Raw genomic sequence first — 72,089 nt, 5'->3', positions numbered from 1 at the left:
ATCCGCAGAGCACGCCAGCGCTTCCAGCCACTTTGGCCACATAAGCGTTTCCCAGTGGCCTCTCTGGCCAGCATCATCCTAGCTCCTGAGGTTTTCTCTATTAATCATACCAGACCCAAAAGAAAAATGGATGTGCTAGGAGGAGAGATGCATGGCTTTCTAAAAGCTCCAAGAGGGAAAGAGGTTTTTATTGGGCCAAGCGAAAAGAAGAAAAGTTTACGCCTACACACTCCAGACACGTCACGAGTCTGAAACAGTAAGACAATCTTTGTCCAATGATTAGGAAACTAATAACTGCCAAATGTTTATCACGTGCCATGCAATGGCACATATTAAAATCTTCATATAACCTTCATAAAAGCTATGTGAAGTACATATTCTTAACTCTCACTTTATAAATGAAAAAAGTACTGAAAATCAGAGAATTTGTCACTCATTCAAGGTTCCATAGATAGAAATTGGTAGTCAGGAAGCAAAAGAGTACTGCCTGATTTAGATGTCCCTTCTATTTTTTTAACACTGCGTTTTATTCCCAAAGAAAAGACAATTTTCCCCTTAATTATACTCTTGGAAGCCCAGGATTACATCTAGGATTGATTTTACACTTAGTGTTTTCTGTGCACCATCCATCCATTATGAAAGCCAGAAAGCATTTCCATCTGTGATGCCATGGATGTGTGAAGCTCTGGTCTTTTAAGAGAACCTACCTTGAGGAGGGCGTGTTGTTGACTGATGCCCAGCTGCCACCCAACTGTATCCACCACTGGCTTTACATCAAGGCCATGTTTCCCCCCAAGATACATCCAGCCAATGACTGAGCATGATGGGGACATTAGTGCTGGCTTATTCCTGTCTAAAGTGAGACTTCCAACGGGCAATGCTTACTCAGGGACTACACATCAATATGACCCAAACTTCCTCAGAACTATGCTGCAGTCTGCAGGTCCCCCTATCTGATCCACCTTCTTTCTCTCCTTTCACAGAACTTCACCATGGTCTGCCTACTAGTGCTCCTCAGCCTTTATTCCATACAGGCACTTCTCCTAACAAAGCCCTTGGCATTTAATTCCATCATGGAGGCTGCTTCTCAGAGGACCTGAACCAACACTTCCTCTCTTTCAGTATCTCTCTCTCTCTCTCCTTATCCCTCTCCCTCCTCTTCTCCATCTCCCTCTCTCTCTATCTCTCTTCCACTAATTGAGCTCTACGTTTTTCAGTTCAAACTGTGTTCTTCTCTATATCTTCATTTCAGCCTCTCCAGTCTAGGCCCTGAACTATTCTAATAGGCTCCTGCCTGGTCTTCTGCCACTAATGTCCCTCAACATTAGTGTGTAGCCAGTTATTTTTCTCAAATGAAAAACTGGTCCTATTGCATTAATACATAAGCTCCTTTGATGGCTTCTCATCTTCTCAGGATAAGACTAAAGTCTTTGCACGACTTCTAAGTCTCTTCTTCACCTGGCCCTGCCTTCCTCACCACCAGTCTCTTGGCACCTAAGCTCCAATCAGACTGAATTACTGTTTCCTGTTGCTTCATGACTCTGGATGTGGAATATGGGTTTTCCCTCTGCCTAAAATCCCCACATCCATCCACATGCCATAGAACATAACTTGGCTTTTAATTAGTGAGAGTAAGTGATTTTGTCATAGCCTGTTTCCGTGATGTTATTTTTTTAAAGTTTGCATAGTAAGGCTAAGAAATTGTTTTCCTGATTCGTACTAACTGAACCAATGCTTCTTTAAGAAATTTATCCCATGGTCACAATCAAAGATGTGCAAGAGGGGGGCCAGCCTGGTGGCACAAGCGGTTAAGTGCGCAAGCTCCGCTGCAGTGGCCCTGAGGTTCGCCGGTTTGGATCCCGGGCACGCACCGACACACCGCTTGTCAAGCCATGCTGTGGCAGGGTCCCATATAAAATGGAGAAAGATGGGCATGGATGTTAGCCCAGGGCCAGTCTTCCTCAGCAAAAAGAGGAGGACTGGCAGATGTTAGCTCAGGGCCAAGCTTCCTCACAAAAAAAGAAAAAATAAATAAATAAAAATTTAAAAAAAATTGTGCAAGAGGATTTATACACAAGGCCCACTCACCATAGTGTTAATTACAATAAAAAAATTGTGAAATAACCTAAAAATTCAACAAAAGGAAATTGATAAAATAAATAACCGGCCACCCACAAAATGGAAATATATGTAGCTGCTAAATATGAAACCGAAAAAGAATAATGTTTTAGAAAACTGTTTACATTATATTAAGTGAAAATATAGATTTTAAACACTCCATGCCCTTGATGGTCCAATTTTAAAGAACCTAGGTATCCATATCTGTGGATGTATATGTAACAACTGAATGGATTTACATCTTCCAAGGAAAGAAGAAAGTACGAGTATCTCTGCTTTCTTTTTTAAATTTTTCTATATTTTTCAATTTCTCTCTCATAAATGTGTTCTAGTTTATAGTCAGAAAAAAATAGCCAAGCTAAACATTATTTTCAAAACTTCTTAAAGAAATTTTCTGCTAATGATCACAGCAACACGCCATTAATAGCATTCATCATAAACCTTTTAGCAAAATTCATTTTTATACAGAGGAGAATTTTCTCAACAGAAAAAGGAAAAAATATCCCCAAACATTCTCAGACTAAAGAATAAGCTATGAAAGCACCTGGAAGGATTGGAGGTGTGCAGTAGAGGAGAAGATATTTTTTAGGTTTTATAACACTAGTAAAATTCAAAAACTACCCACACGCTACAGAATAAATGTGTAATAATAATACCTGAAGAACAAAACAAATATTGCTTTATAAATTAAAAACAAGTCTTTGAGTTTAAGCTTATATATTATCTAAGTTTGACATTAGATAACACATTATAAATAATTATTCACAGGTAATCACATTTAATTAATAAATGAATATTTATTGAGAAAATCAGTATTCTTTCCTATGATCAAATTGATAGTCTTTCCCCTTCCAGGGAGAAATAACAACAAAAATATATCGCTAACTGGTAACAAAACTTATTGGAAAAGTAATTTTCATTTTCTTTTTGTTGTGGATTATTTTCCCTTACTCTGAGCAAACTAAAGCAACTGCTTAGATTTTGCTTTTCTTTCTTTTGCATGATTGACAAAAGCATGTTTTTTTCATTTTCAAAGTAATAAAACAGGATCAATAAAGTAAACTTCCTCACAGCACAGTAATGTCTCTAAGATGTGAACAGCTTTTTACATGTCTGGATCCAATTTAATCCCAACATCTAGCCAAGGTGCACTTCGCAGAATCTCAGAAATAAATGTATGGTTAAAAAGAAGTGGAAATTATCTAGACCTGTGGTTCCTAATCTTTGTGGGGCTTCATTGTTGAGTCATTGGGTTTCTTGGCACTCTTCTCTGACCTGTGTTTCCTCTCTCACTCCCTTCTACAAAATGGTATAGGAATGTCATTCCTTTAATCAATGGAAATTAAATACATTGGAATATCAGATGCCCCTTGTGTTAGAGCAGAATTAGCTAATATCCCCTGATCAGATGCCAATATCAACCAGGGGAGGCTCGCAGCATCGCACGCAGAGGGTGCTGGCTCCCTGGCTATGACGCTAGAAAGAGCTGACTTTGGAAGAACCCCTTAGACACAAAACTAAGCCAAGTCATATTTAAAAATCCTGCGAGAAGATTGGAAAATAATGTTATGACAAGGGGCTGCCTCTCAGAAACTTCCCAAGCCATGGAAATTTATCATCGCTTTGACGATGCTGATTAAATCAGCAAAAATTTCTCTTTTCTTCTTTCCACAATGGACCATCAACACTGGACATCTGAGAAAGCCCCATTTTATTGTTCCTTCCCCCTACAAATTCTGCTAGTGTGCTTGAGAACAGCAGCTTGAGTCTCTTAAAAACCACAGGTCGTTTTTGTATCTATACTGCTGAACAAAATGTATAAGGCTCCTGATTTCACACTTGCTTGCAGTTTCCAACTCCTCAAAATAGAAGCAGAAGATGGAAGGAGTGGACAGAGGAACTTGATATGCTCTGGAGTTCTGGGATTTCAGAGGAATATTGAAAAGGCTTTTACACTTTTCTTTGGAAAATAAAGAATTTTCTATTTCATTGAAAATAAATGAACAAACAAATAACTACAATTAAACCTATGGTATTTGAAAACTGCAAGGCTCCTAGGATAGTATTTAAAGGTAATAAAATATTACTGCCAAGGCTTTATCAGGGGGTATTTAATTTTATATTAACCCTTTTAATAAAGACAGAAAAACATGTGTAGATCTATTTACAAAGTATATATACAACGTTTTATATATATATTTACATACACACACACACACGCACACGTATAACTTTTTACTAAGCCTGATCATAGTTTGCAAAGGGTAAACTTCAGATGTCCAAGGTTCTCAATGTTATCCTCCTGTAATAATACGTCAGAATGGTTTCAGTTGTCTGTTGCTACATAGCAAAACACTCCAAAATTTAGTGGCTCAAAATTATAGCCATGTTATTTGCTGATGATCGTGTGGGTTAGGCAATTGGGCAAGGATCCGCGGGGAAGCATGCCTGTACTCCACAATATCTGGGGCTTCTGCCAGGATGGCTCTGACGGCTAGTAGCTGGCTGGGAGGGCTGGATCTCTCTCTTCTTGTGGTATTGGCTGGAATGGCTCAACTGGTGCTGGAGGATCCAAGATGGTCTCACTCACAGATTGATGCCTTGGTGCTGACAGTCACGTAGGGTAACTCAGTTATCCCCCATATGTCTTTTCTCTCTTTCTGTGGACAGTTATCATTCAATAATCTAGCCAGGTGACTGTCATCTAAGAGGACAAAAATGGAAGCTTTCAAGATCTCTTAAGGTCTAAATCTGGATCTGGTAAAATATTACTTCCATCATATTCTACTAGCCAAACAAATCAAAGACCAGCCAAGTTTGAGGGATGGAAGGAATTGTTGGTGGTCATTATTTTTTTCCCCTTGAAATGGAGAGCAGAGAAAAAAATTAGTGTGAGGTTCTGTTGAGATATACTTTCTGTTGTTTTTTTAGGATACTTAGCTTATCATTGACCAATTCGTCGGTGTATAAAATATATCATGGTATATGACCAGGATAAAACAGAGGAGACTCGGATCTAGTCACTAGGTGACACTTCTGAAAATTAACGTTGCTGCTTTGAGTCAGCAATTTCAGCCACCTTTCTTATCGTTTTGTGGGATTTGCATTTCTTCCCAAAGAGTGAAATATAACAAGGCGATATTAAAATAGCAGGAGACAAAAATCATTAGCAGGAGAAATGACCAAGAAAGTAGCCACTGAAAGCACCTAATACCTTGGTCTCATTTCATAAGGCAACAGCGTATTACCTGCCATCCTTGAGGAAGAAAAATTGAGGGAGGAAAATTGGCCAGAACTCCTATCAGGCTCTCCTTGAGGTAACAATACATTATCCCTTTCTTCTAATACTCCTCGGCTGCTGAGAAATACCCTGGTGACACTTGGCTAGGGCTGAGCATTGTAATTTTCACAGTGGGAACAACATTGCTTGCTTTCTTGGATATCTGCAGTGGTCTCTTGCCTGTGGAGATGCTGGCTACTTCACAGGTCTGCTGATAAGCCCTGTACTCTCTCATTGAAGAAAGTTCTCCCATTATAATTTTTACCACCTGCCTCTGATAGTCAAGCTGAGACTGGCTCAGTAGGGAGCCTGACACAATATTTAAACAACTCAGCCAAACTGCCCCCACCTACCTTGCTGACCGCCACTTGCCTTGTTCCCATCCTCAAAGCCAAGTCCAATCCCCTATCTCAGCCCTCAGTGAGAGAATTACCCAGGAGATAAGAATAACGGTGAAATTTGACTAATTTAACAGAAATACATTTTCTGTAAGGTCAGACACGTATATTTTCATTGGTAGCATTGATCCAAGCAAAATGGAGAACCGGCTAATGCACTTAAGAAATGAGGGAAGATTTCGATTCAGATTTCTACATGTGTTTAGCTTTTCTTGAGAACTAGCAATGCACAAAAGTCTGGATTGGTACAATTTCTGTTTGGCTAAAATAGCTCTGTGATGCATACTTGACAATATTATAAAATCATTTATTCAGCACTTGCTTTGTGCAGAGGACTGTGCTAGATATTATGTGGGTAGATGTATGCAGTCTAGTTAGAGAGTGTTTCACTGCTGTAATAAATTACACATTGAGTGGCTTAAAACAACTCAAATTTATTATCCTGCAATTCTGGAAATCAGAAAATCAACACAGGTCTCACGGGGCTAAAATCAAGGTGTTGGCAGCAGGGCTGTGTTCCTATCTGGATGTTCTGGAAGAGAATTTGTTCTGCCTTTTTCAACTTCTAGAGGCTGCCTACACTCTGTGGCTCTTAGCCCCCTTCCTCCATCTTTAAAGTCAGCAACATTGCATCTTCTTTCAACCTGTCTTCCTTAGTTACATCTCCCTCTCACTTCAGCTGCAAAAGGTTTTCCACTTTTAAAGACTCATGTGATTAGGTTGAACTCACCTGAATAATTCAAAACAATCACCCCATTTCAAGATCCTTAACCTTAATCACATCTACAAACGCCCTTTTGCCATATAAGGTAACATATTCTCAGGTTCCCATAATTTGGGTATGGACATCTTTAGAAGGCTGTTATTCTGCCTTCCACAGAGACATGTGATAGAGAGAGACCAGAGACTAATCTTCATATGAAATAGTGTTGAGTCCTCATATTTCTTTGAAGTTATTAATATTGAATGGGAATGAAAAAGCATCAATTTTTTTTAGCATTTCTAAATCTGACATCCATAGTTTGCCACTTAATATTTGATCTGAGAGGATGAAAAAATGTCATGAGTTTGTTTTATTCAAACCCACTTCAATATACCCAAGAAATCAGTTTGTTCAACTTTCTAATTTTCCCATGAACCCATCTAGTATGAGTTGAATTGTGTCCCCTCAAAGTTCATATGTTGAAGTCCTAACCCCTAGTACCCCAGAATGTGACCTTATTTGAAACAGAGTCATAACAGATGTAATTAGCTAAACTAAAATGAGGTCATCCTGGAGTAGGGTGAGCCTCTAATCCAATATGACTAATGTCATTATGAAAAGGAGATATGTGGACACAGACACACACAGGGAGAATGCCACGTGAGCATGAAGGCAGAGATCAGGGCGATGCATCTACAAGTCAAGAAATGCTAAAGATTGCCAGTAAACCACCAGATGCTAGGGGAAAGGCATGCAACAGATTCTCCCTCCCAGTCCTCAGAAGGAACCAACACTGCTGACATCTTGATCTCAAACTTCCAGCCTCCAGATCTGTGAGACAATAGATTTCTGTTGTTAAGGCCACCCAGTTTGTGGTATTTTGTTACGGCAGCCCTAGCAAATTAAGATACCAACCAACTCAGACAAACCACTCAGGAGGTGCATGCCCAGCCGGTCTTTGTTGGACTGTGCTAGGGTTGACAAATTGCCTCCCCCAGAAAAGAATATGAGCAAATGGGCCCAAGGTAAAGTTATCTTTTGTCTGTGTGTGTGTGTGTGTGCGTGTGTGTGTGTGTGTGTGTATATGTGTGTGTGTGTGTATATATGTGTATGTATATATATGCAAGTTAATATTTTCAATATTTCAAATATTAAAACCTGCACTTGACTAGAAGTTAAAAAATGTATGTAACAAAGATCAAGGGATTTACTAAAGTCGATAAACCCCAAATTTGAAAATCTCTTGTCTGTTGGCCCTACAACTTCAATAATGAAATGAAATTCAATCAATGACCTCATATTGACTATGAATTGGGTTCTTACACTATCTAAAATGTAATTAAGTTAGGGTTTTATATATGTATGTACATATACACACACGTACACATATATGTACACACATATATATGACGAATCTTTATCTTAACATTTTTATTGTCTACCCACACGTTTTAGGACATGTATCTGATTCATATCTGTATGCCCAAGGATTCATTTGTGAGAGTACCAATTAATACTTTTATCAAAGATAATGTGATGTGAAACTTTTTTATCCTTAGCAATGGCAGGTGTAAAGAATTCATCCCAATTTCTTGTCAAGAAAATCAATTCATTTTTTAAGAAATTTGGAGTTAATGTGTTTCATAGACCTTTAGTCAAAAAGAATAGTCATTTTAAATAAATATATATATATATAAAGAACTTAATATATATATATATATAAAGAACTTTATATATATAGAATTGTTTCATAAGGCCTTACATGGGAAAAATAAAATGGGGGAGGGATAATAAGCCAAGGACCCAGCTAAGGCATGCTCAGAATCCTGACCCACAGACACTAGGAGATGATAATTTTTTTTAAAAATGACTAAGTTTGTGGTAATTTGTTACACAGCAATAGATAATTAACACAAGCAGTAAGCCTTTTGAGTAGGATGACCGTACATGTTTCTTTCTCACCTTTGATCTGCAGTATACAGTCTGTTACTTGGCACACAGTTAATATTAGTAGAAAGGGAGCAAGTAAGGGCATATTATGTGCTAGGATCAAGGAAAGTTATAATCTAGCTGAGGAGATGTGACTGAAATATATGAAGCAATTTGGAAATAATTCTATGCTAATTTGTGGCCTTGGGTGTTTGAAGTTGGAGCCTGAGCTACACCTGGAAGTTGTGAGAGAAATGCAGGTGGGTGAAAGGGAGGTGGAAAACCTTCTGAAGCTGAGGTGGGGAGCAATGAACCTGCCATGCCCAGAACTAATAATGAGTCTGGCCCGAGAGAAGGACATGGTTGGGTTGGGAGTTGGTGAGAAAAAGCCACCTTGAAGAACTCAAAGGTGGTGGCTGTGAGGGCTGGAATATGTCTGTTATTCAGGGAAAAGAGACTCAGGTGGTCAAGACTGCAGGGCCCAGGGTGGTCTACATGCACACAGTGAGTGGGATAGTGAAGGAGGTTGCTGTGGAAACCAGCTGCCCATCTCTGGGGGATATAGCACTGATGGACACCTTCCTATTGCCATCTGTTCTCCACACAGCAGCCAGTCATCCTTTTAGAATGTGAGTCAGAGATTGTCACACTCCTCAGAGCATGTCACTCTCCTCTTTCAGAACCCTGTGCTGGCTCCATATTTAATTAACTGAAAAGTCAAGAGCATAAATCACCTGTGAGATCCTGTCACGTCTGCCCCATCCCTACCCTCTCCAACCTTATCACCTGCCACTCTCCCTCTTACTTTGCTCCTGGCATGCAAATCTCCTTTCTGCTCCTCAGACATGCCAGACACACCCCATTTTAGGGCCTCCAGTGTCTAGAATGCTCTTGCCGCAGAAAACCACTGGCCTAACTTTCCCATCTCTATAAAATATTAGCTCTTATGTCATCTTCTCATGGAAGTTTATCAAGACCACCCTATTTAACACTGCAAACTGCCCAATGTCTTGCATTCCCTATTGCTCTTACCCTTTCTATTTGTTAAAGTTATTGATTACATTTATTGTCTGGACATTCCACTAGAAAGTAAGCTCCATGGAGGCAAGATTTGTTTTGTTTTTTGCTTTATTCTCAGATACATCCAAACTGCCAAGAAAAGAGCCTGACATGGAATGAGTGCTCAATAAACATTTGTGGAATTGAATTAAATTGAATCCCTAAAGGGTGAGTTTAAGAAAGGCCATGGTATACTCTGCGTCTAAGGGGATGGAGCCGTGAAGAAGGCGCTAGGCCATTTGAGTGCAGAGCTCATTTGTCCTGGCTGACTTCTGCAAGACCTTGTTCCTGGTGAGAGGTGTCAGGAGGCTGTAACACTGGGCTGTGAGAAAGAGAGAGAGAGTTTGAAAATTACTAGGCTCTCTCCAGAGCAGGCAGACTCCACAGTGCAAATGATGGTTCTCCTGTGCCAGTGCTGTCTTACCTCCTCCACAGAGGGCTGGCTAGACAAGAAAGGAGATCTCAGGTGGTGGATGGATGGTCTTTCCAGCACACTGCTTTCAGCAGCAGTGCAGGCTCCTGAAGTCCCTCAGAGTCCACCCAAAAGAGGCCCCCAACAAGGCACAGCATCAGGCTAACTTCATTCTTTTCCCTTTTATTTCATAACTCTCTTTAAGTCCCCTTTTCTTGAGCTTAAAGTGGCAAAGGAAAGGGTGAGCATCACTGAGGCTCTATGAGGGCACCATAAGTTCTGGGGAAAGGAGGAGAACACCTTTACTATTCCACCTTTTTTTCCCAACATAATCTCCAGTACAACTTATATATTTATATCCAATTCTTGCCTTTTTTATATTTCACTTTTTTATCTCACACACAGCCCCCTCCTTTCACAAGGCTACAACTAAGATTGTGGTCAGCCTGAGTTCTCATCTGAAGACTCGAGTGGGTAAGGATCCACTTCCAAGCTTATTGAAGTGGTTGTTAGCAGGATTCAGTTCTCTGTAGGTTTTTGGACTGGGGGCCTCAGTTCCTTACTGTCAGCTGGAGGCCATCTCTGTCTCTTGTCATGTAGTCCTATCTATAAGGTAATTCACAACATGGCAGCTTGTTTTATCAAAGCCAGCAATAGAGAAAGTTTGCTAACAAGACAGAAATTAACAACTGTGTATAATGTAATTATGGAAGTGACATTCCATCACCTTTGCCACATTTTATTGGTTAGAATCAAGCCATAGGTCCAGCCCACACTCTGGGTGAAGGGACTAGACAAGAGCGTGAATACCAAGAGGCAGGAGTCATTAGTCCATCTCAGAGTCTGTTTGCCATACAGTCTAGACTGAGATAGAGACTGACATTACTCAACAAGACACTCAAATAGGGTGAAACTGCAAGTGTGACAAGGCTCATGAAGAAGAAGTCCATGGTGCTATGGTATTTTCTTAGAGAGGGATGTGAATTGGATAAATTAGAAGAAAAGCTTTTTCTGAGAAAGAAACAATTGAACAAGGAACTGAAGTTGGAGTAGGAGTTAAGTAGTTATTTTTCAAATTGTGTCTTCTTTTTGCTCCCTTCCTCTGCCTCTGAGTCACTCACTTAAATCATAAAGTTATTCAGGGAACCAAAGGTATGAGGAACATTGTATTGTACATCAGATGAGCTCACTCTGGAAATGCGAAGAGCATACATCATCTCCTTAACAGTAATCAACTGTTCCTTCAGAAGGAAAGGGAGCTAAACAGCTACCATTTCCAACATTCTCATTTGTGAAAACATCACCTTGGTGATAACAAAGCAGAAAAGAAGCTTTAAATAGAACATATTGATTGAAAAATTCTTGAAAGCAAAAAAATTCATGACTTTTTTTACAGTTGCAGTAAAGAATTAACTAAATACTGAGATGAGGGACCTGCTCAAATTGAGCAGTCCTGGCCACTGAACTCAAGTATTTTGCCTTTTTCTTCCTGTTTTCCCCTTACACACTGGCCTGAAAAAAGTAACTAAACAATACCTCATTTAATTCATCTAACACTGAATTGAGAAATTCAGGTTACATGAATTTATATACATATAAAAATGTAAAATATTCTTTAGTAAATGGAACCTATAAAACATAATTTCACTGTTTTATGAAACTATGAGGACATGTTAGGAAAACCATTTATTATTCTTTTTTACTATTTATTATTCTCTTAAACTGTTTATCATGTCTTTTATAAGACAGTGAGGGAGCAGTTGCCCAGTTTGCTCTTGTTTGTTATGTGTCCTTTCATGAGGTCAGCTATCCTCTCTCCATGTTGCTTCTACAAATCTTCCTTCCACTTTCCTCCAACCTCTCTCAATTTATTGCAATCTAAGAAGATCAGAAGTTCCCTAAGAAGAAACCAGACAGCTCAGTTTATGGAGTTGGTAGCTAATATGCAAATACTAAGTCAATACTATGGTTCTCAAGAGGATTTCATTCCTCTCTGGGAGAAAAGTTTATGGGCTATGTTATAGCTCTGGTCACTTCTCAAAACAGCCTTCATTTATTTTTGTCTTTAAAACTATATTTCAGATAGCTGAAACTGACAAAGATTAACCATGAAAAGAACAAATCATTACATCATTGTATTTAAAGTTGAGGTGATAGACATTCCCGCTCTCTGAAGCAAACCGCATGGATTTTATGATGGTCATTTTTTTTCTCTCTCTCAAAGACTTTCATATTTCCAAATATGCATATAATCCAGAAGGTAAGAAGTCTGTCAACCGGATCTTGTGCAATATAGTAACTTGAGATTTTGATTCCCATTATAGATGATATCAAAGGTTCACAAGATAATTTCATTCTAATTATTCCTAATTTTGATGGAACTAGAAACAGTGAATGTAAGAACTTGCTATTATTTTAAAAGTAAAAATTTTTCTTGCCTTGAATGCTCATAATTGAGAGTAATGTTTGAGATTGTATGTATAGATGTTTTAAAACATTCATTTTGTTCACTTTTTGCTTTTGGGCAGGATGGTGTAATTTGCAGTAGTACAATGCTATATAGAAAAACTAGAAAAGCCAGATAAAATACAAAAATTTTTGCAGTAGAGACATCAGAGAGCTGATAAATCAATGATGAATAGAGGGGCTAAGATTCTGGAGAAGGAGAACCACAGACAAGTAAGCTGCTTTTTCTCTGGTTCTATTTGCTGACTCTGGACCCAGACAAGAGTCTGAGAAATCAGATTTGTTATGGGCAAGGGATCAGAGAACCCAGAATAGCTTTTGACAGTTACATGAGGCTGAGTGACAAAATTAGAAGTTTGATAAACCTGACAGAGATGATTTCCCTTTCAAGACATTTGTTGAATTCCAAAGTTTTATCTGATGGGATGCTAAAAAGCTAAGCCAAAATCCAGGAAAAGCAGGACACATTTTTTGGGGTCTTATGGGGCTTAGAAGATTAAGACTAGAGTTCAGGATCTACCAGGGGTAAAGAGAGCTCACTGAGCACACCAGACTCTCCATGAAAACCCCAGAGGAACAGGAACAAACCAGAGGTAGACTAGACTCACCAAAATGGCAATTCAGTCTTGAGTCAACTCAGATCCAAAATGAGTTAAAGTGGTCAGCCCCATACTATCTCCCTAGCAGGAGAAGGTGTAAACCCTTCAGGGAGGGAATATACCACGATCTGGAGCCTCTACAACATATCATACAAAATATTTGGATTTTAATAGGAAATTACTAGCTATGCAAAAAGGTAGTATCTTATAACAAAAATCTAGAGAAAAACCCAGAAAACAGAAATGACTCCCCAGACCCAGATGACCATGATATTAGAATTTCAGACAAATATCTTAAAATAAATCTGAATAATTTGTTTGTGAAAATAGACGAAGGGATGGAGAACATAGATTAAAATGATGAAGAATTTCACCAGAGAAGTGGAATCTATTAATCATAGAAATTCCAGAACTAAAGAAAAATGAAATAGTTGAAATTAGAACTTCAGTATATGAGTTTAACACAGATTAGACATAGCAGAATATAGAGCCAATAAACTGGAAAATATGTCAATAGAAAATATCTAACTGAAACATGAAGATAAAAAGTAATGAAAATACAAAAAAGAGTGTTAAGATACATGTGAACATAGCAAAACAGCCTAATATTTATGTAACTAGAAGGAGAGAGGAGAAATATGGGACATATTTGAAGATGTAATGGCCAAGAATTATCCAAAACTGATTTAAAACATCAACCAACAACTCAAGAAGTTCTGAAAACCCCAGGCAGGATAAATAAAAACAAATCATATCTAATCAAATTATAACAAAACTACTGAAAATCCAAGAAAAAAAGAATATTTTAAAGTCAGCCAAGAAAAGAAAATTACCTTCAAAGAAGCAAGAATTAACTTTGATAACTTTTCACCAGAAAATATTGAGGTAAGGAAACAATGGAATTATGTTCACAAAGAGCTTAAAGAAAATAAGTACCAATCTGGAGTTCTATACCCAATGAAACTATCCTATAAAAATGGAGACACCAAAAGCATAGACAATAAAAGAAAAAAAGATAAACTGGATTTCATCAAAATTAAAAAGTTTTCTGCATCAAAGGACACTCTCAAGAGAGTGAAAAGGCAATCCACAAAATGTGATAAAATGTTTGCAAATTATGTATCTGATAAGGGATTAATATACAGACTATATAAAGAACTCAACAACCAAAAAAACAAACAACCCTATTAAAAAGTGGGCAACACACTTGAATAGACATTTTTATGGAGGAGATATACAAATAGCCAATAAGGACATGAAAAGATGCTCAACATTATTATCATCAGGGAAATGCAAATCAAAACCACAATGAGATACCGCTTCATATCCACTAGGATGGCAGTTATTGAAAAATTAACAAATAAGTGCTGATGAGGATGTGGAGACATTGAAACACTTGTGCATTGCTGATGGGAATGTAAAATGGTTCAGCCACTGTGAAAAACAATATGGCAGCTCCTCAAACACATTAAACATAGAATTACTCTATGATCTAATAATTTCATTTCTGGGTATATACACCCAAAAGAATTGAAAGCAGGAACTCAAACAGGTATCTGTATACCAATGTGCATAGCGGCATTATTCCCAATAGTCAAACAGTGGAAACAACCCAAATATAAATTGATGGGTGACTAGATAAACAAAATGTGGTATATCCTTACAATGGAATCATATTCAGCCTTATAAGAAATGAAATTCTGATATATGTCACAAAATGAATGAACCTTGAAGACATTATAATAAGTAAAATAAGCCAGACACAAAAGGACAAATATTGTGTGATTCCACTTATATGTCAAATTCATAGGTTTGGAAAGTAGAATAACGGTTACCAGGGGCTGGGGGAGGGAGAATGGAGATTTATTGTTTAATGAGTACAGAGTTTTAGTTTGAGGTGATTAAAGACAAACTATACAGACAGTAACTCTTAGCAAAGTAGAAATATAACTTCAAGTTATATTTATATTTAAGGAATTAACTTCCTTAATCTGATAAAATTTATTTACAAATCAGCTATTGTAAACATCATCCTTAATGCTAAATATTGGGAGTTTCCTCTCTAAGTTCAGAAACAAACAGATCAAAGGCATTTGCTATCACTACATGTACACAGCACTGTGTTGAAGGTCTAGTATGATAAAGCAAGAAAAGAAAATACATATATAAATATATGAACAAAAAAAGTAAGAAATAAAGCTATCACTATTAGTTTTAATAAGGAATTTAGTGAGATTATTGAATATGGGGTCAGTATAAAAAAAAGCATTTTTATAACTCAGAAAAAAAAACAAAATCTAAATTCTTAAAGAGATATTCAGAATAGCATCAACTGGCATCAAACGCCAAGGAATAAATCTAACAAAATGTGTAGATCCTCTACCCTGAAAACTACAAAACATTGATGAGAGAAATTTCAAAAGATTTAAACAAATAGAGCGATACACCACATTCTTATATAGGAAAGCTCAATATTCTAAAGATATCAATAACCACCAAATTGATCTATGAACTCAATGCAATGTCAATCAAAACCCCAACAGTTTATTTTGGAAAATTGACATGATATTAAGATTTATATGAAATACAGAAGACCAAGATTAGCCAAGGAAATGATTGTAGATTAATTCAAGTCCCAATTCTTTACTCTCCATAGTACTATTATATATCTACACTCTTCTGCTAACCTCACATGGACAGAATGTACTTTCTGGACTTTTGAGTTTGGTGCTTGACTATGTGACTTGCATAAGACAATGAGATATTAGGGGCTGTCATGCAAACAGAAGCATGAACTGAGTTTGTGTGGATGAGTTTGATCTCTAGCACTTTGCTATTACCATGAAAACAAACTTTAGGCAGCTTCTACCCTTTCAGCCTGGGTTCCTATGGAGCAGGGCCATCCTAGCCCACCTACCTGCCTGCAGCCTGAAGGAAAGCCATCATATCCAAACCACAGACCCAAGAGCATGAGAATAAATGCTTATTGTTGAATACCACAGAATGTTAGGGTGGTTTGTTATTCAGTACTGTTGTGGAAATAGCTGACTAAAACACACCAAAAAAAAAAATTAAAGAACAAAACTAAAGGCCTCACACCACCAAATATCAAGACCTAATAACATTCGTAGTAATTAAGACAGATAGGTTGGCACAAGGAGAGACAAATAGACTAATGAAACAAAGTAATTTAGAGAAAGAACCATATGTAAATAATCAACTAATTTGTGACAAAGATGGCACTGAAGTGCAGTGGGGAAAGAATAGTCTCTTCTGTATATCAGATGTCCATACAGAAAATAACGGATCTTGGCCTCTGTTTCAAACCATAGACAAAGAAATTTCAAGTGGATTTAATATCTAAATGTGAAAGGAAAAGCAAATATCTTGAAAGAAAACACAAAAATATATCAACATAAATTTTGGTAAGAAAAGATTTCTTAAACAATACACACAAATTTCTAACTATGGAGGAAACAATTGATAAGTTGAACTGCATTAAAAGCAAGAACTTCTGATTATCAAAAGATACCACTAAGAAAAGATAAAGACAAGACACAGAGTAGGAGAACATACTTGCAATACATATAGCTAACAAAAACTTTTATCCAGAGTATATAAAGCACTAAAAATTAATAAGAAAACAGATGTCCAATATAAAATGAGTAAAAGGTTTGAACAATCACTTTAAAAGTAAGATATCCAAATCACCAGTAAATATATGAAAAAATACTTAACTTCTTTAATCATCCAGGGAAAGGAAATTTTAAGGCCAGAATGCAACCCATTCAAAAGAATAGCTAAAATTAAAAAGGCAAGAGCCAGGAGCCAGCCCAGTGGCATACTGGTTAAGTCCACACGGTCCGCTTCAGTGGCCCAGGGTTCACAGATTCAGATCCCGGGTGCAGAGTGACACACTGCTTATGAAGCCATGCTGTGGGAGACATCCCACTATAAAGTAAAGGAAGCTCAGGGCCAATCTTCCTCAGCAAGAAAAAAAAAAGGCAAAGAACCAGAGCCACGCTAGAGCTAGACATCAGCATCTTTTCCCAACTCTGCATTTAGTGACATCATGTTGGTAGCTGTAAATCAGTCATGGTGGGAGTATTTACACCACAACAATTGGCAAACACTACAAATCAGGGCTTTTTTTTTCTCCCCGAAGAGCTGATTTATCAGCACACCACTGTGTAGTGTTTCCAAGGATATAGAAAGATTCAAACTTTCCTATGGTGCTGATGTATGTGTAAATTAATAATTATTTTGGAAAACCAGCAGTATCTCCCCAACGTGAACATGTGCAGTGCCACTCCTAGGTCTATATCCAACAGAAATGCACATGTAGGTTCACAAAAGGAAGTGAACAAGAGTATTCGTAGCAGCACTGTTTATAACAGTGCCAAACTGGGAACAATCTCAGTGCATCCCAAAAAAATGGATTTTTTTTAAATGGTAGTATATTCACACAATGGAATACTAAACAGAAATAAAAAAGAACACACCTGTATGCGTTAACATAGATGAATCTACCAAATATAGTTTTGAGTGAAAAAAGCCAAACACAGAAGTGTATATATTCTATGATTCCACTCATATAAAGTTCAAAAACAGGAACAACTAGTCTGTGGTCTTAGAAGTCAGGAAAGTGGTTAGCCTACACACTGAAAAACTGACTAGAAGGGGCACGATGTGGGATCCTGGAGTGCTAGTAATATGTTATTCTTGATTCTGGGTGCTGGTCACTTAGATAGATTCACTTAGTAAAAATTCAACAAGCACTTAACTGCACATTATAATTCAATTAGAAATTTGACCTTAAAAAGTAAGAAGCCAGACACCAAGGAATAGATACCGTGTGATTCCCTTTATTTAAAGTCCACAGATGAACAAAATGAATCTATGGTGAAAGAAGTCAAAATGGTGCTGATTGGAAGGCGAGTATTGCTTGGAAGGTGGAAGAAGGGAGTGTCTGGTGCTGGAAATGATCTACGTCTTGACCTTAGTGGTTCCATGGGTGTGTACATTTGTGAAAAATCATTGTGTCGTAAAGTGAAGATTGTGTACTTCGCTGTTCTAAGTTGTAATTCAATAAAAGATGTTGAGTTTCTCTGGGGAATTAGCCTGGTCAGTCTCATTTATCTTATTGAAAAGGCATTGCTTCCTGCTTTGCACATTCTTCCTGCTCAAGAACTAAAAATTTCTGGTTCATTTCTCTGCTCACTGATTGGGACTCAAAATGACGAGAATTCAATGAAAAAATATAAACGGATTGTGTTTACAGGTAAAAATAGTGAGTGAGAGTTTATTGACTACACAGTCAATAAATATAGGGACTAAATAAATATGATAACTATACTAAAATCTACGAAGTAATACTAACGTGATAAAAAGCCCTCAAAGAGTTTACAATCTAGTCTGAAAAACAATGCACTGAAATGTATAAAACATTTAGAAAACAGCGTAAGAGCAAATTAATACAGTGCCGTGAAACTAGCTTTTTCTGAATTACAGCCAACTCTAAAATATGATTTTCAGTCATGAAGAACATACCTCTCTCTTACTCCTCCCACTTTCATTTCTACTATGAATTCTACCTTCTTTGAGGAATATATAAAGGTACCTGTAATAAACATGTTAAAATCCAAGTGCATTTCTGCTTTTTAGAGTGATTTTTCAATCACATGACTTAAATGTCTTTTTGAGTATAAAAAATCTTTAAAAGGCTGAGTTAAAGCTATCATAAAACCTGTAAAGCAAAGCTCTAAATCATTAAGCTGGGAAGAAGCTGGGTTTTATTGCTCGTAAAAAGCTAAGGGAAAAAGAAAAGGAGCCAAGAAACTCCTCTTAAAATGAAAAAGCATTTAGGAGAAGTGGAGAAACGGGATAATGGGAGCCAGAGGGGAGCAAGAGAGTTGCATGGATAAAATCAGTTATGTCTACCATGGCCACATGTCCTGGTTGCCTGACACAGCCCTGGTTACCTACTGCTGTCCCAAAGTCCTGTCATGTTTAGCATTTTTCCTTGATGTTTTTGTTTGTATTGCAATAAACTAGGATGAGTTTCAAGTTTTGAGTTTGAACTAGAGTTCAAAGTAGAGCTCTATTTTAAATTTGTAGCTTCTGCTAAGGTCTCGTCCAGCAGTGTGTGACAGACGTGTGCGATGAGAAGGATGTTCACTTGAACATGTGGTTAAATCTGAAAGACAACCAGAGATAAGCCATCTCTCCTCTCCTGTCCCCACCCAGACACAATATGACTAACACCTCCCACTCAAGGATGCTCACTGGTGCAATGAGGTTTGCCCAGATGACATCAACTGGTGATGGATGGTGGTGGGACAGGTATTGGATGCTGCTTTCTCTGCCAGTCCTTGGTTGTACCAATCGGCTATGCTGAGGCCTGTTTTGTAAACTGTGAAATTCAAGAAACTACCAGGCTGCCAGTTAGTGAGGTTAGGGGTTCAGTGGGCAATGTGGGAAATTACAGCTTAAGAGAACGCAAAATAAACGTAGGAAGTAGAGCCGGGGCAGGTCTGCCATAGAGCGTATACCATTGTCTGTCCTTCTGGGTTAGTTTTTTTAGTTTGCTTTATGGTATAAATCAACAAATATTTTATTGTTTGATTTTCTTTTAGTATTTTGCATTAAACCCTTTTAGCAGTTAATGAACTCAAAAAAAGTGCATGTTTAATGAATTAAACCACTTTCCATTTCTTAGGTAAGGTTATGGTGAATGTGTAACTTGTATAAAATCTTTTCCAATATTGATCACCCATCTTGAGGGCCACAGGGATAGCATGGGCCACATAACCACTACAAGACTCAAACCTGTTATATGTCAGCATCTACTCAGAAAGCTATTTGTATTCATTTAATAAAATTCTGCCCCAAAATGATGACGTAATAAATGCATTTGTAGATACTGGAATATATCTCTCTGTGAAGCATGACTTTTCACTTAAATCAAATGGCAGTGCTTTCTAAGCTAATTTCACTTATTTTCAATATCAGATTTTCTTTGCATCTAAAAGACAGTAAAGTGATAGTTGCTAATGTCCTGGCTCCATTGACAGAAGAACGTTGCAAACAATGAAATGGAGTCAGTTTTATATAACGTCATTGGATGCTTCAAATGGAAAATCAATAAAGTCAACTCCAATAATGTCCAATTTTTTTCCATCTAATTCATGGAATCAAAGTTAAAGTTTTGGAAGTTGAGTCAAAGATAAAACATCCAGCACTATTGTGAATGCTATCATAAATTTGGTTTAAAAATTCAACATTAAGGGCAAAGTTTTATAAGTGATATACTTTTTAGAGTGTGTGTGATTTATTTTTTTATAGTGATAATATACATACAATTTTGGTGGAGCATGATGTCATGGTAAATATGGTATTCTTATTAAATTAGGAAATCTATAGAGCAGAAATGTGTTTGGAATTGGTTTCTGTGATACACAGAAATGTTCTGTGTATTCTGTGATACACAGAAATGTTAACTTGAGTCAAACAAGCTACAGTATTCTACCAATAGGAACAGAAGCTATAGATGTCAAAATATACAAATATTTTTCCATATAAACAGTTAAAGCAACTGACTTCCAAATATTTTGTGATGAAATATGCTGAATTTAAAAATATTTCTCTTTTTTAATCAATCATAATTTGGATTTTAAAAGTTTGAACATTGGAAGAATTTCTTTGTAAATCAACCTATCTTACAATGATACTGAGCATTTTCTAAATGAGTTATGTAAATTTTGGTTGTATTTTGTTCAAAATAAGTTGTAAATCTTTAATCAAACCATCCAAAGAATCGTCCACCAAAAAAGCTCAGCTTCCAGAGAATTTCAATTTTTGAAAACAAAGTTTATAAACAGGAAGTCATTGACATTTATCCTGACAAAATTTGAACGGATTAAACAACAATAACTCAAAGAGTGGTCAAAATTAAAGATTAAAGATTAAGTAACTATGCTTTGAAATATCTCAACCAATAGGAAACTCTTTTGATGGAGCTACTTGTAATTTAACATATTTATTTCCTGAACCACAATGGAATAAAATTCAGAAGGCCTCTGTTTTGTAACACCTAAATTTGACAAAACCTCAGAAAAAATCGTAAAGAGAGAATCTATTTAATGACTTCTGTCTTGTAAAAATATTTGCTGAAGAAAAGCCATCTAACTAGAGTCAGAATGACAGTATCATATGTGCAAATGTTTGGGTGGAAATATTTACACATTTTAATACAAAAAATTACAACTGAGAATAACCTCCATTTAACAGGATTTTCTCTGTACTTACCAGATACTTCAGCAACTGTGGACAGTTTTTTTCTCATTTGAAAATTGAGTTAATTATGGTATCAGCAAATAACATTTATTAACCATAAGGTGAAACTTCAAAGTTTCAATCTTATGAAAAAAATAGAAACAAAACATATTGAAAAAAATACATTCTTCAGAAAATACAAGTAACACAAATGGTAGAAACAGATAAAGCTAATAAATTATTAAAGTATGTAAAAATTTACCAAGAAAAATTATTCTGCTTATGTTGTTTTTTAATGTGCAGATAATCGATGTGTAGAGTTTTCAAAAAATTTTTCTCTAATGTGCACAAATATCTATTTTACTTTTTAAAAGAATTTTATTTTTGAAAATAAGTTTTGAATAGACTATTTTATTAGTCAATAGCAAAATTAATTTTGGGGTCCATAAATAAGTAAGCCAAAAATTATATAATTTCAATTATTTTTAGCACATCTTTTCACTCTTAAAAGTGAAGGCTGCTATGGAGAATCACCAGCCACCATTAATGGATAAAGTCCTGTTCCAGCTCATTACCTAGAGTTGCCCAGGTGTGAAGCAGTTTGACAGCAAATCAATACCGGCAGTTAAGGGCTTCTGGGTTTTTTTTTTTTTTTTTTTTTTGACAGGGGCTTGTATTTAAAACCCTCTGATACATAACAGACCAAAAAATGGAAACGTAATTTTTGTTATACAGAGTTGAAGACTGTTACTTGCCACAAAGCTATAATGGGCCTAATTTGATTGAGCTATAAAAGCTAGCTTTGCAAGCAGAGTTTAGGAGTTTGACAGGGGAAGAGAAGGTGGTTGACCACAGAATCCTTTATAACAATAATAACTAACATATATGGAGCATTTCCTCTGTGCTCTATGCTTTATAAGCATTATTTCATTTTTCCCTTGCCACAACACTGTGAGATAGGAACTATTATTAATCCCATTTGATTTATGAGGAAAACAGGCTCAAAGAGTTAAGCAGCAGGAGATGACACAGCTGTAACTGGCAAAGCTTAGATTCCAAGGCCTGCAGCCCTTCTGAGGACCTTGGACTGTAATTACTACTGACATGAGGCCACACATACAAGTTGTTCAAAACAGACATGGCCTCTGAGTAGAATCGTTTTTACTTTGCTCTAGATAGTTACTTTTCATTATACTTGATTGCTCTTATTTAAAAAGAAATTTACAGGGGCCGGCCCATGGCTTAGCGGTTAAGTGCGTGCCCCCGGCTACTGGTGGCCTGGGTTCGGATCCTGGGCGCGCACCTACTCACCGCTTGTCCGGCCATGCTGAGGCAGCGTCTCACATACAGCAACTGGAAGGATGTGCAGCTATGACATACAACTATCTCCTGGGGCTTTGGGGAGAAAAAGGGGGAAAAAAAAGGAAGAGGATTAGCAATAGATGTTAGCTCAGGGCCTATCTTTCTCAGCAAAAAAAGGAGGTTAGCACGGATGTTAGCTCAGGGCTGATCTTCCTCAAAAAAAAAAAAAGAAATTTACAAAACAAAACATCTTGCGGTTATAAGTGTGAACTGTTTAGACAACTAGATTTCCACCATATTGCTTCCCACCAGCACTCTTCCCCCCTCTCGCTGCATCACTCTGCCCCCATCTGGTGGCAGCATACGTGCACAGCAGGGAAGAAAAAGATTTTTAAAAACTACATTTGATGATAAACTTGTGAAATATCTGTCCTTTTCATTATTAATTAGGACACTAAGGACTCCCCACAGTTTAAAATATCATATTTTGACATAGATTTTAAGAAACTAAGTCCATTAAAATAAATAAATGCAGCCTGTTTCACTTTAGTAAAAGCAAGTTTATCAACTTAAATTGTGCTACATCTAAAGAAAACATTATTAAGAAAATATGGGCCAAGTTGAATCACTGAGAAGATGATTCATAGTATTATAACCAATTCTAATCATTAAACATAGATTCTTTATAAAAAATTAAGATTCAGATCCAAAATTGAGCTGTTCTGATACTTAATGTTGTACTTACATCGTAAAAAAAAAAATAAAAGAGAAAACAAAGAAACAAACTGTGGTAAAAACAAAAATGTCCAATTTGAAAAATATTCTATTTTATATGAATACAGATGGGGAAGAAGATGTCTCAGCTCTCTTATAATAAGGTGCTTTAGGTCTATACACATGAGAATTAGGGTCAGCTGCTTACAAAGCAGGACAAAAGTAGGATAGGGTTGAAAGTTCCTTCCAATGATGGAAGGAACCACGAAAACTCTGGAGTACACTAACAGATCAAACATGAGGATTTCCAAATGAAACATAGAAACTGAATCAGGCTGCAATATGAGTATAATAGAAAACTACAAATAATATTGTTAATAAAAATATGTGCCTCTCACCTCCGCCAACACCTGGCACCTTGTACTTTATGCAGATATTTAGAGCCTCCTCTAATGCTCCACATTCTCTCTTACTTCTGGTCTCCCCTAATGTGTTTTCTTATCTTTCATCTCCAGAGTTTTGTGCATGCCATCCATGTGCCTGAAACACTGCTGCTTCCAACTCTTGACCTGCTAGGTATAGCTCATCCTTTAGTGTAAGCTTAGCCATCCTGTTTCACAAGCCCTCCTTAATCACCTAAGACAGAGCGAGATACTTCAGCGATGGGCTTCCCTAGCATCTGTGCATACCCTATCAGAGCATAAAAAGATCACACGGTAATGTTTGTTTACTTGAGAGTATCTCCCACTAGGTTAAGGATTTCTTGAAAGCAGAGCCTGCAATGTGTTCGTGAGTAATCAGAGCACCCAGCATGGCATCTCATCTAAAATAGTATATAATCATGCTCGATATTGACTGAGCACCTACTATGTGTCAAGTTCTATGTATTTTACAAACATTAAGAGATTTAATCCTCACAACAGCTCTGTGAAGTTATCATCCCCAAAGACATAGAGGGCTTTGACAAGTGGCCCAAGGATCCACAGGTGGCAAAGGGGCAGGGCTGGGATTCAGAGCCCGCAGTCTTCGTCACTGCAGGGTACTGCCCGCTCCCTGTGCATCCATTCAGATATTCATCATCATCTATGAAGGACGATTATTGTGATCTCTCTTCATGAAAGAGAGAAACACGCAGGACAACAGTTAACTTTAGGGATATCAGAGAATTATTTAGAATGAAGTATAATGCAACCTCAAGGATGAGCCAGGGATAATCCAAAGCAAGACCTTTGTTCCCTTAGTGGCCCAATGAGACTTTATTTGCCTGGGGGTGGCAGTTAGAAAAAGTGACTATGGAATCGTAGCTCCAAATCCAAAGAGGATTTGGGGATCAAATTTGGCATCAATTCATCTAGGAGATCTTGGAATCCCCTTTGCAACACTCCATCAGAATATATCCAGGGCCAGAGCACTCACCATCACCTAGAGAAGTCTAGAATTTTTTCATAGTTTGTTAGAAGTCTTGCTAGATTCATCTTGCCTCTGTTGAGTTGAAATCTATCTTCATGTTGGTCTTATTTATTTCCTGAGGTGAATAGAACAAGCCATAACTGTCTTCCACACAACTTCTCTTCCAATGTCTGAAGGTAGCTGTGATGGCCATTTCTATACCTTCTCTCCAAGCTGAATATCCTCAATGCCTTCAACTGCTCCTCATGTGATATGGTTGTCAGGATCCTCATTATCCTTAATTCTCCTCTGGACATAGCTATTAGGAGTTAGAATTAAGATGAAATGTAGAGCCAAGCTCAACCGACTAACGAAAAGCCAGTTCCCACTAATTCACCTAATATTTCTTGATCTCTAGGTAGAGACTCCTTCACTGCATTAAGAAGGACCAAGCATTGCTAGAATGAAGTAGTAATGACAAGAAAATGTCCATACCATTCTCGTGTGCATTCACCATGAAATTACTCAGGACTTCTTGTATTTGAGGATGACCTTGAGATCAGTCATAGCAAGCCCATCTTACACAGCCACCAACAGGGATTTAGGAAGAATTAAAAATGTATTCAATGACATGAAAAATTCTCATGATGTAACATTAAAAAGGGATGCAAAATTATAGATAATGGATGATAATTATATATGTGTGTGTTTCATGTATAGACAAATATTTTAAACAAATCTTATAGAAGGATGTGAAGACCCATTATTTCATAATTTTCTGCATTTTCTAAGTTCTCTAGAGTGACGATGTGTTGCTCCTAATATCAGCTTAGGGAAAAAAACTTTAAAAATACTTAAATTAAATGTTATTGCCTAAATTCTAAGATAATCTGAATAAAGTTGACTATAAAGCAGAGATAATTAAGTGTGTGTGAGACAGAGAGAGAGAAACAGAGACAGAGATGACAATTTAAATGGGCAAAGTCCTTTACTAGGATTTTTTATAAAAATATTTTTATATAAAAATATACATTTTTTTTTTTGCTGAGGAAGATTGTCCCTGAGCTACCATCTGTGCCCATCTTCCTCCCTTTAGTATGTGGCACGCTGCCACAGCATGGCTTGATGAACAGTGTATCCATCAGTGCCCGGGATTTGAACCTGCGAACTCTGCACCACTGAAGCGGAACACGCGGACTTAACCACTACACCACCCGGCTGGCCCCCTAAAAATATTTTTGTATAAGATAATTTGATGTATCTGCCAAATGAGGAAAATCTAGAGGCAAGGAGCATATCTAAGGGTCCTCAGCAACATTTAAGCTCATAACAGAGGATACAGGAATGAAAACGAAGAGGTGAATGAGTAGCAGTTTGAGGAAGAAGACTGCATAGAATACTCTGTTTGGGTGTGGAAAACAAATTCAAGAAAAAAATTTTAATGAGCCCATGCTTTAAAACCTGCAGGGCTGAGTGATTAAGAACACTAGAGGGAAGAAAAGACGGGGAGGGAAACTGATGGAGGAGAGTAGGAGAAAGCTTATTTTTAGATACATTTAACGACAAAACGCTCAAATGAAAATGTCCACCAGACACACGGGGCTGTGGGAACAGACGTCAAGAGAGGTCAGGATTAGAGATGAGGTTTGGGAAGGCAACAGTTGATGCTGCCAAGGAGGTGCAGAGAGCTCGGGGCACGGGGCTTCAGGTTCTGTCCGAGCTCAGGGAGCGGAAGAAAAAGGTGCTGTGGAGAGAAGGGGAGAGGCCAGCCTCTGAGTAGAGGGAAAACCATAAAACAACCCAGAGGAGAAATTGCACATGTGAAATGTGCCAAAAAATCAGAGTAGAGGGTCCTGAGTTGAGCCATCAATGTGTCACTGCACTTGGCGCTTGGCAAAAATAGCTTCAGTAGGGGGTGTAGCCGTCAGTCCTAGGGCAGAAAGGAATGAGGGAATGTGGGGAGGAGACAGAGGGACTGACATCTCCTCTGGCTCCCAACCTTATAAAAGGTTTTAATGTCATTGAAGTAAAATAAATAGAGCAAAGATCAGACTTGCTACATTTTAACTGGGTCAACTTAATTGCTAACAAAAATTTTAAAAGCAAATTAAAAGCTGCACAAGAGAATAGTGGTAAAGTTGAGTCACAAATCGAGAATCCTAGAGTGATGGAAAGGCCTTTTTACCTTTGCTTTTGGGTTGTCTGATTATTTTTAGATACGTATATGGGTTGATTCAAATAGTTGTCAGTGAACCCACTTTATCAAAATGATTTTTTAATTATTTTAAGTAAAATTCAATTACTGATAAAATCCCAAACAGGTTATAAAGAAGCATTTAGGCATGTCAGATTTTTTGTAGTGCATTAAAAGTAAGTCTTAACAAATGAGTCTCGTGGTACAGTCTGAACTGCCCTTTCATTCAATAAATAATTACTGAGAGCTTGCTGTGTGCCAAGCATTGGGGATATAACACTGAACTACTGAAGAAAACAAGCTCTTGTTCTAGTGAGCTTTAGACTTGAGGCTGGGGGTGAGGGCAGCTGTGAATAAACAATAAACAAGTAACATGCCAGGTCGTAATCACTGCTCTGAAGAAGATCAAGCTGAGTGAGGAGGACAGAGAGTGATGGGGCTATATTTTTAGGGAAGTCAGAGAAAGCCTCAAGTGAGATTTGAGCAGAGATACGAAGAGAGTGAAGAGGTGGGCAAACCATACAAAACACTCCAGGCAGAAGGCACAGCTGCTGGAAAAGCCCTGAGATGACAAGAAAAGAGACCAGTGTAATTGGAGCAGAGTGTGTGTGGGAGTCAGGGCAGAGGTGGGGAGAAGAGAGGTGTAGAGAATGAGCTGAGTGGCACTGGGAGGTGGGAGATCGTGGAGAAGTTGGCAGGATCTTTGTCTTTAACCCCGAGTGAGATAGACATCCATCCCATAAAAGATTTTGAGAGGAAGAGTGGCTGGACTTAGCTCTAAAAGGATCTTCCTGGCTGCTGTATGAACAATCCACTGTATGTAAGGGAGGGGCAAGGATGGGACCAGGAAGACCAGCTAGGAGGCTATGGCTGAGATCTGGGCAAAGGAGGACGGTGTCTTGGGCCAGGGTTATAGTAGCTGTGGTGATCAGAAGTAGTTGGATTTCGGCTACCGTAGGAAGGTAAAACCAACTGGATTAGCTAATAAACTGGATTGTAGATGTGAGACAGAGAGCAGTCATGGATGCCTTCAACATTTGAAAATGGAGTTGTTATTCACCTGAATTTGGAAGATTGAGAAATAGGTTTTGGAAAGCGTGGTGTATTAGTGTCCTGTGACCACTGTAACAAAAGATCAGAAACCAGGTGGCTTAAAAACATCGGAAATTTATTCTTTCATAGTTTTGGAAGGCAGAAGGCTGAAATCAAGGTGTTGGTAGGGCCACGCTCTCTCCAGAGGCTTTAGGGGAGAATCCTTCCTTGCTTCTGGCAGCTTCTGATGGCTCCTGTTGGTCCTTGGCTTGTGGCAGCATCACTCCAATACCTACTTTCATCTTCCCATGGCCTTTTCTCTGTGCCTCTTCTCTTCTGTCTCTTATAAGGACACCTGTCATTGGATCTAGTGCCCATCCCAATCCAGGATGATGTCATCTTGAAGTCTTTACTTTAATTACATTTTTAAAGTCTTATATTCCAAATGAGGTGACTTTCTGAGGTTCTGGATAGTTATAACTTTGGGGAGGGGGCACCAATAAACTTCTACAGATGGGAAATAGAGTTCTACTTAGACATGCAACATCTAGGATACCTCTTATATATCCTAGTAGAGAAGCAAAGTGGGTTGTTGAATTTATGTTTCCAGTTCAAAAGAAAAGTCTAGAATGGGAAAAAAATTAGGAGTCACCACTGTATAAGGGTTATGTTATGATAAATTGTTACCAAAATATCTAGAACATGTATTTACCAGCCTGAAATACAAAAGGGTTATGTTATGATAAATTGTTACCAAAATATCTAGAACATGTATTTACCAGCCTGAAATACAAGTCAGAAGTCCATTTTTCTAACATCTCAATATAAAAATATTTTCTTAGAAAGGCCCTGAAAAATAGAAGCAAAACAAATTTATAATAAATAAGAAATATGATATTTGAAAGCCTCTATACTTGAGGATAACACTTTATGAAACTAGACTCTTTGCGTCTTTGTTTGGAGCCATTAAAGAAGGAAAAGGACATTGTGAAATCAGCAATGTACATACTCTTGTGCCAAGAATCGCATATTACATAGCGTAATAAATTCTCTGATACTCCGTTGCCATCAAGTCGTGTTCTAGATTCATATTGTTCACATTTCATCTCCTGTCACTGATCTCTTAAGAGAAACAAATTAAAGCTGAGAGACAATCTCAAATCTCAGCCCTTCAGGCACAAAAATTGTCTCTACTAAGAATATCTAGGAAGTTGAAAAACAAAACCTTCTCTCTTTAATAGGAAAACTGTCAGAGAATAAAAGAGGAAAAGCATGTTTGTATAAGAATCAAAATAAACACAATTATTATCAGCTTGAATTTCAACTGCTGAGTTTTGCAAAATGTAATGTCATGCAGAAAAACTTTTTGAAATGTATTCTATGCTATTATGTAAGGTTCAGAATAACTCCACTTGACCTAACATAGAAATAACCAGTAAATTCTTTCAACCAGTCTTGTCAACTGTTCTGATTAATCAAATAACCTAGTTTTCATCATGTTACCATGGAAATCACCCATGAGTTTACATTTCAAAGTATCTGAACAGTATAATGTTAGACAACACTAAAGCTTATGCTGAGTGTAATTTGACTCTCTTTAGTAATATTGTTAAGTCCTTTAGTATCTTATAGTGGCTCAAGAGTACCACTGTGAACATCATTCATCGTTGTGTTAATGAAATATGAGAACAGATAATGATTATAGTTCAGAGGATGCCAATTCAATAGAGCTTTCTGCATGTTGTGTGAGACACACATCATGATCTCAAAATGAATCGTCTCACTGAAAGAGGTTTGTTCTGTTTCTGGAGAAAGGGATTCTGGAAAGAGTAGCTGACTCCTTCCCATGCTTCTTTAGCCTAATTACAGCTCCAACCCATCTTCTTTTCCTGCTGGGACCAAAAAGTAGATGGGCTAGTTGAAAACCTGATGGAATAGAAGAGGCCGAGGATCTGAATGCCATGAAACTAGAAGAACTTGGCCCCAGAAGATCCCTGGACTTTGCAGTGGAGGTGAACATTCACAGAATAAAGGTGCCAGGTCATCCTTTCCAATGAACAACTGCCTTGAATTTTCTCTATTCCCAGTACTAAGAGAAGGAGGAGTCTAGGAAACAGAGAAAACAGGCTTCCTTTTGATGCCTCTACAGGAAGCCAGACAGTCACTCTAGAGGTGCCTCTCTTCTGATATCTGATACATTGAATCTTTTTAGTTCGAATTGAACCTGGACTATCAACTAAGAGTCATACACCTGAAGGATCTTGGCAGCCATGAAGAAAAAGAACAAATAAAACAGTTGAACTTGAAACACTTCAAATAGAGCTGTTGGAGGAGACAGACAATGACTTAAATAACAACATAATAAGAATAATTGAGACAAATTGAGATAAGAACAAAGTGATTTTTCTGCAATATAAAAAACAAACAAAAAAACATGATTTTGAAATTTGGAATTTTTTTAAATCAATAAATAAATTGAAGAAGATGGTTGCTGTAAGACTTGAATCTTTTGTTTCAAAGATCAAATGGTGCAAAACTATGGAGACAAGAAGAAGATTAGTGATTGCCAGGGGTAAGGGAACGAAATAACAGAGCACAAACGATGTTTAGGGCAATGCAAACACTCTGCTTATTATAATGATGGATATATGTCATTATACATTTGCCCAAATCCATAGAATTTACAACACCAAGAGTGAACTATGGGGTAAACTACGGACTTTGGGTGATTATGATGTGTCAAGGTAGGTTCATCCTTGTTAAAAAGTGTAATATTCTGGTAAGTGATGTTGATAATGGGCAAGGCTGTGCATGTGGGGGGGAGGCAGAGGGTACAGGGAAAATCCACGTCCCTTCCTCTCAATTTTGTTGTAAACCTAAAACTGCTCTAAAAAAATTGTCTTAAAGAAATCAAATGAAAGACAGATACAGATATAAATCATTAAGGAATATTTAAGTGACCTTGAGGAGAGATCCAAGAGACCTATTATATGAGCAACTCTGATCTCAACAGGAGAAAAAGGAACAGATGTAAGAAACACAGTAATTAACAACAGAAGTATATTCTCTCATCTGAAGAAAGATATATTTTCTTCATTTTCTCAAACATAAAATAATGTTGGTTTTCAGCAGAGTTTGCAGGTTCTAAAACATGAGCTCTCACAAGGAAACCAGAACTGTAGGTGCTAGTTCTGGACATATATTAATTATTTATGTGGGACACAGTAGAGACGTTGATACTATGGATTTCATTCTTAGATTTGGTGAAAATCCGAGGGTATCTGGTGTAGAGATGGGAGAGAAGTCTGGGCCTCGTTTTGACAGTGACCTCAAAGTTTCTCAGTGGTCCAGAAAGGGCAAAGCCAGCGAAAGGCAACTTCTTGCGAGGATTCTGCAGATTTGAAAGAAAATATGCCATATTCATGTTCAAAGTTTATGTTGTTCTTTACGTTCATTCTTCCAATGTTCAGGTACTCCACAGCTGCGGATGACTATATTAAGTTAAATTTATAAAAGCAATATATTTTAGCCTTTTTGTATTGCCTACAGCATATATATCTTATCTGATACAGAATTTTTTAAAAATGAAATTGTATCTTGCTGTTGAAATACATACAAAAAATAGATTTTTTCTCTAATACAGTTTAAACCGTATTATGCTTGACCTAGCTACATTAAAAAAAAATCATATTGTATTGATGCTGCATAAAGGATTAAACAGTGGATCATTTTTCTTGAGTGAACACTGGTCAGGTTTTGAGGGAGTGTTTTTTTCTCTCTGTTCTGTATTATCGTGGAGAGACTTTTTCAAGATAAACAGTTTCATAAAACTTTCCATCTAAGGAAAAAAAAAGACTTCCAAAATGCCTTTGAAAAATAACGTTGTGGAGATTAAGCCATGTGTTTCAGGAAAAGAAATCTTTACTAATCCTTTGAACAAGGAGAAAATATAAATTAAAAAAAAAATTAAAAACTGCCCTATGAATCAGAATTTAGAATTAGGACTAGATGAAGGTTCTCAGGCCTGGGGAGTTTCTCAGCACAATTAGTGTTTCCTCACCTGGTTTTGAAAGGCAACTGTTCCAGATTAACCCTATTCTTTTTCTTGTCACCTAAGGGAAATATACTGCACTAGGGAAAGAGAACATTCCAGAGCTCCATTCTTAGTCGACTAGGTATGCTAGTGACCACTGGAGTTTCTTCTGCACCCCCGGGGAGGCACCCATGACACAATTGTGCACCAAAGTCACAGAATTCATGATGGGGCTCCTGGGCTCCTGAGGTCTGGTCACTATGGTCTGGTTGCTATAAGCAAGAAAGGCCACACCAACTGGCCAGTGAACTTTTGGAGGAATTACTTAACTTATCACCAAAATCTCACTTTTTAAAAAACTTTTTAAAAGAAATTACAACATTTAAACCTACTTATTGCAGAAGATTAAAAACTACTTAAAAGCACAAAGGAGAAAATATATACAACTTCTAATCCTATTCTCCAAAGACAATCGCTTTGAACGTTTTGGTAATATATACGTTTAGTATTTTTATACAGATAACTATAGGTTTTATTAACAAAATTGAGGTCACACTGTACATATTATCCTGTAACCTTGTTCTTCTCATTTGCCAATAAATCTTAAACATTCTTCCATGTCGTTTACTTTTCAACAACACACCATTTTAAGTTGCTGTGGAGCGTAATTTTTGGCGAAGTGTTTTAAGCAGCTATCTATAAAATATATATTTTGAAGCAACTCCCCGTTTTGCTATTATAAATAACGCTAAAGTGAATATCCTTGTAGGTATATTTCACGTCATATTCACAACAACTCTGCTATTTGACCAAACCACTCCCCTCTTCAGCCCCTTAATGTGGTCCTCACATCACATATTTCTTAGTTCCTTTGACGTTCACACCATCAGATTTTACCATACCGTTATTAGTCAGGATTCTTAGTTGCCAGCAGAGGAAGAAAAATCTGGCTAACTTAGGCCACAAAGTGAATTTATAAATAGCTTACAGAATTCCCAAGAAGACAAGGGAAGTTCTCAGAGGCACAGTTCTGGCCGACGAACCTACTGCTGCCCCGACCACTAAACACAGAACCCACAGCTTCCTCCCCCAGCCTCACCGAGACTGGGAACTGGACACTGGTGCCACTGGAGACTAGAAGTAGGTGCTGTCATAACCGTTTCTAGAATGGATGCAGCATCCCCGTGCTTCTTCATTTTACCAACTTGCAATGCAAAGTCTCTAGCAGGTGTGTCTGATGATCAGGGCATAGGCTATGGGCACATATTCCAGTTTGTAGGAAAGCTGGACAGCAGGTATCTTGGAGGTAGACTCTACCTTATAAGTTGGGAGAGCACCCAAGCTAACAAGGGCCTCATATACTGGTCAGCCTTGTCACCGTCTTCTACTGAGCCCCCAGCCACTATTCCTCACCAATTGACTGACTTAAGATTTCGCGCAGTCTTCTTTTCCACTTCTTTTCCTGTCACTACTTTTGGTGTTATCAGTATCCACATGGATCTAACACCTTGACTGCTAGGTTTCTTGGTCGTCTAACTTCCAAAGATCTATTCCTCCACCACACCTCAGCCACCACTTCTGTAGCCATTCCCTTGATCCTGTCATTATTGCTGTCGTCTCTGAAATCCTGACCCCTTCTTGCTGTGTCTTTACATGGTGGAAGGGGTAAGGGAACTCTCTGGGGTCTCTTTTACAAGGGCACTGATCTCATTCATGAGGGCTTTGCCTCATGACCTAATCACCTCCCAAAGTCCCCATCTCAAATACCATCACGTTGGGGATTAGGTTTCAACATATGAATTTTGGGGGGACACACAAACATTCAGTCTATAGCACCAACTAGCTTAAAAAAAAATAAAACCTCTCTCCAAGGATCTGACCTAGTCATTCTTCTCTCTTCTATCTACATATTCTACAACATTTGTCACATATCTTTAAACAACATTTATATAACAATGACTTCCAACTTTGTATCTCCAGGCCAGAATTCTTCCTATAATTCTTGAGTCATATATTCAATTTCTCTTCAATATCTACGCATGTATGTCTAGTAGACATTTCAAATGTAATAGGGCCAAAACAAAACTCTTAATCCTCTCTCTCCTGCCTCTGCAACCTGCTCTTCCTCTAAAATTGCCATCACACAGCTGCTCAAGTTAAATATTTAGTGTTATCCTAAATTCCTTTAGTTTCCTCCATTACAGTAGTCCACTCTCCATTGGCCTAGTACTATTGTAATAGCTTCCTAGCTGATGTCTCTGCTTCCTCTCTTGCTCCCCCTATGATGCATTCTGTATGCAATATCAAAAATAATCTTTTAAAAGTGAAAGTCAAATAATGTCATTCTCATGCTTAAAAATTATCAATGGTTTTTCAATGTATTTTTAATAAGCTTCAAGTTACTGATCCTGGCTTAAAAAATCCTACATGATCTAGGCCCTACCTACCTCCCAACCCTTGTCTCACAACACTCTTCTTGTTCGCCACACATTGACCATCCTTCTTCTTACACTTGGGCCTTTTTTTTAGCTGTTCCCTCTTCCTAAAATGCTACTTCCATATCTGCACAAGGCTGGTGCTCTCTGATCATTCAGATCTCTGCTTTAAGCGGAGCTGTTTTGGATGTCATCTCACTCAGAAGGATTCCCCGATATATTTCATCTAAAGCAGTCTCTTAGCAGTCCCTTCCAACCACACTATTTACATTACTGTATAGCATGGACTATTGTTTGATATTTTCCTTTTTGTTTGTTTGTTTATTGTGTGTCTCCTGCCCCCACTAGACTATAACATCCATGAGAGGAGGCTCTTGTTTGTTTCACTTACCACTGGGTCCCCAGGGCCCAGAACAGTATTTGGCACGGATGAAGGACTCAGCAAAGGTCTACTGAATAAATGACCATTTTCTCAAGAAAATTTCTCAATAAGTAGAATTAAAAGGTCAAAGACAATAATAGTGCCTCTTAGGAAATCTTCATTTCAGAGAATCTGGTCGCTTTCAGCAAACCAGAATTTTGTCTTAACTTCCAACAGGAGTGTTGGGCAATGTGAGGAAGGAAGATGATGATGAATGTCCCTGATACACAAAGCACTACCACAACATGCCATTACCTAATGCAAAAGTTCTCTCCCTTCTAATGCCTAAACATGACTCTTGGCTAGAAGATTGATGGGACCCCAACCACTTGCTTTAAAACATCCAGGGAAGATGCCTTCCAGCTTGCTCTGCAGCATCCTTTTCCATGGCCCTTTAGTTCCTGAATTAAATGCAATATGTTTCTCCCTTATAGGCACAGAAAATGAAGGTAAGCATAAAAAGTTAGAAATATTCTTACATAAAAAAAAATCACCAAAAAGAAAGAAAAGGGGAAGAATTCTACAGCAATCATTCTTCCATTCATTCTACTAACATTTTTGAAGACCTACTCTGTGTCAGATGCTGGTCTAGAACTTGGCAGTAAAGAAAACAAAGTCAACTGCTCTCATATCATTTACTTGACTTTAAACACTGGATTTTGACAAATCATGCCTTTTCAACCTAAATTACATAGTTCCTTCCTCCAGAGAAGGACTTCCTCTTCCCGTAATCTGTAACACCCTTGTCCTACTGAGGCAACAAAACCTAAAGCTATCATTGACTGTCTACATTACCCATTAGACATGCGCTGCGGATTAAGAAATGAGATCTAAACCTTCAATGACTTTAAAATGCTTTTGTTCTATTTCCTGAAGACAGAGAGATTTCTCATGCTCTACTGTATTCTGTACCACACGGCCTAGTGTCATGTGGAGTTAGCGTTCACCATATTGCACTGAATTGTTAGATGCACATTTTTAAAGCACACTAGGATCTTTGATATAAATATATCTCTTAGAATTGATGGTGTCATAAATACAAATTGTGTTTTTTTCTTTCTTAGTGGTACATAAAATAAATAGTGCATCTTACAACCAATGATGTCTTAGATTCAATGAAATGCTGTAATAATGCTGAGTGATTCGCATTTTAAAAGTCCCGGCAACTGGATGCTAACAGAGTGAATAGGTGATACCCTTGAGCTAAGGGGCAGGAAAGTGAGCATGAGAAATCTCTCTTGATATAGTTAGTTCTGCTCTCTGCACCTGAATGTCGACATAACGTGTTCCAACAGGCTTCCTCCCTTTCCTGCTTTCTTCCGGGAAACAACACAACTGTATGAGTCCAAACCATGGATCCATATTAGCGCCATGACCTTGGCATAACTTTATGGTGCCTTTATTTTCCTCTTATATGAAATGTGGCAACTACTTCATAGAACTGCACTTAAAATTAAATGAATTAAATCCTGTAAAGTACTTATCAGTGCTTGGCAGAGGAAATTGTCAATAATTATTTTTTTGTTCCCTTTTTCTTTCCTGGAGCTTATCAAGTTCTTCCCTCATCTTTTCTATATCCCCTCTTAGAAATACAAGATATACTGTGAGAAACCATCTCTTCTGCACCATATAATGGAAAGGCTGGGCTCCAAAGTCAGAGAAACTGAATCCAAATAGGGGCTCTAGTGTCGGGTTTCTCATGCCTGGCAATATTGACATTTTGGGCCCGATAAATCTTTGTTGTAGGGAAACTGTTGACATGGCAGGATTTTTAGCAGCATTCCTGGCCTCCACCCATAAAATACCAGTAGCCCTGTGACAACCAAACATGTCTCCATAATTGCCAAATGCCTCCTGGGAGCAAAATTGCCCCCCTCCCTCCATTGCCAGCCACTGTTCTAGCATTTGTCAGCTGGTCGCTTGGGTATTTTTTCTGCCTTTAAAACAGAAATGATAATGTTACATCAAACAATTCTGAGGACAGGCAGGGAAATCTATTTCAGTTCTCTAAGGCTGCTGTAAACCTAATGGGGATTCTGTTTCTCATTTTCTAACTACAAGTGTAGTTTTAATGTGTATTTTGAGGGATAGTTAGTGCTTCCATGAGGGAGAAATGAAGCATAGCTAAAAAAAATTATCACGCTGCAGGCATCTGGGAGCAAGTTGTCCTTAACAAGGAGTGTGGGGTCTTCTAGCAGATACTGAGTAACCCAGTTGGTGAGGCAAACACCTTCCAAAGGTCAGGCTCAGAGCGACACCAGCACGAGATTGTGTTGAGGGCAGATCTGAAAATCTATAAGCCCTAAATTTGCTACCTCGAAGGTTACAAATCGGCAGTGTTGAAGGACAATCATAGAATGGTAATTTTGTCATATTTGCCTATAGAGAGATAGGTAGATACATACATATATATTATGTATATTTATGTGTGCATATATATATTATGTACAAAGAAGTGTGAATACGGCTGATTTGGGCAAAATGGTGGCCATCAGCCTTCTTCTATCTCTCCTTCGAGGACTCCTCTCCCCACTGGGATGCCTCCTCCCTGTCTCTGGAGCCCACTGTCTCTGCTCACCTTGACTCCAACGCCCTCTTTCTCTGCACACTTCACCACAGAACTTCCTGTGGTACTTCTATTAGATCAACCTCCTATCTCAAAAGGATCTGATAAGGCTCGATGAGTTGCCCTGTACCCTTCCCCAAGCAGTAAACTCCTCTTAAAAGCACACCGTTATTCAACCAACAGAAGAGAGCTTTTCATATATGATTTGTTCCAGAGTGGAAAGGAAATTACTTTGAAAATCAAAAGACCAGGATTTACCAATACTTCTCTATAATTCTTGTGTGTGAAATGTTGAAGAAGCAAAGATACTCTGTAAAGGCTCTTCTAGATCATGAACTAAGAGAGAAACTTGCACTTCCTCCTGAAAGGATTAAGCGATTACCAGAGCTATGATTAACTCTTATCTCTGAATTCACACACACATAATATGGGGATTCATTTTAAAGCGACACTTTTTTTTTTAATCCAGCTATGTTGTCTGGTTAAAGCTGTGAAACTGCAATAAACCTGTGAAACTTCAATAAACTTATGTCTTCTACGCCAAATGGCTGGAAGGATGAATATTTCCAGTCTTTCTCTGGATGTTTTTGACATTAGAACAACTCCTGACTTTGTACGTAATAATACACATTGGACACATTTACTAAGCACTCGACTCTGTCTCAGACATGGAGCTAAGAACTTTAAATGCATTGTCTCATCTAACTCTCATTTGACTGTAAATGCCACTGCCTGACATCCTTTACAAAGAAATTATTCTATTTATATTTGTTTCTAAATTTTAGAATTTGCTTTTGCCCTGACATTACTTTTATCAAATCATCCATTTATTACTCTATATAAAAACAAAGAGTAGGCAATTTGATGAACACTGATTAGTTTAAAGAATGCTTCATCTGTATCCTCCCTAACCTTTCCTCTGCTGATGTATTGTAATCTATGGCCTTTATAAATATTGCAATTACTATATGCTGCTTTCTCATTCATATTTGTTTGGGGAAAATAAGAGGAATTTAACAGGATATATTTTTGCTGGAAATAGAAAATAAAAGATTGAGGTTTAAATCTGGCTTTGTCACTTTTCTTTAAGTGTTTTTGCTCCAAGAGGTTTAAAGAGGTTGACAACCCATTAATTTCATAAGATAATAAAGGAGTAACACACCCCAGACCAGTCTTACAAGAAATGAAGGTAGGAGAAGACAGATGATGGCCTGTCATGTGGTATGATAGGATGAGGGGCAGAAAGAAGGTTCCTCACCCCACATGACAATGTCTACTATTCTTTCTTACGCACCCATCAAAGGCTTAAATCCCTCCATTAAAATCCAATTTTCCTAACAAGAGCAATAACATATTTTATCCATTCTAAGATATTTTTTGTATTTTCCCATTTCTAAAATCTGAATATATTTTATAATCAATGTCAATGTGTACATTTAATAGAGGTAATCCACCACCCTCTGCCCCAATAAAAAGCTATAAAATCAGTGGCACTTTTTATAATTAATGGCATTTTAGTATCAGGGAAATATGGAATTTAAAGTGCATTGGATATTAGTTTAACAGAGAGAGCAAGATTGATCCATACCTTCAGGATAGGTTACAGGAGCAGAGGCTGGGGTTTACAGGAAAAAAAAAAAAGGAAAATAGCGGAATGATATCACACTTTACCTGTGCTTCAGTGAATAGAATCTTAATCTAAAAATTTCTTGAAATTCTACATCTCTCATTGGCATATAGGTAAGTTTGGCCTTCTGGTACATTTTAGTGATTTGATGTAAAACATCTAAATGCTGTCTTCAGACACTGTGAAATGTAGAGAAGAGGAAAAGAGAGAAAGCAAAAAACAAAATAGGGCAGAGACTCAACTGACATTACCCAAGGAATCTTTAAAACTTGTAGTAAAACCAGCTGCTTCTTAATATGTGTCTCCCTTTCTCGAACATTATCTCCCAATTTCCAAAAATTTCATTGTTCCTGAGTGGACTGATAGGGAAGTTTTCTTAACCTTTTGTAGTCTGAGACCCCTATAGAGTCCCCCCTCACCTCCAAAGCTAAGACACGAGCTCAGGCTGCATTTCTAACCTGGGGTCCATGGAGGAGCTTCCAGAAGGTTTGTGAACCAGGGAACACTCATAAATAACCTTTAAAACTTTCTTTCTATTACTTTGGAAATTATCTTCATAGGTAAGAGAGCTTAATGTCATTTTTTGCAACTGTGTTATTATTTTCTAAGAAGAATTAAAATGTGATAATGATCCTGAATGAGGAAATGTATAGCTGCCATCGTTTCCGTAGAGTAGGAATTTTTAAAAATCTCATCATTCTGATTTTGACACGTGTCTGTTTGCCTTGATGCTAGACAATGTCAAAGAAAAAAGATACTACAAAGCTTATGTATATTAAGGTTTATTTTCATTCTGAAATGTCATGAGTGTTTCTTCTTTGTGGAAGGGGTCTTACCTTTCCACAAAGCATAAAGCCAGTAAAGTCAAAGGAATATCATATGTCTTCCAATCTGGAAATACATCTGGCCATGTGGCTCTTTCTTGGGAGAAGACTCAGTTTTAAAAGGCTAGAACTTCAGCAAAACCTGGATATGTCCCAATGTAGAGCTTTATATATTCAGGATGGAAGAAAGGGCTGGTGTAAAGCCCAACTGTTCTTCTAACCAAGAGGCTACTCTGGGAGAGGGGGTTGGAGATGACAAACATATTGATGGAGAAAGAGCCTGTATAGGCTGAAGTCAAAGGGCTGTAGAGAGCTTCAGATATCCAGAAAACCAAAAGACTCTTGAAAGTCCTTCAGTTCAGACATCAGTAAATGTGAAATAAGGATTCACAATCTTTGTCCAGCTGACATAAATTCAAGAAATGAGGACTTTGCAGAGACAACCTCACAGACTTCTGGACAAAGGAAATCCATGCATTTACTCAAATGTTTACTGAGTACTTACCACGTGCCTGGTACCACTCTAGGCACTAGGGATACAGCACTGAACAATTTAGATAGGATTCTTCCTGATGGCACTTGCATTCTAGTCGGGGATGTGACGTGATGACAAATATTTAAAATTTTGTTCTTCTTCCCTTCCTATTCTCTGTTGACAAAGCAAGCTTGGGGGCATTATTTCCTGTCCTTGATTGTCATAGAAATGGAATCATTTAGCAAATACTCTAGCTTCTTCCATTCATCATTATGTCTGGGACAGTTGTCCAGCGGATGTTACAATAGTTTGTTCTCTTTTATTGTTGTGTAGTTTCCTATTATGTGAATACACAACCATTTATGTAACTATTGTATTATTGTGGACATCTGGGTTGTTTCAATTTTTCACTTTAATGAATAAGGCTGCTATGAACATTCTTTTGGTTCTCACTAGAATTTAATAGTAATGTTTTGGCTTCATTGTATTCTTTATAGTTAATTTTTATTTAAGGCAATTAGTGCTGGTTTTCTATTTGAAATAGTGATAAAACTTTTCCTTTTAAATTTAATTAATTTGAAAAAAGACTAAATCTATAGAAAAATATTAAATAAATATTTATACTTTAAGGGATGTATTTGTTCAACTTCATGAAGGAAGCAGCCAAAAGACTGAAGTTTGTGGAACTGTTCTAAGACAATAATAATTGGTAGCTAGAAACAGAAAGGTTTAGGGAATAAATACTGCGGGAATTTAGCAAACAGGATTACAAGGGGTTGGTGTGAACACGAGGCGTTCAGATTTCACCAGAGTGCGAATACCTCAAGGAAAAGAATGATGCCTTGTTCACAGTGATGCACCCAACACCTGGAAAAAGTAGCTGGACCCAAAACTTTTTCCATAAGCACTGGCATCTAAGGAACAGATTTCTCTAGGGAGAAATCATGGAGTCTACTCCAGGTAGGGGGAGCATTGTGAAAAAGGGAACAAGGCAGAAAAGAACAAGCAATGTTCACAGAATAGGAAAGAGAACAAACCAACACGAGAAGATCCTTATAGGGTAATAGAAAAGGATAAAAGTGAGAAGGGAGGGGTGGGTCCAGACTCGGGACTGGGGAGGCAGGAAGTTGAGTGGAGACCCCACCTCCGTGGACTTCAGTCAGACAGTTAATTTTGTAGACTACACACATGAATGTTTTCCTCACTATGGGAACTTGAAAAACATGAAGTAGCTTATCAGTGGAAAGCAACTCAAAGGAAGCCTCTGAAATTTCCATAGCGAGTGGGGGCCTCCTCAGCTTATCACGTTCCTCTTTATCAGAAGGGATTTCTGCAGAGTCCCAGACTGCAGTTTGCACTCTGTTCTTCAGGAACGGGAATGTTTTCAAAATGAAGTACAAACTCGTCGCCTGACTCACATGTTCCAGACAAGAAATTTAGTCTCTGTGTTCTCTTTTTTATAGCCCATGCACATTTCATATTTCATCTAAATGGGAAAGTTCTCCGAGAAGAGGCCCCCTCCCATGACACAGCTGACATTGGTTTAGAAGGGACTAATTAAGTTTAAAGTTAGTCAGAAGTATCTGAGGCTTTGGACCGTGAAATATCTTTTCATCAAAAACATATTGTGCAAAAGCAGAGAAGCTGTGAAATTCTGCATCTCTTATTAGGAGTGTGCTTCATGGTGTAAACAGAAATCTTCATCTCCCAGCAGTGAGTGTTCTTAAGGGCCTTACAAGTCATAACCAGCTCTGTCATCTCTGTGAAGTGTAAACTTGAAAATATAACACATAACTATGGTAATAAGCCCTGTAACCTAATAAGACGACAGCTCATAAACGCATCAATGTTTAGGAGCAGCACAGTCTAACACTCTGATTCAGGGTATGCTCAGAGCAAGGCATTGCCTCACAGGTAGGCTGTGTATTAGAACTGTGGCCCAAAGCAGCTGCAGGTAATGGCTGTAAGGCAGAGCCTGCAGGGTTTAGATTTCGGAATGCTAAATTTCTCCCACTCTGAATTATACGACCCCAGGCGAGACATTTCACTTACCCACAACTTTCGTTGTACAGATAAGGAAACTGAGGAGCAGGAGACATTCCAAGGATCCTAGTTTTAATACAGTAGTCCCCCCTTATCCGTGAGGGGTGCGTTTCAAGACCCCCAGTGGATGCCGGAAACCATGGATAGTACCAAACCCTGCAGATACTATATCTTTTCCTATACACACATACTTATGATAAAGTTTAATTTATAAATTAAGCACAGTAAGAAATTAACAATAACAACAATAAAATAGAACAATTATAACAATATACTGTAATAAAAGTCACCATAGATCTTAGCAACCTCAGCATATGATTTTTTTTCATTCCTTATTAAGTCAAGAACTTCCACATTTCACTTAAAGGAAAGACTGGATGACTTCTCTTTGGCATATCGGAATTGCCAGAAGTGCTACTCTTGCACTTTGGAGCCATTATTACGAAAAATAGGGTTATTTGAGCATAAACACTGCGATACCCTGACAGTCGATCTGATAACCCAAGCAGCTACTAAGTGATGAATAGGTGGGTAGGTTATATAGAGCATGGATCTGCTGGACAAAGGCATGAGTTCATGTCCCAAGAGGGATGGAGCAGGTAGTCTTGAGAGTTCATCAGGCTACTCAGAACAGTGAGCAATCCAAAATTTCTGAATTGTTTATGTCTGGGATTTTTCGATTTAATATTTTCAGACCATGGATAAGAGGGGACTACTGTATTTCAGTTTCTAGACCTTCTGGTGTAGTGAGGAAGTAGTCATCTCTGAGGGTATCTCCTTTTACTCAGCAAACATAAATCTTGCAGAGGTATATTTATGAGTAACAATAATTATCACTGTCATTTCATATTTCACACAGAATGATGGTGTTCCCTACACACGAGTAGTGAGACATGCATTTGGAGCTGATTTTTCAAACAGTGCATAAAAGCTGTGCACAGGTCCAGCCTTACTCTTTGCCACCATTCATCTGTAAATAGTACAAATGTAAATAAGTGAAAAAATTATCCTAGGATAAAAATAAGTTTGGGGAAACTTGCATATTATTTTCTGCTTCTTGAAGATTTTTCTCTGGGTATCCGTATAGTAAAAGCTCCAAAAAATACTAAAGTAAAAAACGGTTTAATTCCATGTCCCCTCAATTTCTTTGACCAGGACCCTTTCTTCTCTTTTGCTGTAGTCCTTGCTCCATCCCTGAAAAGATTAATTATTAGGGAAAATTCCGGATTGAATCACACAGGCAAAAATATTCTGGATTCTTCCTCAGAACTGTGAAGTAACTAAATGCAGAAATTGCAAAAGAAGAAATGCAAACAACTGATAAAGATATGAAAATGTATTCGACCTTCCTGGTACTCTGAGTAGCACATATTACAAGAATATTGAGACACCATTATTTATTCTATTGGCAAAGATTTAAGAAAATGCTAAGGATCGTGATTAAGGAGAGTGTAAACTGATATTACCTCAAAGATGGGCCAATTTGGGCATACAAATAAATGCCTCCAAAAATACATGTTTCATTTAACTTAGAAATTCCACTTTTTGGAATGCATCCTAAGGAACTAATTAAGCAAATACACAAAGATGTACATACAAGTTGTTTATCATACTGTAATTTATAACAGTGAAAAACGGAAATAGTGAAAAATAGGAAACCATTTAAATGTTCATTTAAAGACAATTAATGATATGGACCATATATTCCATTAAAAGTTACTATAGAGATACATGCTTACTGGAGGGAAAGTGTTTAGGATGCATTATTTTTTTTTTTAATTTTATTTGTTTATTTTTTTCCCCCCAAAGCCCCAGTAGATAGTTGTATGTCATAGCTGCACATCCTTCTAGTTGCTGTATGTGGGACGCGGCCTCAGCATGGCCAGAGAAGCGGTGGGTCAGTGCGCGCCTGGGATCCGAACCTGGGCCACCAGCAGCAGAGCGCGCACACTTAACCGCTAAGCCACGGGCCTGGCCCAGGATGCATTATTTAATAACAGGAAGCAGATTCAAAACATTATGAGTGCTTTGATAATATTTTTGTAAATGTGTGTGATGATGTACACTCCACCATTAACAGTAGTTATTTCTGGGTGCTAGAATTACAGCTGACTCTTGCTTAAATTATGTGACTCTTTTAATTTTCCTAAAGTAAAAGGTATTACTTATGTAGTAAAATAGAAATGAAATTTTTATAAGAGAGGCAAATCCTATCTGGAAGTAGGAGCAATACTGAAAGATTCCTTAAGAGTTTTTCAGCTCAAAGTCGTTGAAAATTTTCTGTGACCCTCTGAATTGTACCACATAGAATAAAAGCAGTAAAATTATTTTTTTTTAATTTTTTGTTACAAGTTTCTTGAGATTTCTTTTGAAAATATCACTACAAAATAAATTTAAGAAGCTTTTTAGAAACTAGCTAGAGCTTGAAGAATCCTTGGACCGACTCTCTTATTTTACACAAGAGGAAGGCTCCAAGATAGAGAAATTATCACAAAGCTAGTTAATCGCAGGACCGGAGTGAAAACTGCCCAACTATCCTCAACTACATCCCTGCAGACCAAAGCAATTCATATATGTAATAAAACAAACTCAATGTTAAAAGAAGTATTCTTATGAGAACCATTCAGAACAAGAATTGAATAGGCTTGCAATGAAAATGTCTTAAGATATCAATAACAGCGTCAATTTCTGCTCACCTCTAAGTCATTTCAGCTATATATTGTCTTGTTTTGTTTTTTAAGACAACTTTCTTTTCAAGAGTAAAAGATAGCATTGCTCATTGTATAGAATTTTAAAAATACAGTTAAACATCAAAAAAGAACATTAAAATTACTCAAAATTCCATTTGAGGTTTTTCTATGTATTATAGTATATATATTTATTTTAGAAAAATAGGATTATATTCCACCAACTGTTTATAACTTGACTAATTTACTATTGGGAAGTTCATCTTTTTGGTTTTGATTTATAAGAACTCTTTACATCTAATGAGAGTGACACTTGGTTATGTTGTGAATGTTTTTCCCAGTTTATTGTTTAGCTTTCTACTTTATTGTGGTTTTTTTTCCACTTTATTTTTATGTAGTAAAATCTCTCATTCTTTTCCTTTAGAGTTTCTGCCTGTTTTCTCAAGGCCATTATCAATCTACTTTACATTGAACTCCATGCTTCTTTGTATTTTCTGATATTATCATTAATGTCAACCAAAATCACTCAAACAATTTGAGGTTCAGATATCACAATGGCCCTGATCTTATAATGGGAATGATCAATAGTTTTTCAAATATAAAGTGAAAACTTTCCAGTCTAGTGATTATGAGGGGACTGGGGACTGAGGGATGAAGTGAGCTGGAGTTAAGAAATATAGTCAAAGTCTAGATAATCAGTGAAAAATAACTAACGCACAAATATATGCTGTATTATGTGTGATACTAAGCATCGAGAGTGATACTAAGACATTTAGTTAAAAAATATAATACTTTCAACTATTCAAATGTTTTTTTCAATATAAACAATAACTCTATTTACATGTTCAATTTTTTTCAACTTTATTTTGCCTCTTGGCACTTTATAAACACAGGGGGTTACATCCATTAACTTAGGAATATTTGTCAGCGATCAACATGTAAACTGGGCCTGGGTTTATACATCTGTCTTCAACTCATAGTTGGACTGAGTCATATGTGTGCCCCAGGAAGTCTAATTGAAATGATTAAAATATGTGTTTAGCATTTAGGGAAGGAGGTTGGGTGGTGTCTCAAGTAAGGACAGAGAAGGAGAGTCACAGGAGGCATCTCTGCTGTTTCCACCCTCCTCTACTGTCCAGAACAATTACGATTTGGCCCCACACTTGCATCACCCAGTGCAGTTCACTATATCCAACCTCCTTGACTAGCAATTTATTCTGTTTGCTCTTTGTAGAGTCTACCTCCCACACTAAGTGTGTAAACTACTCCATCTGAGAGAAGTTCTGCTAAACACAATTTTCTCCAGGGATTTTCGGAACCCTTATAAACCAGAGCTATTTGATCAACCCATTTGAATGAAATAGAATTCTATTTCAAGCTAGAACAATATTTCAATTTGTTAATTTCATGGAGACTGATACATTCATTAGGAGCCGTTAGCACTTCATAGCTTGTTTTCTTACCCGATAGAAGGATAATACGCTTTAGAGATCTTTTTGTTTCTAGCACTTTAAACACCTTTTGAGTTGTATCACGTCCTAAAATAGTCAGTTAGCTAGACCATTAAAAAAAAGGAAGGAAAAAACATTTTCACGGACACTAATTTGCTGAAGGTTTATGTACATTATCCTTTTCGGGTTAGTTGCTCCCCTCTCTTCCCGTCTTTGTGTATTTGTGTCTCCTATGGAAGGGAAATCGGGGAGCAACATTCAGGGCTCTTTCTTCCTTGACTCTTGCTGGTTTCCAGAGCTACTTTCTGATTCAGCTTCCTCCAGAGACAGGAATCAATTCCTCTTGCTCAAAGTTACACAACTCTGTCTTAACTCACTTTCTCTCTCAGCAATGTTCAAATATGATTATTTTAGCTGTGTCTTATGTGGTTACAAAAAAATGTGCTCTCAATGTTTGTAGAGAAAGTTTTCAATAACAAAGGAAGTATTTTCTTTTACTCCACATGTGATTTTAATCCTCTCAGAGTGTGGCTTTTAAGAGGAAAATGAGTTTAGTGAATCAGAATCAATGAATGTGCCATCCTGGGTAGGTCAAGTTTGACTCATTAATCTCACAATGGCCCTGTCACCAGGATATTTTCATCGTTATTCACACCTTCTACATCATTCAGAGTCTCCAAAATACTCTTTGCATTGCTGTAACAGCTGAATCATTGAAAAGCAATTAATATTTTACAAATAGAGATTTCACATTTCTTTCACTGGATTATGCCTACTCCTATGACATATCTCTGTCCCATATTAACTCCAAAAGCTCAGAAAGATAACTTATAAGACACAGACATTCCATCAAAACCAAAACACAGAAGAAAAATAAAGTAGAAATATTCTAGGACAGAACATCCTGGTTACTGAAACTTTCTTGCTGTTTTTTTAAATGAAACCTTTCATAACTCTTCTATCGGTAAGACCAACTTAACCATCTCATCTGGCTGATCTTGTATTTTTCAGGGCTGAATGTAACCTTGCCCTTCCATTTCTGAAGCCTGTGGGGTTTTCTAGAAATCTGGCCCAAAAAAATCAGTCAAGAAAAGAAAAAACATCCAGCCAAAGGAGATAATGCCCAAGATCAGCTCTCTGGCTAGCTTTACCCAAAAGGAAAGTAAGTAATACTTGGATTAAAATAATCAATCTCAGGGCCGGCCTGGTGGTGCAGCGGTTAAGTGTGTGTGCTCTGCTGTGGCGACCTGAGGGTTCGCAGGTTTGGATCCCAGGCACGCACCAAGGCACTGCTTATCAAGCCATGCTGTGGTGGGGTCCCATATAAAGTAGAGGAAGATGGGCACGGATGTTAGCCCAGGGCCAATCTTCAGCGGCAAAAAGAGGAGGATTGGCATCAGATGTTAGCTCAGGGCTGGTCTTCCTCACACACACAAAAAATAATAACAATAAAATAAAATAAAATAATCTTTACTCAGAAAGAAAAAATGAATTTTAAATCTTCCAAAATTAGATTTAATGTTTAACCAAAAGACTATGAGTTTACAAGTCAGCAGACCTGTGTCCTCTCAATTGTTTAGCTGTATGACCTTCAACAAGAAATTCAATCTTTCTGGGTCTCAGTTTCCTTCTTTGTAAAAGAGGAAAATTAATGAATACTCCATAGGGTTAGTATGAGGTATCTGTTACCTGTCAGATAGATAACAGTATCTATGTAACACCGTGTAACAAACCATCCCAACATCATTTCTCACAAATCTTTGGGATGGTTGGGTGGTCTCACATGGGCTTGTTCTTGTGGCTGTATTCATCTGGTGAGACAGCTGGAGCTGGAGAGTCTGGGATGGCTTCATCCAGATGTCTAAGGCCCTGACGGGGATGGTTGGAAGGCTGGACCTCTTTCTTCACATGGCCTCTCATGAATTAGTAGATTAGCCCATCTTTCTTTAACATGGCATCTAAGTCCCAAGAAAGTGGAGGCAGAAGCTTCAAGGCATCTTGAGGCTTAGGCTCTGGAGCTCTCACAACATCATGTCAGCCACATTCTATTGGTCAAAGCAAGTTACACAGCCAGCCAGGATTCAAGACAGAGAAATAGTATCTACCTCTCAATGGGAAGAATGACAGCATCCTACTGCAAAGAGTGTGAACACAAGGAATTGTTATTCATTGGAGCCATTATTATAATGACCTACCTCGTGCCTTGTGGTCTAGAAGCCCTATTTTCAAATTGTGTAAAGTTTAACAGAGTCTTTTTTAATCCTGTTGATTGGAAGCTGTGGTAAATTATTACAGTAATGGCACCCTACAAATCACAGCTGCCTGTATCCATGCCTTTGTGTATTCCCCTTCCTTGTTGACTCTGAGCGTGGCCATATGACTTGTTTTGGCCACAGGCATATCAGCAAATAGAACACAAGCAGAAATTTGATAAAGGTTTGCTTATCAAGTCTTGTTCTCTTGGGCTACCACCATGAGACTGCCATGCCATAAAGAAATGAGGGATGAAAGACCATGTAGCAAGAGGAGTTCAGCTGAGCTCGGGTTGCAAAAGTTCCACCAGCTGAAAGCAGCTACAGGAGTGAATCCAGGTACGACCAGAAGGACCACCAGTCAACCCACAGCACCATAAAAATAATAAAATTTACTTGTTTTAAGCCATTGAGTTTGGAGATATCTTGTAACACAACAACAGATAACTGAAACACAAACCAAAAATATTCTAGCTAGGGGCCAGCCTGGTGTCATAGCAGTTAAGTTTGCGTGCTTCACTTTGGTGGCCCGGGGTTTGGATCCCGGGTGCGGACCGATGCACTGCTTGTCAAGCCATGCTGTGGCGGCATCTCATATAAAGCAGAGGAAGATGGGCATGGATGTTAGCCCAGGGCCAATCTTCCTCAGCAAAAAGAGGATTGGCAATGGATGTTAGCTCAGGGCTAATCTTCCTCACACACAAAAAAAAATTCTAGCTAAAGGGTAGCCTATAATCACTGATAAACGCTAGCATTACTACAAAATCACTACTCATTTCATGATTTTAAACATATCATAGAATCATATAACTTCAGCACTTGACCCATTTAGAGATAATATAATCTAGTGGTCTTCAAAATATCTTTTAACTATAGAACTCTTTTTGAAAACTTCTTACTCAGGCATTTAAAATAAAGAACTATCTGGGGCTGGCCTGGTGGCGCAAGTAGTTAAGTGTGCACACTCTGCTGCGGCAGCCCGGGGATCGCAGGTTCGGATCCTGGGCACGCACCGACGCACCACTTGTCAAGCCATGCTGTGGTGGCGTCCCACATAAAGTGGAGGAAGACAGGCATGGACGTTAGCCCAGGGCTAGTCTTCCTCAGCAAAAGAGGAGGATTGTCAGATGTTAGCCCAGGGCTGATCTTCCTCAAAAAATAATAATAATAATAATAATAATAATAATAAATAATAATAAAATAAAGAGGTATCTTGTTAGGTTAAATTCAATTTACTGGTTCAGGTTTATAGTATGTGCTTATAAAACCATTTAATGAAAACACAATTTCCTTTTCTTTAACACAAAAATATAAATCCAGCTTTATAGATGACAGTAAAAGAATTCTTGCAGTTTAAGCTTACAATTAACTGACATTTGTTCTTTTGGTAGTATGGTATAAAGAAAATCCTTATTCAAGACAGGTAAGTAGTTGTTAATATTAAAGGTCATTTCATTATTTTCCTTGCAAGCTCAAGATATTGAGCAGTCAGGAGAAGCATTATAACTTGTTCCTACTCAGAAAAACATGAACCCATCAGGACAAGTGAATCCTTGACTGATGGCCTCCCTGAGTTTATATTTAAAATATATTACATTTGGCTATGTAAAGATTGCCATCTTTAAAGAGTTTAAAACCTATGTAAAAATAAAATTCAAATCAAATATTTGTGGAGCCCTTGAAGAACCTCGATGGTTCATTTGGAATTCATTTTGGTAACTACTGTAACACTTGCAAACTGGTTTTGCTTTGTTGCTGATTTTGTTCAAAACCAAGGGAAGCTGATTAGACATTTTAAAAGAATGATTTCTTCCATGTTTCAGGTGTCAGTGCATCCTCTAAACTATTTGTTGGGCTATTTAAATAATGTTTCTGCTATTTTCCTTTTTTATTTGTTAAGAATTAAAAAAATAAAAACAGGAAAGGAACTGCCTAGCAAAAGAAATGTCAATGTTAAAACTGAATTACAGAGCCGGCCCCGTGGCTTAGCGGTTAAGTGCGGGCGCTCCGCTGCTGGTGGCCCGGGTTCAGATCCCGGCGCGAACCAGCGCACCGCTTCTCCGATCATGCTGAGGCCGCGTCCCACATACAGCAACTAGAAGGATGTGCAGCTATGACATACAACTATCTACTCGGGCTTTGGGGGGAAAAATAAATAAATAAAAGGTTTAAAAAAAAAAAAACCGAATTGCATTTTTCAGCTCCTTTGTGTGAACTGGTGACATACTTGAGGTTTCAGCGGGGTGTCTGGCCTTCATCAGTCCAGCCAGTGAGAACGTGCTCTGTTGAAGCCTTCGGCTTACCGTCACCACTGTTTTTGCCAGGGCTGACGGTTTAGCAACAGGAAGCTATGTGCTCTTCATCCAATTTTAATGAACCCTTTACTTCCAAAAGGGAAGCCTAACAACAGAGAAGTCTTCAAGGAAGCCAGGTAATTCAACCATTTGACTAGCTTTTGGAAGGAATGAAAGTGTTCCGCTAAGGGCGTGGAATAATCAATGTGATCATTGCTCTGCTGCTGCAATACAGGGCCCAGAGCACAACGGGAAGAACTAGATCAATTTCCACTCCAAGACACATTCAACAGTGAGACACATGACAAAAAGTGTGGAAGAAATGTGCATCCAGAATCTAAGAAATCTGGAATTTTTAAATTACTCCTGCCTGGGTAGTTGGGAGGGTAGAAGGAAAGGCAGAATGGAAGATGTCAGGAGTTGTTCATTGATTCATTCATTCATTTAGTCATTCAACAAATATTTACTGAGCTTCCATCTGTGTGCAGCCATGGGGCTCAGCACTGAGGACACAGCTGTGTATAAGACAGACATGGTCCCCAACCTCTTGGGGAGCTACATACACAAAAGGACAAGAAGTGGCAAGAGCAAGAAGGAAACATCTAGAAGAGAACTGTCAAAACTCTGAGACCAGCCCTGGATGACATCTGGACCTGACTAATTGAGACACATTTCTAATTCTTATTTCATTCCTTTCTCATATTTACAGTGTATTGGAAGTTGAATGGAAGTAGTGAGGTGAGGTCATGATGTCCTCGAGCTACAGCTCTCTGGCCTTCTGGACAGACCACCCCCCACAGGGTGGCATCACCTTGGTGAATCATCATCATGATTCAGGTATGGCTTGCAGGCTAATAACCTTGAATTGTTAGCACTCTGAGAAGGAAATCTGTCCCAAAGGACAGATTACAGGGCTGGTGTATAAACCAGAATGCCAATTTATTAATTTACACTAAGAAATATAACTATTGGATAAACCAGCACCAATAATGTCTTATCTTGCAGCAGGCCAAGCTACATGAGAAACCAAATCATGAACAGAAAGGTGATTCTAGACAGCATTCTCCACTAAGATAGCATGCACCCGCGTCCTTTCTACAAACCAGTCTTGCCTATGAGACTATGTGGAAGCTCTTGGTTTGGGTTGTCTATGATGTTTCTATTATCAGCCCACCTCCAATCTGGGGACAGAAAACACTGCCCTTGCCATAGGGGTGGGCATAACCAGGCTTAGCTAATCAGGGCACTCCCACCCCCTGAGCCAAAGTGATTGGTTCAGGAGTGGGCACATGATCCAAACCAAGCCAATCAAGGTTCGTTTCCAGGATGTCCTCACTAAGGCTAGAAGCAAAGACTTCTGGCTTCTGGGGAACAAGTCATTGTTGCCTTCCACACTTGCTCTTCTCTCTGAGCATCTCTTAAAGTCCTTTAATATAATAACATTAAGGAACACGGCTCTTCAGAGACACTTTGTAATATCCTATATACCTCTATACTATTTGTTTTCTGTTCTTTTTTATGAATGATTCCTTCAAAAACAACGGGAATCTTGTTCCTGTTGCAGGATATTTTGCATAGTCATTTGAGTGAAAAAATTCCAAAAGCATTCTGTTACTAAGTACCTGCTCTACTCCAGGCAGAGTGCTAGATACCTGCAATTCAATGGTAAGCAAACACATGTGCCAAAACGTCCTTGCCCTCTCAGACCAGGAGGTCCAGTGGAAAGGCAGACATTAATTTTTTAAAGTTTACAAAAATAAATACATAATTATGAATCCTAATGAGCACTATAAAGAAAAGCTTCATGGTGCAATAAAAGTGTATAAGCAAAATTGCTATGGTTTCTTGGTCAAGTTATTTAACTCCTTTTGCCTTGGTTTCCTCATCTGTAAAATCAGAACACTAGAATACACCTCAAAGTGTTGTTGTGGATTAAATATAAAATGCTTAAAAGAGATCCCTGGTTGGTGGTCAATCAATTTTAGTCATTATTAATCCCATCGTCAACAACAGCAACATCATTATTATTAGAGGGAGGACTAGGCCTCGTCTGGAGGTGGGGAAGCCTTCTCTGAGGAAGAAACTTTTAATTTTAGTCGTGAAGGGTTAGCAAGAGTTTTCTCAGCAAAGAGGCGGAGAAACATCAACATTAGGCATAGGGAAAGCCCAATGGTGATAGGACATATGGAACTTAGAAAAATGGAGAGAAAGGCAATAAGGTTAGAGCCTAGTATGTGATGAGGAGAGGGTCCTGAGGCTGGGTCATGGGTCATGAAGGATAGTGAGGTGGATAGCAAGTGATATGATAAAATTTGCATATTTAAAGACCACTGTTAAGAACTGAATATTTGTGTCTCTCCAAAATTCATATGATAACGTCCTAACCCCTAATGTGATGGTATTAGGAGGTAAGGCCTTTGTGAGGTAATTAGGTTTAGATGATGTCATAACGGTAGGGCCCGCATGGTGGGATTAGTGCCCTTATAAGAAGAGGAAGAGACACCAGAGCTCTCTCTCCACCATGAGAGGACACAGTCAAAAGGCATGTTGGTCCTAGACTTCCAGCCTCTACAACTGTGAGAAATAAATGTCTGCCATTTAAGCCACCCTGTCTATGGTATTTTGTTATGGCAGCCCAAGCTGGGCTGTGTGGGTAAGAAAAGCTTGACAAGAAATAATGGTCACGGAGGCAGAGTCAAGATGGCAGCGTAGGCAGACTCTGAACTCACCTCCTCCCATGGACACAGCCAATTTACAACTACTCGTGGAAAAATTACCCCTGAGACAGAACTGAAAACTGGATAAGAGGAACTCCTGCAACAATAGACAATCCTAACTGAGGTGGAAGAGGCAGAGACTCCCTTCCGGAGAGGAAAAATGCCACCTTCACAAGCCACCAGCTTCACGGCCGCCGGGAGCAGCTCACAGGTACTCACTCTCCCTGGAGGCGCAGGGCCCTGAGCCGGGGAGCGCCCCTGCTGTGGGCATTTTGTGGACCCAGCACAATCGAGACCAGCGGCATAATATCTGACTTTGCTGCTACTAAAGCATTGGGGAGCACCCCCAGAAAACCCGGTTCGCAAAGAAACTAAAACTGGCTCTTAAAGTGCCCGCGCGCAAACTCACCCGTTTCAGAGAGCATCCTAAAATCACCAGAAAGAAAGGTGCACAGTGCTTTGGTGACAAGAGACTCACCTAATAGGCCCTGAGTGCATCTCGGTGAGGGGTGAGACCTCTCCAGGGACTGGGACATTGGCGGCGGCCATTGTTGTGGCCTGGTGAAAGCGTGCTGGCACAGAGGCCATTGAAGTTCTCCCTGAGGCCAGCTAGCCCAGGGTCTGCCCCACCTGCTAGAGCACCGATTTAATCCAACTCAGCCAGGACAGGCAGCCCACCCTAGAGACTGGCCCCACCCAACAACAAGCCCTCAGGCAACGTGTGGGCCTGCATAGATTGGTGACTGGATTCTCTGCAGCCTGGCAACTGAGCCGACTTGAGCGGGGCAGGGTGTGCACAAGGAGCGGGTGGAGAGTGTGGGGCGGTGGCGGAGTGTGTGGGGCTCCTGCAGTGGAGAGACTGGGTCCGCTTGGGGAGGTCGGGGCGCTCACACGGGGCAGGACTGTGTTGACTGTGTGTGGACCTGTGGGCAACAGGGCTTGTCAGCTGCAGAAGACTTGTGCTTCTCAAAGACCCACATAGGAGGTTTGCTCCACCTTCCAAAGCCTGAAACAATCGGGTGCTCCTGTGCCTGAGGCCAGCCCCACCCAGCTGCAATCCTCAGAGAGCTGACAAGAGACCTAATAGGCTAGAGACTTACAGCAATGGTAAGGCCCTGAGCCTAACAACCTGCCACGCTGGGGGCCTACTCACTTAAAAGAAATACTGCAACACACATGTGGTATTAGAACTTACAGCCAACTGTGCTGGGGTGCCCCACACCTGATAAAGAGACTGAAGGGCCCACAACAACTACAAGCAGCTGAGCATTACAACAGCTGGCCAGGAGCATAACTCAGCCTCCCTGGGCGCCTATAGGGAGAGCTAACAGGCCACAATAGAAGGACACACGTAGCCCACATAGGGGCCACCCCTGGAACATTGAGAACTGAGGGAAGCACACTGGAAGCCTCCTAAGGCATCACTTACATAAGGTCACCTATCCAAGAGCAGGAGACATAGCTGACCTACCTAATACGTAGACACAAGCACAGGGAAAGAGGCAAAATGAGGAGGCAAAAGAATACATTCCAAGTAAGGGAACAGGACAAAACCCCAGAAAAGGAACTAAGTGAAACAGAAATGAGCAACCTACCCGACAGAGAGTTCAAACTAAGAGTGTTAAGGATGCTCACTGATCTGGGGAGAAGAATAGATGAACTCAGTGAGAATGTCAACAAAGAAATGGAAGATATAAAAAAGAACCAATCAGAAATGAAGAATACAATACTGGAAATGAAAAATTCATTAGAGGGACTCAAAAGCAGAGTAGAGGATACAGAAGAACGGATCTGTGAGCTGGAAGAAAGACTAGAAGAAATTACCCAAGGTGAACAGGTAAAAGAGAAAAGAATTCAAAAGAGTGAGGACAGTCTAAGGGACCTCTGGGACAACATCAAGCGCACTAACATCCATGTTATAGGTGTCCCGGAAGGAAAAGAGCGAGACAAGGGGGCAGAGAATCTATTTCAAGAAATAATAGATGAAAACTTCCCTAACCTAAGGAAGGAAACAGACACCCAGGTACAGGAAGCACAGAGAGCTCCAAACAAGATAAACCCAAAAGGCCCACACCAAGACACATCATAATCAAAATGTCCAGAATTAAAGATAAAGAGAGAATCCTAAAAGCCGCAAGAGAATGTCAAGTTACATACAAAGGAAACCCCATAAGGCTATCAGCTGACTTCTCAGCAGAAACCTTACAGGCTAGAAGAGAATGGCACGATATATTTAAAGTGCTAAAAGGAAAAAACTTACAGCCAAGGATACTCTACCCAGCAAGGTTATCATTCAAAATGGAAGGAGAGATCAAAATTTTCCCAGATAAGCAAAAATTAAAGGAGTTTGTCACCAAGAAACCAGTGCTACCAGAAATGTTAAAGGAACTGATTTAAGGGGAAAAGAGAAGACCACAAATAAGAAAAATTATCTATTTCCATGATTAGAACGTAATGGATACAAATGCACAAAAAAGAGGTTAGATATGATACCAAAACATAAAAGGAGGGAGGAGGGGAGTTAAAGAGTACAGCTTTCAGACAGAGGTCAAACTAAAGTGACCATCAATTCTGTATAGAAGAAGTAAGGAACAGAGAAGGACTACTAAAACACTGAGAAAAAAAAAAAAGTTAAAAAATGGCAGTAAGTACATACTTATCAATAGCTACTTTAAACGTCAAAGGACTAAATGCTCCCATTAAAAGGCATAGGGTGGCTGACTGGATAAAAAAACAAGACCCATATATATGCTGCATACAAGAGACACACTTCAGACCTAAAGACACTCACAAACTGAAAGTGAAGGGATGGAAAAAGATACTCCACGCAAATGGCAATGAAAAGAAAGCTGGGGTAGCAGTACTCATATCAGACAAAATAGACTTTAAAACAAAAACTGTAAAAAGAGACAAAGAAGGGCATTACATAATGATCAAGGGAACAATCCAACAAGAGGATGTAACACTTGTAAATATCTACGCACCCAATGTAGGTGCACCTAAATATATAAAGCAATTATTAACAGACATAAAAACGGAAATAGACTGTAACACAATAATAGTAGGGGACTTTAACACTCCACTTACACCAATGGATAGATCATCCAAACAGAAGATCAATAAGGAAACATTGGCCTTAAACGACACACTAGAACAGATGGACCTAGTAGATATAGACAGAGCATTCCATCCAAAAACCGAAGAATACACGTTCTTTTCAAATGCACATGGAACATTCTCCAGGATTGATCACATATTAGGCCACAAAACAAGTCTCCATAAATTTAAGAAGATTGAAATAATACCAAGCATCTTTTCTGACCACAACGGTATGAAACTAGAAATCAACTATAGGAAGAAAATCAGAAAAGCCACAAATACATGGAGATTAAACAAAATGCTACTGAACAACGACTGGGTTAACGAAGAAATCAAAGAAGAAATCAAAAAATACCTGGAGACAAATGAAAATGAAAAGACGACATGCCAGAATTTATGGGATACAGCAAAAGCGGTTCTAAGAGGGAAGTTTATAGCAATACAGGCCTATCTCAACAAACAAGAAAAATCTCAAATAAACAATCTAACAATGCACCTAAAGGAACTGGAAAAAGAAGAACAAACAAAGCCCAAAATCAGTAGAAGAAGGGAAATAATAAAAATCAGAGCAGAAATAAATGAAATAGAGACCAAAAAAACAATAGAAAAAATTAATAAAACCAAGAGCTGGTTCTTTGAAAAGATCAACAAAATTGACAAACCTTTAGCTAGACTCACCAAGAACAAAAGAGAGAAGGCACAAATAAGTAAAATCAGAAATGAAAGAGGAGAGGTTACAACAGACACCTCAGAAATACAAAAGATTATAAGAGAATACTATGAAAAGCTATATGCCAACCAATTCGACAATCTGGAAGAAATGGATAAATTCTTAGAATCATACAACCTTCCAAAACTGGATCAAGAAGAGGTAGAGAATTTGAATAGACCAATCACCAGTAAGGAGATCGAAACAGTAATCAAAAACCTCCCCAAAAATAAAAGTCCAGGACCAGACGGCTTCCCTCGTGAATTCTACCAAACATTCAAAGAAGACTTAATACCTATCCTTCTCAAACTCTTCCAATAAATTGAGGAGGGGGGGAAGCTCCCTAACTCATTCTACGAAGCTGACATTACCCTGATACCAAAACCAGACAAGGACAACACAAAAAAAGAAAATTACAGGCCGATATCACTGATGAACATCGATGCGAAAATCCTCAACAAAATACTAGCAAATCGCATACAACAATACATTAAAAAGATTATACACCATGATCAAGTAGGATTTATTCCAGGGATGCAGGGATGGTTTAACATTCGCAAATCAATCAACGTAATACACCACATTAATAAAATGAAGAACAAAAATCACATGATCATCTCAATAGATGCAGAGAAAGCATTTGACAAGATACAGCATCCGTTTATGATAAAAACTCTGAATAAAATGGGTATAGAAGGAAAGTACCTCAACATAATAAAGACCATATATGAGAAACCCACAGCTAATATCATCCTCAATGGTGAAAAACTGAAAGCTATCCCTCTAAGAACAGGAACCAGACAAGGATGCCCACTGTCACCACTCCTATTTAACATAGTATTGGAAGTCCTAGCCAGAGCAATCAGGCAAGAGAAAGAAATAAAAGGGATCCAAATTGGAAAGGAAGAAGTGAAACTGTCACTATTTGCAGATGACATGATTTTATATATAGAAAACCCTAAAGAATCCACCAGAAAACTTTTAGAAGTAATAAACCAATATGGTAAAGTTGCAGGATACAAAATCAACATACAAAAATCAGTTGCATTTCTGTACACTAACAACGAAGTAGCAGAAAGAGAAATTCAGAATACCATCCCATTTACAATTGCAACAAAAAGAATAAAATACCTAGGAATAAACTTAACCAAAGAGGTGAAAGATCTGTACACCGAAAACTATAAAACATTTCTGAAAGAAATTGAAGAAGACGCAAAGAAATGGAAAGATATTTCGTGCTCTTGGATTGGAAGAATTAACATAGTTAAGATGTCCATATTTCCTAAAGCCATCTATAGATTCAATGCAATCCCTATCAAAGTTCCAACAACATTTTTCACAGAAATAGAACAAAGAATCCCAAAATTTATATGGAACAACAAAAGACCCCGAATAGCTAAAGGAATCCTGAGAAAAAAGAACAAAGCTGGAGGTATCACACTCCCTGATTTCAAAATATACTACAAAGCTATAGTAACCAAAACAGCATGGTACTGGCACAAAAACAGACACACAGATCAATGGAATAGAATCGAAAGCCCAGAAATCAACCCACACGTCTATGGACAGCTAATCTTTGACAAAAGAGCCAAGAACATCCAATGGGGAAAAGAAAGTCTCTTCAACAAATGGTGTTGGGAAAACTGGATAGCCACATGCAAAAAAATGAAAGTAGACCCTTACCTTACACCATGCACAAAAATTAACTCCAAATGGATTAAAGACTTGAATGTAAGACCTGAAACTATGAAACTTCTAGAAGAAAACATAGGCAGTACGCTCTTCGACATCGGTCTTAGCAACATCTTTTCAAACACCACATCTGACCGGGCAAGAGAAACAATAGAAAAAATAAACAAATGGGACTACATCAAACTAAAAAGCTTCTGCACAGCAAAGGAAACCGTCAACAAAACGAAAAGACAACCTAACAATTGGGAGAAGATATTTGCAAACCATACACCTGATAAGGGCTTAATCTCCAAAATATATAAAGAACTCATGCATCTCAACAACAAGAAAACCAACAACCCAATTAAAAAATGGGCAAAAGATCTGAACAGACATTTCTCCAAAGAAGATATACAGATGGCCAACAGACACATGAAAAGATGTTCAAAATCACTAACTATCAGGGAAATGCAAATCAAAACTACAATGAGATATCACCTCACGCCCGTCAGAATGGCTATAATTAACAAGACAGGAAACAACATGTGTTGGAGAGGATGTGGAGAGAAGGGAACTCTCACACACTGCTGGTGGGAGTGCAAACTGGTCCAGCCTCTATGGAAAACAGTATGGAGATTCCTCAAAAAATCAAGGATAGAACTACCATATGATCCAGCTATTCCACTGCTGGGTATTTATCCAAAGAACTTGAAAACACCAATTTGCAAAGGTACATGCACCCCTTTGTTCATTGCAGCGTTATTCACAATAGCCAAGACTTGGAAGCAACCTAAGTGCCCATCAAGAGACGAATGGATAAAGAAGCTGTGTTATATATACACAATGGAATACTACTCAGCCATAAGAAACGACGAAATCCAGCCATTTGTGACAACATGTATGGACATTGAGGGCATAATGCAAAGTGAAATAAGTCAGAGGGAGAAGGTCAAATACCGTATGATTTCCTTCATTAAGTAGTAGATAATAACAACAATAAACAAACACATAGGGACAGAGATTGGATTGGTGGTTACCAGAGGGGAAGGGGGGAGGGAGGAGGGTGAAAGGGATAATTCGGTACATGTGTGTGGTGATGGGTTGTAATTAGTATTTTGGTGGTGAACGTGATGTAATCTATGCAGAAATAGAAGTACAATGATGTACACCTGAAATTTTTACAATGTTATAAACCAATGTTACTGCAATAAACAAAAAATTAAAAAATAAATAAATAAAAATAAAAAAATATAAAAAAAAGAAATAATGGTCACCTGCACAGGGCAGTGGCAGTGGGTCTGAGAGAGAGATTAAAGAGCTAGTTGGGGGTCAAATCCGTAGGCCTCGAGAAGGGTTGGCTACAGGAGCCAAGGGCAAGGGATGTCAGGGGAGGCTGCTAGTGTTGGTGGAACTGAGTGGAGAGTGATGCCATTGACTGAGAGGAAACTGGAAGAGGACTGGGTGGGGGAAGGAACAGGAAGCAGGGAAGTTTCTGGTAAAGAGACAACAGACTCAAGGTGGCTGTGAGTTCAGGCTCAAGAAGGCATAGAAACAATGGTCCCTGAAACACTGGTCCTGCTAATGCATCACAGATGAGCTCAAGTTTCATTGTGACCCTTCCTACAGACCAGCTCTGGGTCCTCAAAGTAACCTCCCGTGAAGAATGCTTCCTGTCTCTGCCTCCCTGTGGCTTCACTTACATAACAAGCCATTCCTTCAAGAAAACTGGCGTCCCAGATTCCACAGAGCAGCTGGAGACTGTGTGAAAGGTCCTGCCCCTGGGAAAATGATACAGAGTAAGATGCTGTTGACTTAAAGGGAACTTTCACTGGCCAACCCCCCGGTTGACCTGTCCATGTTCTCCCAGCAGCCCTCACGCACCCAATGCCTCTGAAAGCAGAGTCAGACACCCATAATTCTCACTCAGGGGGAAAACTGAGGCCAACCTAGTACTAAGATGTCTCAATATAAAATGTTACTTGAAGAAATGCAATGTTATTATGTTTAAGTATAAACCATTTATTCTTTTACGAGAATGAGTTAATAAAGTGTTGCATGGTGGAAACCCAGAAAGAAGGCTTTAAGGAGTGGAAAAATAATTATTTGAGTTTAGCATGTCAAGCTTTTAATGAAGTGGAAATTACGTACAACATCAGTATCAAACTGGCAACGTTAGATAGTTTTGCCCCCTAAAGTTGCCGACATTTAAAAATCTGTAAATTTCAGGTGAATATAAGCTTTTTAGCTTTTTTCGAGAATGGAAAGTTCTGGCAAAACTGAGCCCACATTCACACATGATGACAATGAACTGAAGCTCCTTATTATGGGTGTGAGCTCCTTGGTTCATCCCAGTTCTTGTCACTCTCTGGAGGGTCCCAGACACTGAGACTGAGTCACTCTGCTTCTTTTTACCGTGCTTGCACCATTGTTTTTCTTTAAGTTAACAGAAAAATGAATATTTCTTTTACCTTTGTCTCTGCCAAAAGTGAGAAAATTAAAACTAGATCAAGATGGCCATCTATTTTAGAAAAATTGATTAACATATTCCTTTACAAAAGCTGAAATGATTTCTGTGTGTTTGTTGTGCAATTGTGTCCGTATAGACATGTAACTGGGGCTCTTCAACATTTTTCATCTGCTGATCCCTGTAGCCATTTGAGTTGCTGCCTTAGTTTGAGTCCTTAACAGCAGAGCATCAGACCAGGACTCAAGTACAGGCAGTTTATCTGAAAGGTGGTCCCAGGAAGCAGGAGTGAAGGAGTGGGGAAAATAGGAGAAAAGAAAGCAGGAAAGACAACTGGAAAGGTATACTATCGACGTCACTGCTGTGGATAACAGGTCTTTGAGAGGTGAACAGAATGCCTCCCGGAACGGGATCATGGGGTACAGGAGGATGGTTCCTGGACCCACTGGTTGAAGGCTGCCCAAGGGTCATCAAACCCCCCCCTCTTATAGGCTGCCCTTGCTCCCATGCCTGGCAGGCACTGAACAAGCCCTGGATGGCAAAGTTAAGCGATGCTCAGAGCACACCTGAGGCGGGACGGAGCAGTGCAAGGTGCATCTGAGCTGGCATGGAGCCATCCAGTTGCCGAAGTCAGAGGTTGGCCTGGAGAAATGATGCAATGCATCTAAGACATCCACAACAGTTGCAAGCCCTGAAACTAGAATTTCCACGACTCTTTGGATTCCTCTGATAGGACCTTAAAAAGTTTAGACTCCCACAGCTGAGAGAGAGCATGATACAGTAGTTCTGAAAAGACGGGCCCAGCTTCTCTGGATTTGAATCCTGGCTCTAACACCTCCTGGCTGGGTTACTTTGGGCAAAGTACTTAACCACTATGACCCTCAGTCACCTCATCTGTAAATCAGCAATAAGTATAGTACCTACCTCAAAGGGTAGTTACCATATACTGGGAAAATAATAATATTATAATTATCATATTAATTATAATAATTAAAGTTAAGATAATAATAAGCACTCTATAAGTGTTATTGTTATTGTGTCTATTTTCTCTTGGAAACATTTTCTTTGCCAGCAATATAAAGCTAATTTTATACCCCAGCTAATTTATAACCAACTCTCCAGAATAGTCCCTGAATTAATGGGATTTTTTTCTGTACCTAGAATCACCTAACAATCTCTTCTGCAAATTCCAGAAAATGATACTAAGTGAAAAATATATGTATATTTCTCAAATAATGTTCTAAATTCCAATTCCTAAAATAGTAGTTAAAAACAATGTGTTTTTTTAAGCCAGTGAGTGACTGAAAGTGTCAAAAAATATCTGATATTGGGTTTCTCCATCTTTCAAAGAAACTAACAACATTTCAAAAATCTGAAAATTAATGCAAAAATCTGCATTCTGGAAGATTTTCATCTATAGCAGTGCTTCTGCATGGTCATCCTGTAGACACTACCTGGGGATCTTGTTCAAAAGCAGCCTCTTCTCAGTAGGTCCACAATGGGGCCTGAGTTTCAACATTTTCAGCAAGTTCCCAGGTCGATACTGCTGGTCTTTGGACCAAACTTGGGATGACAAGGACCTCCAAATATGAGTCAGAGAAAAAGAAAACCTCAGACTAAGACAGAGGCGGGGGCACATGGGTCTGGGAAACCAGGCTGGCATCTGGTAGGCAGAGTGGCGATAGGCCCAACAGAATCTCTGAGAAGGGCCCAGCATCGTGAAAATCCACCTGCCCTATTTTCAAAAGGTTATCCAGTTCTGTCAACAAAACTGCTAAAAGAACTTGAAATCGGGCTTCATGAAGTCCCAGCAAAACCAAGAAAGATGGCTGGATGATCTCCTGAAGTCCTCTTCCTATACACAAGGAACATTCTTCTAGTAGTTTATGATGCAAAGGCAGACCACTTACCACCTGCCTACAATACTGCAGGGGCGCTTACTGATGTTGCAATCTGGCCTCAAGTTTTTCATGGTCTCCTCATCACCATCAGTTTGGTTTGCAAAATCAAAGACTCCAAGGAAACAGGCAGGAAGGACCACTGGAGAGAAGTCAAAGTCATCCACTGCCATGGAAAGAAAATCTTGGATTTGGCCATCTTTTCCTCTCAAGCTTCCTGACTTGAGTTTTCAATCAAAGACCTAAACAATCATGGATTGCCCCCACGCCACAATGGGACCCACCCTGCTTATCCCTCTGTGTTCTAAATTAAGATGGTCCAAGAAAATAGCTGAAGATCCCGTTTGTTCTACATATGCCCTGGTAAGGAAATGCATTATAAAAGTTTGGCTAAATAATTTTTTCTTTTTGTTATGGAATCGGCTCTGTAGCAGAGAAAGTATGTTTTCTAACTTCACAAGGAAACAAATCCTATCAGTTTTCAGGGAAGACACAAAGCTTGTCTGGTTCTCTTTTATGACAAACATGTTTATTATAAGTGATATATTATTTTAATAAGTTCTACCACAGTTGGCTGGTTCAGAAGTGATTGGCAATGAAGACATAATTGTAAATAGAGAAAATGAGCTTTCATTTGCCTATAATTTATAGTATAAGATTGGAAAAAATAAGCAAAGAATTATCTGAAAGAAAAAAATTCTGGGATAATTATTAAATCTAAAAACTACAGATGGTGGCAAGAATTCAAACTTTGCACCTCTCCCTCTTATCCCCAAGGCAGAGTATGAGATAAGAAGTTTGGGAACTAAGGTAGTTAAATTTTGACAATTCTCAGGGTGCCTTCAAAATAAATTTTCCCCTGGGAAATTAAAAAGCCCTTAAATTTTTCAAAAGTAAACTATAACATACACTCATAAAAAATGCACAAATCATACGCCTACAGCTCAATGAATTACTACATCGTGAACATTCTCATGTACCCACCATCTAGATCAAGAAATAGAACACTAACTCCTTCCTCCTCCCAAACACAACTACTCACCTGACTTTTAACTCCTTAGATTTCTCTTTTAACTCACACCTGGTTTTTGAAGTCCCAATGAAGTCTCATAGACTGTGTCCTTAAGTGTATGGCTTCTTTTGCTAGATATTATGTTTGGCAGATTTGTGTGTGTTGTTATGCGTATCTTCACTGCTGTATAGTATTCCAATTCATAAGTATACCACAGCTTATTTATTCATTTTAATATTGGTGGACCTTCAGGCTTTTCCCAACTTGGGGCTATTACGAATAATGCTACTACAGACATCCTTAGACAAGTCTCTTGCTGTAAATGTGCATCCATATCTGCTGAGAGTAGATCTGCTATGTTATAACATTTGTATTTGTTCAGCAGTAATAGATAATGCACAGTTTTCCAGTGTTGTTCTACCAGATGTGTGAGAGTGTTCCCACTGCTCCACTCTTGCTAGTGTCATTCTGTTTGATTTAACCTATTCTGGTGGTTCTACAGTGGTATCTCATCATGGTTTTCATTTGTATTTCCTTTATTGCTAATGACCTTGAGAATCTTTTCAAATATGTATTGGCTGTTTTGATACCCTCCTTTGTGAAGTGGCTGTTCACATCTCTTGCCTCTCCCTGTTCCTTTTTTTTAACTTAGGTTGTCTCTTTTTTTATGAATTTGTAGGAAATCTTTATACATTCTACATAAAAGCCCATTGTCAGTTTTATGTGTAGCAATTATTTTCTCCCGCACTGGAATTTACCTTCTCACTCTCTCAGTGATGTTTTTTAAAGAATTAAAAAAAAAATCTTAATTTTAAATTAATTTATTAGATTTTTCCTTTATATTAGTAGTTTTATATCCTGTTTAAGAATCTTTTCCTGTCTCAAACTACGGAAATATCCTCCTGTATTATCCTTTACAAGCTCGATTGTTTTTCTTTTCATAATTAGATTTAAATGCATCTGGAATTGATTTTGTGTGTGGTGTAGGGTTCAAATTTCTTTTTTTACATAAGGATATCCAATTAACTCAGCATAATTTATTGAAAAGACCATCTTTTTCCCACCATTCTGTAGCACCACATTTGTCATAAGTTAAACGTGGATTAATCTTAATTACTCTAGCTTATATTGCGTCTTAATACCAGTAAATACTCTCAATTTTTTCTTCTTCCAGTTTATCTTGTATTCCTTTTCTGTGTGTGTGTGTGTGTGTGTGTGTGTGTGTATGTGTGTGGTGAGGAACATTGTCCCCGAGCTAACATCTGTGCCAATGTTCCTCTATTTTTTATGTGGGTCACCACCACAGCATGGCTTGAGGAGTGGTGTAGGTCCACACCCAGGATCCAAGCCCATGAACCCAGACCACCGAAGCACAGTGCACCACACTTAACAGCTATGCCACTGGCCCGACCCCCCAAGTTTATCTTGTATTCTTGTTTTTTTCCACTTCCTTCTATATTTAAAAATTAGTTTGTCATTTTGCAAGCATACATACACACATTACAAACATACACACACACAATCTGCTGGGATTTTGATTCTGATTGAACTGAATATATAGATTTGGGGAGAATTGACATTTTTATGATTGATGTTTTTATTCTATTGCATATAGTATTTTTTTTTAGAGAAATTTTCTGGCTGCAGAGGTATGCTATTTTTTTTTTAATTTTTTATTTATTTTTTTTCCCCCAAAGCCCCAGTAGATAGTTGTACGTCATAGCTGCACATCCTTCTAGTTGCTGTATGTGGGACGCGGCCTCAGCACAGCCAGAGAAGCGGTGCGTTGGTGCGCGCCTGGGATCTGAACCCGGGCCGCCAGCAGCAGAGCACGAGCACTTAGCTGCTAAGCCACGGGGCCGGCTCTTGCATACAGTATTTTAAAATTTTATTTTCTAACTCTTTGTGGCTAGTATACATAAATATAACTGACTCTTTATATTGATTGTGTGTCCAACAAAATTGTTGAAACACATATTAACTCTAATAATGTATCTGTAGATTCTTTTAGACTTCCTACTTATGCAATCATGTAGTCTGCAAATTGTGATGGTCTCATTTCTTCCTTTCCACTCCTTATGATTCTTGCTTTACTGCCCTGGCTTGGACCTTCCACACTACGTTAACTAAAACTGTCGATAGTGACCATCTGTTCCTCATTACCATCTCAGAAGGAGATTTATCACTATTTCACCATTAAGAATGATGGTCACTCTAGTTTTTTGATAGATATTCTTTATCAGAATAGGGAAGATCCCTTCTAGAGCTAGTTTGCTAAGGGTGTTTTTTTCTTTTTACAATGAATGTGTGTTGAATTTTTTTCAAACGCTTATCTGTACTTATTGAACTAATGTAGTTATTTTGCTTTGCTAATGTAGTGAAATACATTGATTGATATTCAAATTATAAGCCAACCTTGTGTTCCTGGAATAAACATTTGGTTATGATGTATTATTTTTTTTATATCGTGAGATTTGGATGACTAAATTATCGGATATTTTCAATCTATATTCACAAGCAATATTGGCTTATCATTTTCCTTTCTTATCATGTCATGTTGCCTTTCTTATCATACCTTTGTCAGGTACTGGTGTCAAAGTTATGCTGGCCTCATAAAAGAGGTTGAGAAGTATTTCTCTTTTTCTGTTCTCTATAAGAGTTTGCATAAGATTGATGTTATTTGTTTATGTGCCTGGAGTTTTCTTTGTGGGAAAGTCTCTAAGTACAGACATACTTATAATATATTAAGATTTTCTATGTCTTCTGTGTCAGCTTTAGTAAGTGGTGTTTTCTAGGAATTTATCAATTTCTTCTAAAATTTCAAATATATTGGCATAAAGTTGGTTATAATATCCTCTTAAATCTTTTGAATGTTTATAGGATCTGAAGTGATGCCCTCGTTTTTATTCCTAAAGTTGGTTTTCTGTGCCTTCTCTCATTTTTACTTTTCAATCTCATCAGATATTGATTCATTTTATTCTTTTGAAAGAATTGACTCTGAGCTTTGTTGATCCTCTGTCTTTTATGATTGTTTTCAAATTCATTAATTTCTGATCTCATCATTAGCATCCCCTTCCTTCTCTTTACTATGCGTTTCATTTACTGGTATTTTCTCATTAGCTTCTTGAGCTGGAAGCCTTTTGGTTCCTCTTTAGCAGAAATATATCTTCCTCAGAGTTCTTTAAAAATTTTCTATTTAAATCTGGTTTTCAGCAGTTTTACTAAAAGTGTTTTGGGTAGATTTTTTTTTACCTACTTTTTGGAGGGTGTCTCTTGAATATGTCTTGATATTTTTCATCAGTTTTATAAAACTCTCAACTGTTATCTCTACAAAAATTTATTTGGCTTTATTCTTTCCCTCATCTCCTTTTTACAATTTTAGTTATGCATATATTTGAGAAGGAAAGAAATGGGTGTGCCCCAGAACTTGATCATCTTGATTTGTATCCTGCATTGTGCACAAGAAGCCATTGTCAGGACAGAATATGGAGACACAGAATGGTTTCATATAAGCAAAGGTGTCAGACAAGGATGCATGTTATCTCACTGATCTGTTTGATCTCTATGCAGAACACAGCATAGAAAAAACTGGGCTACATTCAGATGAAGGAGAAGTGAAAACTGGTGAAGAAATACCAACAACCTAAGATATGTGGATGACACCATCTTATCGGCAGAAAGCAGCAATGACTTGAAATGACTTCTGACAAAAGTGAAAGAAGAAAGTGCCAAACCAGGCCTGCATTTGAACATCAAAAAGACAAAACTCATGACTACAGGAGAACTACACAACTTTAACATAGACAATGAAGACATTGAAATTGTTAAAGACTTTGTCTTGGTTCAGTCATCAATTTAAATGGAGACTGCAGCCAAGAAATGAAGAGAAGACTGAAACTCGGAAGGGTAGTAATGAAAGAATTAGGAAAGATCATCAAGTGTACAGAAGTGTCATTAGAGACTAAGGCCAAGACTATCCACACCCTCGTATTCCCAATTACTATGTGTGGGTGTGAAAGCCGGACTGTGCAGAAGGCTGATGGGGAAAAAAATTATTCATTTGAAATATGGTGTTGGAGGAGAGTTCTACGGATACCCTGGACTGACAGAAAGATGAACAAGTGGGTCTTAGAGCAAATTAAGCCTGAACTATTGCTGGAGGCAAAAATGATAAAACTGGGGCTGTCTTACTTTGGGCACATCATGAGAAGGCAGGAATCTTTGGAAAAGACAATAATGCGGGGAAAAGTGGAAGGAAACAGGAAAAGAGGAAGATGAAATATGAGATGGATTGACTCCACTAAGGAAGCCATAGGCAAGAGTCTACAGAAGCTGAGAAGGGCTGTTGAGGACGGGATATTGTGTACATCACTCATTCATAGGGTTGCCAAGAGGTGAAGTTGATTTGACGGCACATAACAACAATATATTAGATATTTTCACTATATCTCATATATCTCTTACTTTGTATTCTGTATTTTCCATCTTTTTGTCTCTCTGCACTGCAGTCTACATATTTTATTTTGATTTCTCTTTCAGTTCACTAATTCACTTTTCAGCTGTGATTAATCTGCTATTAAATTCATCCATTGAATTATTAATTTCTGTTCTGTATTTTTTAGTTCAAAAACTTCCATTTCATTCTTTTTTACAGTTTCATGTTCTCTGTCAACACTCTCTACCTTTTCTTTTATTTCCTTGACATATCAAACATAGCTATTTTAATGTTTGTGTGTGTGTCCATTATCTGGATATCCTGTGGGTCATTTTCTACTGTCTGTTGTTTCTGGTGATTTGAGGTCACATTTTAATTTCTGTTCGTATAGCTGGTTATTTTTATTTGGGTGATAGACATTGTGTATGAAAAATTGGGGAGATAATTTGAGGCTCTGGATGTTATCATCCATTGGAGTTTATTATTAGCAATTCCAGATCACCTTCATCTAATCAGAGGTTAGGATGATGTAAAGCTTACTCCAGCCCCTACAAGAATTAGTTTCTGTCCAGCTCATTCCTATTCCCAATATATATCTCTTTAAAGTCCCAACAAAAGCTCTTATGATGTATTAGGACTTTTTCTCCTTGGAAGGCCCTAGCCTCCAATCGTTGCCCCTCATTCTTTTGAATCTCAAAAGTTATTCTCAATTTTCCAATTTTTCTATCATCTTCACTACAATTGTCAGGTACCTTTAGGGAAAAAAAAGCGTCTTGTTTTGGGGCCAGCATGGTGGCATAGTGGTTAAGTTCGCAGGCTCTGCTTCAGTGGCCTGTGGTTCACAGGTTAGGATCCTGGGCACGGACCTTCACACCACTTGTCAAGCCATGCTGAGGCAGGCGTCCCATATAAAGTAGAGGAAGATGGGCACCGATGTTAACCCAGGGCCAATCTTCCTCAGCAAAAAAGGAGGAAGATTGGCAACAGATGTTAGCTCAGGGCTAATCTTCCTCACCAAAAAAAAAAAAAAAAAAACACCTTGTTTTGCCTCTCTGGGATTTCTTCCTCTCTCATGTCTTGGCACTTCACTTCTTTGGAAGGTCTCCTGTGCTTTCAGCCAGATACTTAAAAGAAACATTTTGTTCTACTTGTCTGCTTATTCTTATCAAGAAGGTTGTTCTGAACTACTAATCTGGACATTACAGGAGCCAGAAGTATGTTTGCAAAAGCAAATATTTTGTATAAATATACATGTCCGATCCACCAGTGCTGCAAAAATATGTCCTCAAGGACCTCCTCTATCTATTAGACCTTAAACTCTTCTCTTAATATTAATGGGGCCTTGGAGTGAAGGAGTGGGGCCTATAGATTCATATGATTACATTATGGCTATAAAGATTCATATTTGGACTATTATATAGGTAGTATGCCAAGACATAATTAAAAAATAAAACAATACATGTACATATTATTTATTTGTTTACATGTTCTTCATCTGTTTTTTCCTACAAGGATGTAAACTGAATAGGGCACGTACCTTATGTGTCTTGTTTATCTCTCTATTCCCAACAGCCTTTAGCTACGCAACAAGTATCTGTTAATTAATGAATTAAGAAAAATAGAAAACCTGTATGTCTTCTATAATGTTCCGTAGCCAAGGATTAAGGATAGTCTTTTTAAAGACATATATTGATAATACTTTCTATGAGATATCAAAGACCTGAGATAGTCAGCAATGGTAAATATAGCTGTTGCTACCTGGTAGCAAATTGTCCATGGTAAGGGAAACAAACCAACACCACCTTTCTATTCTCACTGCCACCGTATTATTTCTAACTCTCTTCGTCATTTATCTGGATTATTCAAACATTCTCCAATTAGTTTCCATACCTTTGGTCTTGCTTCTCTCCAAATCTATCCACCAAGACCTCCGCCAAGTCCATTCTCTATTACACAGATAGGATTGAGTCACTGTTGTTGAACTTTAACATGAAAGCAGTGGGAATATCCTCCAAATCCTTAGTATGGTATTCAAGGCCCTCATAATCTTGGATAGAAACAGGGCTGCTAGGAAGTATTCAATATGTATTTGCTGAGTAGCCAGCTTCAACCTACCTACCTAATCTTTCCTACTTCACTCTGCCAAGTACCGTCATTGCAAGACAACTCATTCTTCCCCAAACAATTCATGCCCTTTCAACTCTGTTTTTGTTGCTTATGTCCAGAAATTCCTAAGCCAGCATTTCCAGCCTCTCAATCTTTAAGAGTTCGTTATGTGATCTGCCAATTCATCCCCAGCTCCCCAGTTGAAATTAACCATTGCTTTATTTGAATTCTCTTTGGACTTTTTAACTATCCTATGTCATTACATCACATCTTATGTTACACTTATTTGTTCAAGATTTCTCCCATTTTATTTCCAAATTATTTCAGAATTTTTACCTTAGAATTTCTAGAATACTTAGAATTTATGGATCTACTCCCTATATTATTAACTCTCTGTATATATTCATAGTAGGCACTTAATAAATAGTTGTTGAATAAGTAAATCAAAGGAAGACTCCACACAGCTATTCTCAAACTTATTCAGGCAGTGGAGCCCCTGAAAATTATGCTATTCTGTGCTGAACACCACAAACTACAGTTCATAAAAGTTTAAATGACAAAATATATCACATTGTGATAAATTGGAATTATTAGCTTGAGATTCCTGAGTAAAAGAAACAGAAACATTTAAAAGGAAAAAATTCTGAGAGAAAATGTTAGTGGAGAAAATTTTTTCCTGTACTTTCATCTTTCTCTGGTCAGGAAGTGGCTCTCATTGTAGTATAAGGAGTAGGATGCTCAGGTCCCATATTCCGAGAGATTGTAGGTTGAGAGTCGCAGATCCCATTTATATGACTTTTCTGACTGCTGCTATTCTGAAGTGAGGGAAAATGTTAGTGAGATGAGAGATTTAGCATCCACACCTATCTACAAGATAGATAAACTTCAGGGAATGATCACCCTCTGGAAAGAGCTGTTATTTTTCTACTTGCCTTTTAGCTTCAAGCTCTTTCATGCCACTGCACATCACAATGAACAAGCTATCAAACCATATCAAACCA

This window comes from Diceros bicornis, chromosome 37 (assembly GCF_020826845.1).
Source record: "Diceros bicornis minor isolate mBicDic1 chromosome 37, mDicBic1.mat.cur, whole genome shotgun sequence".
NCBI lineage: Eukaryota > Metazoa > Chordata > Mammalia > Perissodactyla > Rhinocerotidae > Diceros > Diceros bicornis.
The sequence above is the reverse complement of the archived record's forward strand: the minus strand, read 5'-3'. Positions refer to the sequence as shown.